Source organism: Glycine soja, chromosome 12 (genome assembly GCF_004193775.1).
Source record: "Glycine soja cultivar W05 chromosome 12, ASM419377v2, whole genome shotgun sequence".
Lineage (NCBI taxonomy): Eukaryota > Viridiplantae > Streptophyta > Magnoliopsida > Fabales > Fabaceae > Glycine > Glycine soja.
In genome coordinates, this window is record NC_041013.1 from 37554089 (window position 1) to 37626177 (window position 72089).

Here is a 72089-nt window from a genome sequence, read left to right on the forward strand (position 1 = left end):
AATTTTAAATAGATTAAAGGACGAAAATAAATAAAATAAAATAAAGGATTAAACTGAAAAAATAAAATAAATGATCAAATTGAATTTTTTAAAAGATTAAGGACTAAACTAAAAAAAAAAGATGAATGACCAAAATGAAAAAGAAATAGGGGACCAAATAGGTCATTTAATCTTATTATAATAAGAGAAAAATAACTTAAAAAACTTTAACCCATTAGGTCAAAACTATAGGGTTCATGGTAAGAAGATAAAAATACGAAGGAAAAAAATACATAGATAGAGTAATAAATATTATGGTTTATATTACCTTTTTAATCTCAATTTTTTATGATTTTTGTTTTTAATTCTTGAATTTTTTTGACTAATTTTAGTTTCTAAAATTTTAAGAGACTAAAAGTAAGTGTGGAAAAAAAAGTTTAAAAATGTGGGGATTTGAATAACATTTATGGGAATTAATTGTGTTTTTCATCTCTTTGCAATTGTAAAACTGTCAATTTTTGGTTTTTGTTCTTAACTTTTTAGAATCCTCTCTTTTGTTCTTCAGTCTAATTTTCCAGTTATTATTTAGTTAATTGATGATCTCTTAAATAAGGGGCTAAATTTATGTGTTGTATGATTGAGATGTCTGTTAGAAATATCTATAGTAACTTAATCGAATTAGACAGAGAAAAAGTTTGAGTATTTAAAAAAATGCTGGAACCAAAAGTAAAGTTTTTAAAATTGAGAAGCAAAAACTAAAAAAACGATAATTTTACATGGACTCAAAACACCACTAACACAATTCATGGAGGCAATTCCAACTATATATATGTTTTATATAGTGGTGCACTGTAGATTTATGTAAAGGATATATGATATTCAATGATTTGGGAAGAATGAATTTTTCAAGAACACGTTTATGTACACAAAATTACTTTTAATTTTAAACAAAAAGTGCAAAACAAAAAGAGCATAAAGATCAAGGTCCTTGTCACTTATTAAATGGGAGCCCCAAAAAATATAAAAATCTGGGCCTAAAAGTGCTAACACTTCTCCACTCCAGGCCCAGTGCATTCTTAACAATTATTATAATTCCGCTATGAGTCCCTCACCAAGATGAAGTGCTTTAATGCTTTATGTCCAATTCCAAAATCTCTCGTCAGTTTTGAAAATTTGAGTATTGTTATTATGCCAAGCTTTGACGGTTTGGTTCATGCTGCTCATAACATCACATTTGACTAACACAACTTTCAAAATTTTGTGTTGCCAAATGGGATCATTGCCTGAACCTGTTGCATGCATGATGGATGCATATGTTACTGTTACTCATTTGACCTACACTGTGTTTTGCACTTTTAACTCCTTCCGCATATACTTTACGTTTTTTCTTCTTGCAATCCAGTATTGGTAAGAATTAGTTTCTATTTAATGCGTATCACTAAAAAAAATTTAACTAGTTGATTAGACGGCTAACGTGGGACATTATGTTGTCTAAATTCTGATACCATTTCCACATTGAGCTGCTTCATTTTTCTGATTTAACATATTGAATCAATTTAACATTTGTACGTAACGACCGTGGTCGTAATTAATAAATGACATTATGTATACCATCAAAAGTAGAATTGAGATTGGCCTTAAGCAAACAAAATATGGTGGGAGAGATTTTCACTTTTGTGATGGACTGTATTAAGAGATTTCCCCTTTGTTACACATGAGGAAATATTAATAGAATTAGTGTATAAAAAGTTGATTTCATAAGAGTGAAAAGTAGCACATATTATTATAAGAGTAAAAGGAGGTAGACACACATATATAAATTATGTTTGGATAAACTTTTCAACAAGTATTTAGAAAAGAAGAAAATAAAATAAAATTAATTGAACTTATGTACAAGCACGAGTTCAAATTAATAAGCTTTTAGAGAAGGTTATTTTTTTTTTTATTTTTTCACTGCAGCTTTTAGAGAAGTTAAAATGGAAGCATCTTTATAAATTAAAATTGAAGTATATAAGTTGGTTTTAACATATAAGAAAAATTTAATTCATTTATTATTCTTATTTTTCCTCTGCAAGTAATTGTTAAGAAGTTTATTCAAATAACATCCTAATTGTATATCTGCATCCAATATCAAATAAATGATTCACGACATGAATGGTTAACTTCTTCATATATATAGTGGCGGGCGCATGAACACAAGTAATAAATTACTTATAAGAAAGTTTTTGGTGCTGTAATGAGAAAAAGTTCTTTCGTTGTATTATGTAATATGTTCGCCACCACAGTTATATGATTTAAAATAAAGTTTAATATCTATTGATAGTATAAAATATAATAAATTATTGTTTGAATTATTTTAAGAAAATTATTTTAAAAGTTAATAATATGATGAGTTGTGATTGAATAATTATCTAAATTCTTTTAGAACAAAATCCGTTTTCTCTTTAAAATATGTAATTTAACGATAAATTGATTAATGATAAAAAACATTGGAAATATCATTTTATCAAATTTTACAGTTAATTACCATGTAATCTGCCCCATGTATATTTTAAACTTAAAAAATATAAAATAACATAAATAATAAATGTAATATTTTATTTTTCCCAGCCTTAGCATTTTCGAAATTTGATTTCCTGAAAAAAGCAATGCACCAAAAACTTTTAAAGGTAGAGAGTATAAAAGAGAAGTACATTTTCAAGTTTCAACCATGGTAGCTTTAGTTTAGGTTCTCGCGAGAAGGAAGAAGTTCCATTACAGAAATTAATATCGTGTTGAATTGATCGTGGAACACCACTTTTCCCAGTAGTAGGAGTCTCACTGTAACTGCACTCACTTGAGTTCTGAATTCAATTTTCACACGTCCACGCAATTGTATTTCTTTTTTTTTTTAATAGGTTGCAAAGAAAGGAAAGAGAATGAAAAGAGGTTAATTAATTGTCAATTTAATCTTTAAAAATTTATATTAGAAATAATTTTTTATTAGTTGACGGTATAAAAACTTAAAAATACATGTCTATTAATTTTAATCTATATAAGTAATAATACATTCAAATATTAAAATTCTACTAAACTCAGGAAACCATATCCAAAATTATCAGTCCGTAGATAAAACTAGGAAAAGAAAACCAATTGGTACGCAACAAGCCAAGATTTTCATTCATGAGTGAAACATGGGCTAATGAAATACTAGTGAGTAGTAGGAAGATGCCTCCCTATCCCAATGCAAAGAAAACAAGTTCCAGAAACTAGGGTTTTGTTACTGAAAACAAGGGCATTCAACTCCTCGGAACGAGTTTTTTTTGTCTTTGCACCTTGTGACTTGCCATGCCCCCTTTTTTTTCTTCTTATTTCGACACACACTTCCAATGCCTGCTCCTTTGACCATTTGACTCGCAATGTGTTGCTAAATTTTCATCCATAAATTACTGCAACGCTACTTTGATTATATCAAACTCTCTTAGTTTTGCAATTTAAGATTGATAGTGATCCCTCCATATGTTATATATGTTGTAATTAAATTCAAAACTAGAAAAATGTTTTACTAAACCAAGCCAAGTTATTACTAAACGTGTGAATTAATTAGCACGAAATTATTTTAACTTAATCTTTAATCTTTGTGTGGCCATAGAAGATATTAGCTGTCTATAAAAAAAACCAAGTCGAAGTTACGATACTAGTACAATTTTAGCTGATAGAAACAAGTCAATTTGTTCTCAATTTTGATTCACAGTTCACAATCTCCTAAATTTTGATTTTGAGGATTTGAAGAGGAGTGAAGTCAAATCCCAAAACGCCATCAAAAAGGCTCGACCATCAAAACGGTGACACTAACACGTGAAACTGTCTGTCTTAGAATTGTGTTATATATCACCTCATCTCCTACTTAGGCATTGGTCTGTTGTGTTCCACTCCCACGTGTGGCCTTGGCTTAACACTTAGGTTAAGGTGGTTTTCTTGGGATTGGGATGGACCTGTCTGTCCTCATCAGTCTTCAATGTCTCACGTACAAATAGGATTCAATTCACTACACTCAATACAACAACAGTTGAGACCAAACCCAATTTGCCCGTCAATTTGCCACAACAAATTGCATTTCCAAATCCACATATCATGTTTTCTGGCTTTCAGATCCCAACCTCTGAATCTGATCTCAAATACCCTCAAAGTCAGGTACTACTCAGGGTGTTGATCATTGCCACAACATAATATCCTATTAATTAATTCACATAAAGCATTTAAAATTCTGCTTGAAAATTCAACTCTTGCCATGCATAACACACATTTGCCCTCTTTTGAGGCAACAAATTTAATATTTCCCCTCACCATTTTAATTTTTGATGACCCCCTTACCAAACATGAACCAAACACGCTAGTAGCAATTTGCTAGATTAATTATGCCTTCTGGTTCATCCATTTTTGCCACCACGGCACCGACATGCTAGTGGCTAAGACAAGGTTCAATGACATTTTCAAGTTTTAATTTGAAAAATTGCAAGGTGATTAATGAAATTGACAGTTAATCAGTGATGGGGACGGGACTAACCTATCATTATAATGTCTTGCTTGTTACCAAATCATATTTTATAAAACATAAACAATGTCGATGATTGTTGGATGTTGATTTAATATTTGCTTTGAGAAGGGAAGAAGGGACCTACATGGTGACCGTTCTAAGTTTATAATTGAAGAACCACTTAAAAAACACAAAGGGTGGTTCCACTTTTTTGGCTTTGGTATGGTTGAATCTAAAGTTTATTTTAGGAGGCACTGGTCAATGAATTCGTCTCCGGGTTTAGGTAAATGGCGCAAATATTCCACCCCTTGTGAGTAGCTTGCGGGTTGTGACAACTTCCAAATGCAACGACAAACTCACGTAATGCCACTCTAACTTGACTAAGAGACAAAAGTATTCCTTTTACCTTTTTACTATGTCCCTTTATTTATCATTCATCAATGTCCTACTTATCATAAGATGCATGGCTAGAGGAGAGAGATTCAAGAATGAATAATATATCCATTGATAATGAAAAATCTTTTTATATGATTATCTAATCACAAATTAACGTTAACATTTTGTTAATTTTTATAATAACTAATTTAAAAAACATATTAAAAAAGTATCTAATTGAATAGCAGTAAAAAAAAACTGATAGTATATAAGTACTTATTAAACTCTTCGTACAATGCCATCTAAATTACAAATTAATTCGAAACCATGATTGCAGAATGCCTCATTTATCACCTAAAAATTGAAACCCAATCCAGCAACAAAAGCAAGGAGACTAAAAGCTAAGAAAGTCAAAACCGAAACTAGAAGCCAATTTCAAAAACCAGAATTTTTAAAACGTTTTTAGCAAATAACAGAAACGTTTAATCTGTTATTTTCACTACCTGTCATTCACTGAACCCTCAAAGAGATGAATAAAAAAAATCGGCACGAAACCTTGAAAAAATTAGTAGCGTATAAAATTGTTTGAGTTGTGTAAAATGATGGCCCAAGTTTAATTACTTGTCCCCATGGTCGAAAAAGTTAATTGGGTATACTTTTGAAAATCAGATACGATGTTACTGTCAAAAGAAAAAATCGATCAGATACGATGTATTCTAGGATTATCTTCGGAAGAGTCCATCCTGACTTTATGTTATATTTAATCATTGGAGTGTTTTATGAAATTGAGTTTGATGTATTTTTTGTGTTGTATTCGGGTGAGTCATCCTATCCTAAATTAATAGTTGAAATATGCTTTGTCCACTCCTTTTAACCTTCTTTGAACCTTTTGTGCAAAAACAGCTCTATGCAACTAGCAACTTTCTTTTTAACAATTTATTAATTTTGTTCCGATAAATTTCAGTGTTTGATGAGATATATTTTAATTGAAAATTTCTTTTAAAAATAGAGAGCTGCTATCAAATCTGAATGAAAATGAAAAAAGATGAGAGAATATAAAAGCCTCAAAACATTTATAATATTTTAAAATTATTTTAAACTATTTTTTAAATAGAAAGATGGATTGAAATATGATACTACGTACCACAAGAAAAAGGGGAAAAGAGGAACAACATAAGGTGTGTCTTTTGTTGGTCGAAAGAGATTACAGGTGTTCTCAACTCATTACTCATTATATCAGAGGTTAATTTCACTTGCAGCAAAATTTTGTACTATTGCGTTAACCATTTGGTTTCAAGGTGTGTGTATTATTACGAACCAAAAATGCAAAAAGTAACACAAGAAAATTTAATTAACTATTTCTAAATACCCAACCACACAGGAATACATGCATTTTGTATAGCGATTCTTCTATAACAAATGACTTTTTTTTTTTTTAAAAAAAAAAGCAAATTCTCATCGTATGGCAAATGATTTCAAAGATCATTACATTAATTTATCAGCTTATGATCATCCAAGCGCCAAAGGTAATTTCTGTTAGAAAATAAAATAAAATGAAAAAAAATAAATAAGAAGAAAAAAATGCAAAGCCTTGAATTAGATAATAAAATAACAGTAGCAAACTAACTTTAGTTGCCACCACATGAATCAACAATGCACTATATCATACAATAAGCATAAGAAAAAAATAAATTAGGGGAAGAAATAATTAGCTTGGGTTGAAGCGCGCAAACGCTATCCTTAGAGAGAAAATGTCCCCACTGCACTGGTAGGAAAAAATCTGATTGTGTTCCTCTCCCAAGATACGACAACCCGTTGGTTCCGATCGTGTGCAGCGAAAGGATCCCCGAACCTTCTGAACACCAATGCTCTTGCTCTCAAAAATAAGTTTTTTATAAGAGAAGGAAGAGAAAACTTTAGGGAGAAAGAAACCAGACTGTCTGCTTGTGTTGTGTTTTCTTTTTAGAGAGGAGGAAAGATATATATATATATATATATATATATATATATATATATATATATATATATATATATATATATATATATATATATATATATATATATATATATATATATATATATATATATATATATAGGCATAGACCCCCTTATGCAACAATAAAATATGACCATTGGAAACCAAATATGATCATCGAAAACCAACTTACAGGTGTAAAAAACAAACGTAACAAATTATTGACTCATTAAAACAAAATCTTAAAAAGATAGAAAATCTAATTTTACGTAATTGATTCTAAAATAAATATTTTATTTTATAAAAGAATTAATATAAGTAATATATATTTATAAATTTTAAATTATAACATAAATATTTACTAACATTTCCCCACATAATTTAAAATTTTAAAATATATTTTTTAAAAGATAATTTGTATAGAAACATAAGAGAAATAGCATGTGATATTGTATTTCGGTATAAGGAACCTTTTGGGTTTGAGCCTTATACCTAGTATTTATGAACTTCTACTCGAGAAAAATGTAGTGACTTAATTGTCTTGAACTACATATTCTTTAACCGGACTTTAGTACACAACCCCTACAATATTGGCATTCAATTAGGTTCTAATCAGTGGTAGCACGTTACATGACCTTGCGCTTGTATCTTGTTTCATGAGTGTCACTTAGAGATTAGCCCATATCTCACAGTGGTAGCCCCACCACCACACTCACTAGGTGAATCCTCAAAGAGTGGTTTGTGACCCCCACTCCTATAATAATTGTCATCAGATTCATTACGAGGTATTTGTTTTTTTTATACCAAAAATACACATATAAATACCTCAACCTTAATATTGTCACAATTTATAATACACCTCGTCATAGGAATGAGAAACAGAACAGCTCCGCCAAATTTTATTTTGGTGTACTTTAGTCAACAAACAATTTCGTTGTTACTTGTTGAATTCCATTCATGGGATCACCAATCACATGGAGACGGGTGTCTATTGTTGTAACTAAATAATGGGCTTTAATCCCATTCTCCTCGATGACTCAAGTACTTGTTGACGCATTAACGCTTTTGTAAGCGGATCCGCAATATTGTTTTCTGACCTGACAAAGTTAAGAGAAATGACATCATGAGAAATCATATTTCTGATAGACTTATGTCTCACTCTTAAGTGTCTTCTTTTTTCATTAAAATTTTTGCTAGTAACTTTAGATATAACAACTTGACTATCACAATGCATTGGAATTGGAGGTATAGGCTTATTCAACAATGACAAATTGCATAATAAATTTTTAAGAGATTCAGTCTCACTAGTAGCAATATCTAAAACAATAATTTTTGCTTTCATGTGAAATAATAGTTTGTCCAGTAGATTTTCATGATACTGCACAACCAGCTAAAGTAAAGATATAACCATGTGTCAATTTTGTTTCATCAAAATCAGAACTTCAATTTGTATCACTAAACCTCTCCATTACTTCCCAATCTACCAAGTGCATATGCAATATCAGACAGGCCTAGAGAAGTTTGTCAAATGCTACAAAAACCATTAATTTGAGAATATTTATATGAAAAAATTAGTTTACTCAAATTTTTCTTTAACTTAATGGATGAGTCATAAGGAGCAGAAACATGTTTCACATCAAAATAATTAAACTTCTTCAATAGCTTTTCAACATAGTGTGATTGGGTTAAAACCATGCCATCATTTTTCTTTATAAGCTTAATATCCAAAATCACATCTACACGACCAAGATCTTTCATATCAAAATTTCTAGACAAGAAAGATTTCACATCATTTATGAATTGCATATTACTATCAAATATCAATATGTCATCCACATATAAACATAAAATGACACATCCACTATCATCAAATTATTTTAAATACACACATTTATCACTATATTTAATTTAAAAATCATATGAAAGAACAACTTGATCAAACTTTTTGTGCCATTGATTTGGAGCTTGTTTCAAATCATATAAAGATTTAACAACCAAGAATTTATAAGTAGTACTATGCAAAGAATACCCAACAAAAACATAATCAATAGTTTTTGGTCCAATTTTCTTTTCTTATTAATAAGAATGTTAACCTTTACTAGACACCCCCACACTTTAAGATATTTTATATTTGGTTCTCTTTTTCTCCATAGCTCATAAAGATTTTTTTTTTTAAAAATAAAAATTATAAGATACCATATCAAGAAAATGACATACAAAATATAAAACTTCATCCAAATGTTCATTTTATTACATTGTGTGTTGTATTTTCACATGTTTATCATTATTATTATTATTTTAGCAAAGAGTTACATATATAGAGACAATCAGTCACTAACGTGTAGCAACAAAATACTTATAACAATAACAATAAGGTTAAAAAACCAAACAACAAACATCTTAATTTTAAATACTTGTAAGGTTCACAAGATAATTTGATCAAGTAAAAGTTAGCTTCCTAACATAGGATTGAAAGTAGTGGGATGCTTTTAGTTTTTCACATAAACTAATTCTACAAGCATTTTATCTTTAAAACCATCATTAATAAAGACAATATATTTTAAATTTAAATTTCAAATTATAAGAAAATATTTTTCAACAATCTCCCACAAATTTAATGAAACGCACCATTCCATTAATATAATTAAATAATATTAAAATAACAAAAACCCACCCCCCTCAGCTTAAAAACTCCTGAGAGTTTTCCCTCCCCCCCCCCCCCACCCCCATTTCCCAAACTTCCATTTTCTTTTTGCCGCCGCAGCCCACCCCCTCTCAAACCCTCTCTTTTTCCCCCAACAAATTTAATCTCTCAATCTTTCACTAACCTCCTTCCATGGTTCTGAAATTTTAAATTTTTTTGCATCCTTGGGCTTTTCCTAGCACGTGAAGGTGACAGGAGAAAAAGGGAAACCCTACTCTTTTCCTTAGGATTTTCTATTTGATCTCTTTAAGGTAAAAATCTATAACCTATTGTGTTAGTTGAGTATTTTACAGCACTGATTAGTCATGGGTTGTGAGAGAAAGGGTTAGAAACTAAGTATTAGGGATTATTGTGATTTTTTCAAAATCATAGGTTTGTTAAAATTGGAGATTTTTTCTAACCCCTTGTTCTATTATTTTTAAATGTTTAGATCCTATGGAAAATACAGTGGTTGACCTTCTTAACAACTGTGGAAGACAGTGATTGCGTTATTTAGGTGAGTAGCTAATCTACCTAGCGGCATTTTTTAAAGTTCCTTTAGGAGGAGCAATTTAACTTCAATATATATATATATATATATATATATATATATATATATATATATTCCTTAAGATTTTGGAAATTTATTTTGAGATCTTGATGATACATATAAGGATGAATGTTGAACTATTGTTTATGTTATTTATTGTGAGCTCTTGATGATATTTCCGTTTGCTACAAAGAAGAGATAATGTAGCCTATGAGTTGATTTCTCATAGTATAATGATATTACCGTTTGCTACAACGAAGAGATAATATAGCCTATGAGTTGATTTCTCATAGTATAATGATATTTCCGTTTGCTACAATGAAGAGATAATGTAGCCTATGAATTGATTTCTCATAGTATAATTATATTGTCGTTTGCTACAACGAAGATATAATGTAGCCTATGAGTCAATTACTCATAGTATATTTATATATTATGTTCGTTGCAACGAAGAGATAATGCAGCCTACGAGCTAAATGTCGTAATTATATAATTACCGTTCACCACAACGAAGAGATAATGTGGTCTATGTGCACATAGTAGAATGAATGTTTGATTTTAAAGTAATTATTTTGGATACCAGGTTATGAGAAATTCTAAAATTATATTCTTTGAGTACATGGATTTCTAAAAGCAAGTGTATTTTTGTTCATTATTTATTTAATGTCATTATAACATTTCTTGGGATGAAAAGACTCATGCTAAATGGTGTTCTCCTTCCTGTCCGCTTTGTACATTATGCTCTCACTAAGTCCTTGTGACTTACCCCCTGTTTTATTTCATTTTTCTCAGATACACAATAGTGGAATGCTGACTTCCTGGGATTTGTTGACGTACCCAGGAATTTGATTATCTTTTGGTAGGTCTCTATTGCGTTTGATGGATATTTTGGTTGTAACTTCAGTATAATGCAGTTATAGGGGCCAAGGTAATGATAGATTTAGAGAGAATTCCTTTATTTTGAAATTTAAATGATTCTCTCTTATAGACGTAATGAAGATGTACTTATGATATTTTGAGACACTTGATGATTAGTATTTATAATCAACTTTGTTGTTAAATGGATGGAATGAGATATATGTATATGGATTTGTCTATATATATATATATTATGTGTTCTTTTACAGGTTATTGTGTATAGGATAGGCTGGTCAGACTGAGGAAGTCATAGTGTGTGCGCCTGTCATGGCCTAAGGGTGGGTCATGACAAAGTTGGTATCAGAGCCCAAGTTGATAGGTCATATAGCTGCATTGTTTGGTTTATTATGGAATCTTGTTTGTAACTTGTGTACCCGGACACAACTTACATGCAAGAGGCTATAACAATCCATTGATAGACTGGAGTTATTGTCTTAGTGTATGTGATTCTAAGTTGTTTTTCTATTTCTTCCTCATGATTAAATCTTTGACCTTTACTATTGTCTTAGATCAAGATGCCACCCAGGAATAGGCGTGTTAGTGAGCCAGTCTATGACGAGGCTTCTACTCAACCCCAAAATATTGCCCCAAGGGGCCGTGGACGTGGTCGCGGTCGTGGTCGGGGAAGACTTGGTAGGGGTGGTGGAATGCCAGAGGTTGAGGTCCCTAGAGCTACAGGTGGGAACCCAACACTAGCTTAGTTGACGGCTAATATGCAAGATATTCATTCTATTACAATTGGTTGATGTGGTTGGGGAACGAAGGCAACAATAGGCAGATCAACAACAATCAGTTTCTGAGATTGGTCAAGATGGTGCACAACATGGACAACCCTTGGTTTAGCCCACCGTGGCGGAGGTTCCCTTGAGTGCATTCACAAAGCTTAATCCATCGACTTTCAGCGGCTCAAACATTCATGAGGATCCTCAGACCTTTGTAGATGAAGTGTCATGGATATGTCGAGGTTTAGGCTTTTCCCCTACTCGGATGGTACAGTTTGCAGCTTTTCGTTTGCATGATGTAGCAAGGGGATGGTATGAGACTATGCTCCTTGCAAGACCAGCAGGATCACCTCTTTTAGCATAGGATAAGTTTGTCGAGTTGTTCTTAGCTTACTTTTTGCCTCAAAGTGTTAGAGACAGCAGAGCACGTGATTTTGAAACTCTTGTGCAAACAGAGCAGATGTCAGTGATGGAGTATAATATCCAATTCATGTGACTTTCTAGATATGCACCACACTTGGTGGCTACTGAGAAGTTACGAGTTCAGAGGTTCTTGGAAGGTTTGAAGAGTTATTTGTTCAGGGCAATTGCAGGACATGGTAACATGACTTATGATCAGGCTCTGAATATGGCTTTAACTATCGAGCGAGGAAACAGAGACAGGGGTGGAAATTCTCGTGACTCACGCAAGAGGTTTCACTCGGATACATCTCGTGGTGGCCATCAGGGCCATGGTAGTGGAGGTTTTAGAGATGATACAAGTCAGCCTCGGCGAGGTCAATAGGGTGGTCGACTACCACAAGTTACTCAAGCTAGTCAGGTAGCTAGTACAACTCATAGTCGGGGTGTTTCATAGCATCGTGCGACTTCTGATGGGACCCCTGTTACTTGTGTTACATGTGGAAAGGCGCATACTGAACCTTGCAGGCAAGGATCAACAAGTTGCTATCGATGTGCGCAAGTAGGACATTTTGCTAGGAGTTGTCCTATGTCATCTTTTCAGCCATTTTCTAGTGGAGTGGCAACACCCATGGGCCAGATGGGAAAATCTAGTGGTTTGGGATCACGTGCACCAAATAGATCACATCGAGGTGGCAGAGGATCAGAAGGCAGAGGACAGGGTCAGACAAGCAGAGGGCAGGCTCGTGTGTTCACCTTGACTCGTCAGGATGCTCAAGCATCCAATGCCGTTGTGACAGGTATACTTCCCATTGATTCTCAGAATGCCCATGTTTTGTTTGACTCTGGAGCTACATACTTCTTTATATCTACCTTTTTTGCAACTACTTTAGGGAGAGATCCATCTCCTCTGGGTGAATTTCTGATAGTGGCTACACCAATGGGTCATTCTTTATTAGCAAATTCAGTGTACAAATCTTGTGAGATTTTGTTAGAGGGAAAATCATTTATGGCAGATCTTATAGAGTTGGATATGGTAGACTTTGATGTCATTTTAGGTATGGATTCGTTGGCTGCTTGCCATGCTACTTTAGATTGCCATAATAAAGTGGTGAAGTTTGATATGTCAGAGGAACCGACTGTTGTGTTTCAGGGCGATCAAAATTGGTCATCAAGTAATTTGATTTCAGCGGTAAAAGCTTACAGTTGTTGAGGAAGGGTTGTCAAGGGTACCTGGCGATGGTAAAAGATGTCAATGTGTCAATAGCAGAGTTGGAGCAGGTCCCAGTGGTATGTGAGTACCCTGATGTTTTTCCTGAGTGGTATACCACCAAATAGGGAAGTAGAGTTTGGCATTGATTTGCTTTCAGGAACTCAACCCATATCTATATCTCCATATCGGATGGCTCCAGCTGAGCTTAATGAGTTAAGGGAGCAATTGAAGGATCTTCTTGACAAAGGTTTCAATCTTCCTAGTTGTTCCCCTTGGGGTGCACCCATCTTGTTTGTCAAGAAGAAAGATGGTTCACTTCATTTATGTGTTGACTATCGACAATTAAACAAGGTGACTGTAAAGAATAAATATCCATTACCCCGTATTGATGACTTGTTTGATCAACTTCAAGGATCTCAATGTTTCTCAAAGATAGACTTGAGAGCTGGATACCACCAGTTGAAGATAAAGGCAGGGGACATTCCTAAGACAACTTTCCGTACCCGATATGGACATTATGAGTTTTTGGTTATGTCTTTTGGATTGACCAATGCCCCTGCGGTTTTTATGGACTTGATGAATCGAGTCTTCAAGTCATTCTTAGACCACTTTGTGATAGTTTTCATTGATGATATTTTGGTGTATTCTAAAAGTAAAGAGGAGCATGAGCAACACTTGAGGTTAGCCTTTCAAACCTTGAGGGAGCATAAGTTGTACACAAAGTTCTCTAAATGTGAATTCTGGTTGGATAGCATGGTCTTTCTAGGTCATGTTGTATCTAAGGATGGTATAAGCGTAGATATGAAGAAAGTGGAAGTGATTCAGAGTTGGCCTAGGCCTACATCAATGTCAGAAATTCATAGTTTTCTTGGACTTGCAGGATACTACCGTCGGTTCATTAAGGAATTTTCGAGACTTGCAGCTCCTCTAACCAGACTAACACAGAAGCAAGTTGCATTCCAATGGAATGATGCATGTGAGCAAGGTTTTCGGTAGCTAAAGGATTGTTTGACATCCGTGCTTGTCTTAGCCTTACCTTCGAGAGGTGGTGGTTATATGGTTTATTGTGATGCATCGAGGATTGGACTAGGGTGTGTTTTGATGCAACATGGAAGAGTGATTGCTTATGCTTCTAGACAACTCAAGAGGCATGAGCAAAACTATCCTACACATGATCTAGAGATGGCAGCAATAATCTTTGCTCTTAAGATTTGGAGGCATTACCTATATGGTGAGACTTCTGAGATCTACACGAATCATAAGAGTCTTAAGTACATATTTCAGCAGAAGGACTTTTATTTGAGGCAAAGGAGGTGGATAGAGCTCTTAAAAGACTATGATTGCACGATCTTATATAATCCAGGTAAAGCAAATGTAGTTACTGATGCTTTGAGTAGGAAGTCTATAAGTAGCTTAGCTCACATTGTTGAAGTTAGAAGACCAATAATGAAGGAGTTCCAAGATCTTGTAGCTAGTGGAGTAAGGTTTGAGGTCACAGGCACCGAATCACTTTTAGCCCATGTTCATGCTCGTTCCACTCTAGTGGATACCATTAAGGTCACTCAAAGTGAAGACCCTCACTTAAAGAAGATTGTGGAGGAGGCTCAAACAGGAAAGGTGTCTGATTTTGTAGTTGATTCTGAAGGTGTGTTACATTTTGGCACTCGCCTATGTGTTCCAAATTTAGGAGGCTTAAGGGAAAAGATCAAGGAAGAAGTTCATTATTCCTCTTACACCATTCATCCAGGTTCTACTAAAATGTATCAAGAGTTGAAAGAGTTCTTTTGGTGGGAAGGGATGAAAAAGGATGTACTTGAATTTGTATCTAAATGTCTAGTATGTCAACAAGTTAAAGCAGAGCATTAGAAGCCCGCAGGCTTATTTCAGCGAATTGATATACCTGAATGGAAATGGGAGAGGATTATTATGGACTTTATGATGGGGTTACCTAAAACCTCCAAGGGTTATGACTCGGTTTGGGTGATTGTAGATTGATTGACAAAGTCAACACACTTTCTGCCTGTGAAAACTACTTACTCAGCAACTCAATACACCAATATTTATTTAGAAAGGATAGTATCCTTGCATGGAGTGCCATTGTCTATCATATCAGATCGGGGCCCTCAGTTCACAACTCAATTTTGGAGGTCTTTCCAACAGGCCTTAGGGACTAGACTAAATTTGAGTACTTCTTTTCACCTTCAGACTGATGGTCAATCAGAAAGAACAATACAAATCCTAGAAGATATGTTGCGCGCTTGCATGCTTGATTTGGGAGGTAGTTGGGATCAATACTTGCCTTTGGCCGAGTTTGCTTATAATAATAGCTATCAATCTAGTATTCAAATGGCACCTTTTAAGGCCTTGTATGGGAGGTGTTGTAGATCACCGATTGGTGGTTTGAAGTTGGAGAACCTAGGTTGGTAGGCCCATATCTAATTCAAGAAGTCGTTGATAAGGTCAAGATAATCCAAGATCACTTGTTGATTGCTCAGAGTAGACAAAAGTCTTATTCATATCAGAGACGTTGACCTTTAGAGTTCAGTGTAGGAGAACATGTATTTTTGCATGTGTCTCCCATGAAAGGTATCTTACGTTTTGGTTGAAAAGGTAAGCTTAGCCCCAGGTTTATTGGACCTTTTGAGATTCTAGAGAGGGTGGGGCAAGTGGCTTATCGTTTAGCCCTTCGACCAGATCTATCGAGTGTTCACCAAGTTTTTCATGTGTCGATGCTTCGAAAGTATGTTCATGACCCTTCTCACATTATTCAACTTTAGTCAATACAACTTGATGAGAATCTCAGTTATAGAGAACAACCAATGGCTATAATGGACAAACATGTGAAGCGTTTACATTCTAAGGATGTTGTGTCAGTGAAAGTGGCTTGGAGAAGACCAGCGGGAGAGGAGATGACTTGGGAACCAGAAACCATTATGCGTGAGAAGTACCCTGACTTGTTTGAGACTCAAGGTTAGTCATCGATCAAATTCGAGGACGAATTTTCTTTTAGGGGGGAAGAATGAAACGCATCGTTCCACTAATATAATAAAATAATATTAAAATAACAAAAACCCACCCCCAGCTTAAAAACTCTCGAGAGCTTCCCCCCCCCCATTTCCCAAACTTCCGTTTTCTTTTTGCTGCAGCAGTCCACCCCCTCTCAAACCCTCTCTTTTTCCCCAACAAATTTAATCTCTCAATCTTTCACTAACCTCCTTCCATGGTTCTAAAATTTTAAAGCTTTTTGCATCCTTGGGCTTTTCCCAGCACGTGAAGGTGACGGGAGAAAAAGGGAAACACTACTCTTTTCCTTAGGTTTTTCTATTTGATCTCTTTAAGGTAAAAATCTATAACCTATTGTGTTAGTTGAGTATTTTACAGCACTGATTAGTCATGGACTGTGAGAGAAAGGGTTAGAAACTAAGTATTAGGGATTATTATGATTTTCTCAAAACCCTAGGTTTGTTAAAATTGGGGATTTTGTCTATCCCCTTGTTCTATTATTTTTAAATGCTTAGATTCTATGGAAAATACAGTGGTTGACCTTCCTAACAGCTGTGGAAGACAGTGATTGCGTTATTTAGGTGAGTAGCTAATCTACCTAGCGGCATTTTTTAAAGTTCCTTTAGGAGGAGCAATTTAACTTCAATATATATATATTCCTCAAGATTTTGGAAATTTATTTTGAGATCTTGATGATACATATAAGGATGAATGTTGAACTATTGTTTATGTTATATATTGTGAGTTCATGATGATATTGCCGTTTGCTACAACGAAGAGATAATGTAGCCTATGAGTTGATTTCTCATAGTATAATGATATTTCCGTTTGCTACAATGAAGAGATAATGTAGCCTATGAGTTGATTTCTCATAGTATAATTATATTGTCGTTTGCTACAACGAAGATATAATGTAGCCTATGAGTCAATTACTCATAGTATATTTATATATTATGTTCGCTGCAACGAAGAGATAATGCAGCCTACGAGCTAAATGTCGTAATTATATAATTACCGTTCACCACAACGAAGAGATAATGTGGTCTATGTGCACATAGTAGAATGAATGTTTGATTTTAAAGTAATTATTTTGGATACCAGGTTATGAGAAATTCTAAAATTATATTCTTTGAGTGCATGGATTTCTAAAAGCAAGTGTATTTTTGTTCATTATTTATTTAATGTCATTATAACATTTCTTGGGATGAAAAGACTCATGTTAAATGGTGCTCTCCTTCCTGTCCGCTTTGTACATTATGCTCTCACTAAGTCCTTGTGACTTATCCCCTGTTTTATTTCATTTTTCTCAGATACACAGTAGTGGAGTACTGACTTCCTGGGATTTGCTGACGTACCCAGGAATTTGATTATCTTTTGGTAAGTCTCTATTGCGTTTGATGGATATTTTGGTTGTAACTCCAGTATAATGCAGCTATAGGGGCCAAGGTAGTGATAGATTTAGAGAGAATTCCTTTATTTTGAAATTTAAATGATTCTCTCTTATAGACATGATGAAGATGTACTTATGATATTTTGAGACACTTGATGATTAGTATTTATAACCAACTTTGTTGTTAAATGGATGGAATGAGATATATGTATATGGATTTGTCTAGATATATATATTATGTGTTCTTTTACAGGTTATTGTGTATAGGATAGGCTGGCAAGGCTAAAGAAATCATAGTCTGTGCGCCGGTCATGGCCTAAGGGTGGATTGTGACATTTAAAATTTAAAGAAATAAAATAATATAATAAAAAAACATTTTTAATAGAACATAATATATTGTGTTTTCATCCATTAATTTTTTATGCTTACTAGAAAGAAACTCAATCATATCGATGACAAACATTTTTTGATAAAATAGAATGCTACTGTAGAAAAGACTATGCAAGAAGAAAGTGATAACTTTTCTCTCTAAGACTATTAGAAAATAAAATGAAAAAAATAAATAAGAAGAAAAATGCAAAGCCTTAATTTAGATAACAAAATAATAGTAGGAAAATAATTTTATTTGGCACCATATGAATCAACAATGTACTATATCATACAATAAGCACAAGAAAAAAAAATTATGATTTTTTTTTTGAGAGGAGGAAAGAGATATATATAGGCATAGACCCCCTTATGCAACAAGGATATGATTGTTAGAAACCAAATATAATCATTAGAGTGTCAAACGGAACAAATTATTGACTCATTAAAACAAAATCTTAAAAAGATAAAAAATCTAATTTTAAGTAACAGATTCTAAAATAAATATTTTATTTTATAAAATAAAATTAATATAACTAATATATATATATATTTATAAAATTTAAATTATAACACAAATATTTACTAACAATTTTCATATTCAGTTTTGTTTAAGTGGAAATTCCATTGCCACAAGGCAATAGATGGGAAGGAAATTGCAGCACCTATAATGATTAATTTGACTGTAAAAGAGAAATTCCTTGATCCTCAATCTATGGGTGTTGGTGGGACAGTACTTAACTAGAAATTTTGTTGGTGTCATTTATGTAAACTAAATATTAACACGATAGTATCTCATAAGATAGGATTAATATGAACTATTGAAATAATATCGCAACATTAGTTAGTAAAGAGTATACATTTTCTTTAAAAAATTATATTATCATTTAATTGTAAATTATCATAAATAATAAATTTATCTTTTCTAATAATTTTCTTTTCTTAAAAGTCATTCTTATCATGATTTTTTTATTAAATGATAATATAAAATCTTTTATACTAATAATTCATAAAATTTAAAGTTAATATTTTGTAAAATCAAACTCTAGCATTTATATATTCTTAAATTGTATATAAAAAATGCCTTTCATCAAATAAAAAAATCATAACTGTAAATTTTAAAACTCAACTTCATCAAAATTAACTATGAACGAAATTAGATTAGAGGAATAGGACGAGCCATGTACACAATACATCCCTTCCTCAAATTAAGATTTCATAATTTTATATATCTATGGTTATCTTTTACACCGATTATATTTTAAATATTATCATTAATATTTTACTAATTCAATGACCCCCGATCAAATGATGCATATATCATATATGAAACCCGACAAAGATTCACAATAGAAAAAAATGTTATTAGATTCATTTAGTTTATTAGTTAAATCAATCTCACACAGAATAATGTGTTTTAGTGTAAAATTTGACTAAAATTAATTTAAACATATATTTTCAATCAGATTGAACTATGTAAAATTAAATTTATCAGAATTAAGTCTAACAAAATCTAAAACTTAATCCACATCGCATAAATACACTATCCATGACGCCAATAAATGGCAGAGCATGGCTTGAACTGATTACCACAGTTTTCCTGTGTGCTCACAGTCATCACACTATACTCAAAATTTGCCAGAACTAGTGACGTGTAGACGCGACAACAACTAAAAGAATAGCAAATTCGCTCATGGGGAACCAAATCTGGGTTAATTAATAATTAATATTAGAATAGCAATTGTCCATTATACAGGAAAAATCATTATTTTCTACACATGGGCATCGAAAACAAGGACGCCAATATTGTTTGAATTTTCAGTTCATATTAGCATCTCTAACAACAGAGTAATAACTGTGTCCTTCAACATCTCATATCTAAAAACAATATCTCAGATGCCATGACATGCCACACCATATTAAGCAAATATACCAAGAGGACCTGTCTTATTTGATGCAGTATCCAATCCATGTTCAGCATTTCGAATTCCTGTGATCCAAACCCTGCAAAACAGACCTTTAAGTCACAAAGAGGAAGGAACAGTTACACTTGCACATACAAAAGTATCTTCCGGGTCATCTAAGGCAACCACATCCTATACATAATTTCATTATTTTTCTTTCTCCCACCTTCTACTATCTTTGTTGTTTGAATCCGTCAGAATTGTCAATCTTTTTGCTGTCTTCATGAACTCACTGCAGGAAAACAAAACCCCAATAAAACATAAGACTCCTTCCAAGAAAATATCCATGTAGAAAGAAAAACCATGAACAAGAAATGGAGTGGTACCTGAAGGGTTCCTCTCCAGTTTGCTTAAGAGCACCAGCTGCGTCACGGTAGAGAACATGACTCAACATCTCAGACCTTTCTATTCCAAACATGTTAGCCAGTCTCATGTACAACTCTTCATATGAACCAAGACAGGACAAGTCAAGGGTCCGTCCCACATCCTCTGACTCTATGAAAACCTTGCAATGACTGGTATCCGAACCAACTTGCCAAGAGAACTCGGCGGTAGAAGATGACTTTCCTGGTGAAACTGAAGACTGGGAGTCACTAAGAAATCCCTTCTCCTTCTTCTCCTTATTCTCATCATCCGTCACAGTAAAATTTTGAGACAACACATCACTAGAAGATCTAGAGATTTGTTGCTCGGTGAGTATCGGTTGACCGAAAAGCAAAAATTGGTGTCTCTTCACATGATCAGATTTCTCCAAACTCTTGTTAGAATTTCCCATGGTCAGCAAGCATGATAGACTTTCTTTACTCTTACCATGGTTGGTGATGTTGCCATTACAAATCCCAGTGTGCAAATTAAGCTGGTGGACGTTAGTCGGAAGCAACCCCAACTGCAGCTTATTGTTAAGGTGGAGATCTGATAAAGATATTCCAATTTGAGCATGCCTGGCTCCCTGTATGCCTGCAGGAGCATTATCAGATAGACAACACAAGGGGCTGCTAGTGCTAGACCCAAAGGGGTTGCCTGAAAATGATGGTATCGGAAATTGAAAGTCAAGGGGAAACTCTGGGTGTTGTGGAAACCTAAGCTTCTTCCTTGGTGGAGAGAAGGGTGCCAGATGGATGATTGGCACGTTTGATACCAACTCAACCAACCATGGGCTTACTCGCTTCACATTATGTAGCAAATCTGGCTCATCCCAAGTAACCTGTTGCGCCAAGATCAACAAGGTTGCATCATAAGCTTGTCCACAACATTAATCTTATCTCAACTATGGCTTGAATACAATCAGAAACATCTCCCCAATAAAATAAAAAACGAAAAAAAACTTAAATGCAGTTATGGTGTTGTTCTCCAATCAAAATTAAAATTTTACCACAGTAATCTATGTTCACCTTAAATACAAGTGTTTATTACATAGATTGCCGAGTTGAAAATTAAAAGCACTTATATAAATTAGTCCAAGTTTTATCCTAAAAAATTTACAATTGAAACTTTCTAATAGGAATATTTGCATAGAAATTGCAAGATAAGCATGAAATTCAGGAATCGAGAGCAGCAAGTGAATTAGTCTAGTACTTACAACCACCCCGACCCAAAATTGTTTTAAAAGAATACATGATTAAAAATCCTTCTTATAGATCAACTTGGTTGAAGAATTTTGTCAAGAGACCTTCATATTAACAAGGCTGAAATGTTATTACGGAATATGAAGAAATAGCAAGAAATATAAGGTTAGTTGGACGAAGGAAAAACTCACAAGTGGATCCTTCCTAAGATGAAGAAATAGTGTGTACCTGAAGAAGCCTCCAGGGTGAATTAGGCCAGCGGATAGGATCAAGAAGCTGAACAGAAGCAATAGTCCCCATGAACCAGCTTATCCTGGAAGAGTCCTCAGTCTCAAAGGGCATCTTGAACCTCATCCCAGAGGACCACTGAATCCTCATAGCCCCTCTCACAGCAGAAGTCCTAATACAAAACTCTGGAGTATTAGCCCGAGGATAGTAAACTACCTCAAAAGGTTGATTACTAGCAGCCAAAGTAACAGCTTCTCTCACAGACTCACCACTCACCTTCGGCCTCCCACTCCTCACCACCTTACTCTCCTCCCTCAAAAAACCCGAAAAGGCCCCGTAAGGCCCAGGCCCAGGCCCAAGCCCAAGCCCACCACCAGAACTACTCCACCCGCACGGCCCCTCGGCCCCACCAACTCCCCCTCTCTTGGCCCTACGAATCCCCACGCAAAGATCCCCATTCTCGGCCCGAAGAAACACGATAGAATCACCCGCCACGAGTTTCTTCTGGTTCACGAAACTGCTCCACCCGGTGGTCAGCAAGTGCCGACGTGGCGTCCCTCGGTAAATGTGCCGGAACTTCCACACCTCGCCGTGCACGTCCTTCGCGATCACCGTCTGCACCGGCGGCTCAGCCGAGTAATCCAGCCGCGGGAATATCGTCTCCGCGCAGTACCTCGGAACGGAAAACCCGCCGCCGTTGTTCGCGTCGGACTGAGTTAACGTCTTCGCGAACGACGCGGGCTTCTCCGACCCCTCCGCGCCGTTACCGTCGCTGTCTTCGTAGTCGAGCTCGGAGTTTCTTAGAGGAACCATCCGCAGCCTGGCGAAGACCTCGTCGGTTTCGGGGTCGGCGAGGAACTTCACAGCTGCCACGCAGCACAGAATGAGCGGCGGAATCGGAATCCTCGCCGCTCCGAAATCGACGTTGGACTGCGCATGTTCCGCGTGTCCCTGCGGGAAATAAAACACTTTGGAGTTCACCGGCGGCATCTGAACCATGCCGCCGGCGCACGCGTGCCACAGCTGCGGATCCAAACTCTTGTCTGTTTCCTTCATTGCACCGGCACAAACCAAAACTGATGATGATTCAATTGAAACCTGTTTATTGATGCCCTTATGTTTTCTGTTATATCAAAAGGTTGAGTTGAGTCACATGTCTACAAACAACACAAGACCTCACCTGAATTTCTTTTGCTTCTGATTATCTTTCGCTCAGATCTCAAGAGAAAGAAGAAGAAAAAGAGAGGGACAACTTTTTCTCTTACACACAAAGGAGACACACACTCTCCCGAGTCTATAAACAATTGAAATAGAAACAAACGTAGTATTAATTTATTTGAAGAAGATGAATGGAATTGTTTTTAATATTGTAGGGTTATTATTATAATGATAAATAAATTATGATGACATGACATGATGCAATAAAGATAAAACAGAGATAGAGGATCACCATTATAGTATTATGTGTCACGGTATGGTGTCAGAAAGAAAAATATCGCGAAATAAAGGGAAAAGGGTGTGATGGGGGTGGGGTGAAGTGAAAATTAACTGGAGTTATTCATTATATTATTATGGCACTGTTAACTACAAACTAAACTCAACTCAACAACATCCCTACTTCTTCTGACTGTGCCTGCAATAAAGTCATGAGCTGACAAAATAACGCATTTTGACATTTTACTTTCTGAAATAAAATACATGCAAACTTGTCTCTTCTCTTCTTTACTCTCTCTGGACTCTTGGCTTTAACTAGATAATATCAAGACCTTGCCATGTAACCAAATACGGAAAAAGGTAATTCCAAGACTCACTTAACGCGTACATGACACGCCTCATAAGGGTCGTGAGGAAGCACGCCATGGAAGTCAGGTCCTCGACTTTATGAGACTATACTAGTATCAATCACTCTCTAATTTATCTTTTTTTTTTTAATTATATTATTATATCACAAATAATGTTATTCTTATGTAGTCTTCTTCTTCTTCTTTTTTCACTAGATGTCAAATAAGTAAAGTGTCTACTGGTTATTTTTGTTTCATCTATATGAGTCTAATCTACACTTGCACTGCCCCCACAAATAATATAAAAAGGTAAAACATATTAAATAAATGAAAGAAGAAACTACTAGAAAGCGATTAATGTGGGCCTCTTGCTCTTTGGCATGGGCTAGTTGTTTCACTTGTCCGTTGTATCAGTCATGAAGAGGGAAGTATTAGAGTATTACTACTAAGCATGAACGACACAAACCCCTTTTTTTGTATGAACATTTCCAATTTTCTATGCTCAAGAGCTTTAATTATGTTCCATATCTGGAATTAATCAAACAAATATGAAATTTCCAACAAACCAAAATATTGGTGAAATGGTTCAATTTGTTGTCTTTCATTTTGTGAGATAGATATATAATCAAAATGGTGAAGGATAGAGTAGATGTCGCTTGTGAAAACTGAAAAGGACATTGATCACTGCAAGCAAGATGGGGATGTCCACATGGTGAAGGGTAGCTTTTTGTCTATTGGGGGAGTGATTGTGTTGTGCTAATAAAACGCCACCCTCGCTCATGCCAAGATATGGCTCTCGAAGACCTCGTTTGGTTATGAGTTATGACAAAGAATAAGGACACGGAAAGTTTCTCTTGTTCTTTTCTTGCCGACTCTAGGACACCCCATTTCTTTATGCCCCTATTGACTTTATACAAAAATTAACAAACAAATACTGATATATAGTACTTATAACTTATATTACAATTGTTGGATCTAGAACATTAATCTACACCCATCAAGCAATAAAAACTTGAATCTATATATTATGAAATTACACATAGACAGAATTATCTCTTTCTCTCTAATAACAATAACCCTACAAATTAAATTCCTCCATGTATACACACACAAAATACTTCATTTCCCATCACAACTACAAAATCATGTCCCTCATACGTACATGCGTATCAATATAACATTAATTCTTGATTGTGATCACATATCAAATCAATGGGGCTTGAACTGAAGGCAAAAAAATCTCGGGAAATAGAAAAAAGGTTATAAGTAGGCACAAGGGGACAAAAGCAATAGGTACAACCACAAAGGAAACCACCAGCACGTACGATACATAGCCGATTTCAGCAAGCATATTGTCAGGGCATAATGTATGTATATAGTCATAGTCAAATAGGGTATAGCATCATCCTGTAAGAGTTAAAAGGAATAACTTTCCACACTGCTGCGGCAAAAGCATAGGAATCAATCACACTATAATAACTTGGCCTTACTACAAACAAGTTGTTCAAATAAAAATAAAAATAAGTTGTTTAGGTGAACCGACAACGTCGTTACTCGTTAGTACCAGCCTGGATGTAACCTTATTAATCTATTCTATTCAATCAGGGTCAATAGTTATTATTAATAATGTTTAAATGTCCATTTAAACAAGTTTAATATACGCTAGCTTTTGTATTTATATAAGGAGAAAGAACAATAACAACAACATATGGGGATAATTATGAGCAAAAGGTAAATAAAAAAGGTTGATAAATCGGCCAAAAAGATGTGGTTCGTAAAAGAATAGGATTGGTTGGTCAAGAATCAACATTGATACCGACACACAACGTCGAGACAATCAAGACAAGAAGATGAAATGGTAGACGCATGGAAAAAACAATCAATGTGTACAGAAATGTTGGGATAATAATTTTAAGAATTGAATTGCATAGTTAGCCACCCCTGGCCCCTCAAATCAATCTCATTCTTATCTTGGGCTCAAAGGCCATAAATTGAACAATTGTCCCATTTTTGCCGTCCCACACTAGTAGCTCACTACATTCATTTCAAAGAAACTTATTACTAGTAATTCAGTGATTTAACAGTGCCCTTTTTTTCTCTATCATGTGGGAATTGCTAGCTTATATTTTTTGGTATGATAACTCAAATGCATTTAGTACAATTATATATCTAAAACATAAACTTAAAATTATTGACTAAATTAGAATAATTTTATACAAATTAATTCACGCTATTATTAGTAGTAGTTGCCTGCTTTTCTTATAGTCTTTCACCTTTTTAGCTTTTAGAAAAAATGATCAGGCCATCTGGACTTCACTAGTTTAATTAATTTCTTGATAAACCTGTCTCCTCCTAATCCAATAAACCCTTGTCCTGTGTTATGGCTAAGTGAGGTGCTCCATTAAAAAATCAGATGCATCTGAAAAGGTAAAAGAGAATCCAGTATTGTAGTTAAGTGCAAGAGAGAAATGGGACCCAATACCCAATGGGATAGGGTCCCGAGAAATTGACAAAAGAGCATAAGTTTTGCCATTGTATTTGTTTGTGAGAGGGTCCAAAACAATATGGCAAGATGAAGAAAATAAAAGAAAGTAAAGCAAAGGCAGAGCCAAAAAAGGGAGTCGCTGTCCTCTCCCTCTGATGTGTTCTCAGTCTGACAACGATAATTGATGATAAGGCTTTGAGTGCATCAATTTATCTATAGCCAGCCATCTCCACGTTTATGTCCATTGTCAACTCCACATTATTATTTACGATCGATGGATCAGTTCCCCATTCCACCCAACTATTTCTTTTCTCTTTAATTTGCACGTAATCAAGATGGATAAAGGATTAATTCAACAAATTAAGGTAGTATTACACTATTACTAAGTGGATTTGATTAGTCTTGAAGTATAAAAGAACATACACATACAATACAGTAATAGTACAAAATCATGTTTTTTATATAATTTGATATATTATTTCTAAGGAATTTAAATAATTTAGGGAGAATCTTGGGTGGATGTTGTTGCACGATGAGTTGTGGTGGCATTGATATTAATATGGAAAAAAGAGATAAAGTTACGTTAAAAAGTGGGAATTACTTATACAAATAATGATTACATAATAAAATAAAAAGTGAAAGTCACACGCATGTATATTGATATTGAAAACGAAAGAAAATTATTGATAGTACAAGTTAAGTTTAATTTTGCGACAAGAACCCCAAGGAGCAGGAGGGGGGGTTGACCTGGCATGGGTTGAGGTGGATACGTGTCAGCATCAGAGAAGGGTTATAGCTGTTCCTCGTTGGCAGCGACATTGATGAAGGGACGTAACGTAGCCAGGTGGGTCCCACGAGCATGGTGATGAATGATGATGTGGATGCAGTCTCTCTCAGGAATCTCTGTCGTTGTGTTCTCTCTGTCACAGGAGAGAGAGAGAGAGAGAGAGAGAGAGAGAGAGAGAGAGAGATTCACAAGAAGATAATACAACTCATTCCACCCTAAGTCAAGCAAAGGTTAATCAAAACGGGGGTTCGCGTTTACCCTTTATTATTTCAAAATATAATAATCATAATTTTTTACAGAGATAATTATAGATCATATTAATTTCTTGACAGATGATAATCACTATCTTTTAGAGTATTGCTTATGAAATTAAAAGAATTTTTTTATTGGAAAGTGTAAAATTATATTATTTATAATTTTTTTTTACATTCTCTTATAATTTTTATAATAAATATTTTTTCTTTTAATTTTTTAATCAATATCACAACAATACTTGTTAAGAAATTCCTAATTTTTTTTATGTTCTGTTTGACAGAGAGAGAGGAGACAAATATGGTACATAGAAACATAAAAAAAGTTAAAATAGGTAAAAAAAATAGAATAAAAATTAAAAAGATTTGATTGAAGAAAATAAACAGATAAAAGACAAAGAGAGAAATTAAGAGACGAGTGGAAAATGAAAAAGAAAATAGTAGAATGCACTAGTCATGTAAAGATTTTTTTACATTAATTATTAAATTGTCAACCTAAATTTATTGAATTTTATAATAGTTATCTTAAAAATTAGAAAAAATTATGTATTATGTGTGTAAAATAGTTTTACATTATTATTTAATTACAAACATCATAATGAAAAATTTGTTATCTTTCATAATAATTCTCTAAAAATTATTCCAATGATAATTTCTTATTAATTGATAAAGATAGTGTGTCTTTCTTTTATCTATGAGCACCATGTTTGACAAAAAAGAATAATCCTTACAACGAAGTAAATTAATCTCTACTAAAAGAAGTGTTCATATTTAGCACTTGATAATGTCTTCGATGAAATTTCTTTTTGAAATTATTTAGGTTAAATTGCTTAATATTTTCCTAAATTATTTGTGATTTTTAAAATAGGTTTCTAAATTATTTTTTAATTAGGTGACTGATCATTTATTTCTTTATAATTGACTTAGAGTTTCTAAATGAAGCCGCACAAAAGTAGCACCAATGACCTACCATTTTAGTTTTAGAGACCCAATTTAAAAAATGATTTAGGAACCTATTTGAAATTAGCAACAATATCAGAAAGATATTAATGGTCCCTTTGATTGGATGGAAAGAAAATAAGAAAGGAATGAAAAGTTTGATATTTGAATTGGAAAGAGAAAAAAGGAAAAAATTAATTTTTTTCCCTAGAAGTCAACATTTTCTTCCATTTTCTCTCCACTTAATTAGAAAAAAAAATCATAAGTCATGTTTTTTTCTTTTCTATTTTCTTTCATATCACTTTTTCTTCTATCAAATAAAGCGTAAGGGTATGTTCCTTTATAAAAAAAAAAGTGAAAAAAAGACAAATAAACAGGAAAATAACGTGAAGCTCATATTTTTATCCTCTACTTTAATTCTAAACTTTTCTTAATTTATTTTTTTCATTCTACTGAATGGACCACAAGTAATTTAATATAGCTTTAATATAATTTAACATAATATTTAAAAAGAATTAATATAACTTCTGGTGATGGAGCTTGGAAATTTGAGGGTTGAAGTGTTTAATTAGTTGTTGTCTGTTTCTGTTTGAATGATGTGAGATTTTGTATAAACTCGGTCGGTGGTTGGCGGATTTGATAAGCTGCGAGTGAAGAAAGGTGTTGTTGGAAGCATGATGATGGTTGATATGATCTGATGATCAATCCAAGACCTTTTTCTTTGCCCAAAAACGGCACTACCCTATTCTTATTCCTACACCAAACTGAGCCTTAGGGTTAGATATAATCAATACGTGTGCCAGTCTCACTGACAGTGCCCTTTGGCCCATCTGCCCCACCACTTGGCACGTGTCGTTTGTCTCGTGTGAGAATGAGACACACACACTTAACACTTAACACTTAACACTTAATACTTAACACTTTCCTTTCGTTCTCAGGAGAGTTAGAATGTCGGATCAGGGGTTTTGCTTGATTCATGGTTTAGTTTAGCCTTAGCCTTTGCATAACCTCAATGCGTTGCACTCATTTAATTTCATTTAGCTAATTAGCTAAAGTCCTAAACCATGATTTCATTCTTTATGCCACTTGTGCATATGAAAATAGTAGCTACCACATCCCACTTAATTATTCTTTTTAATTCTGTTAACTAGTGTCTTTGAAGTATTAGTTAAGGAATTAAAAAAATATTTCTTATGGAAATTATAAAAAAAAAACATAAAAAAGTTATCGACAATCAATTTTGTGTATCTAATAAAAATATTTCTTTTTAAATTTTTTAACAAATATTCTAAAAATACATTTGGCTTATTTTTTTAGTTATTTTATTATGTCTTCCGCATTCGAAAAGAGAAGAATCAATAATGAATGGAATGGAGTAGTAGTAGCAGTCCTCTTTGTTGGTCACTTTAATTTTATTTATTGTTCTCAACCAAACAAGAAAACGACATCATCAATACAAAATTAATGTTATGAACCGCGCGCATGGAATGGATCAAGTAAATTATACATTACGACCAAAACACTATTCATTGGTTTGAATAGAAAAGAATTACCACCAGGAAAAAAAAAGTTAGACACCAAATAACCAATTTAACGTTTACCAACACAACACAAAGAGAAATAAGAAAAGTAAATGGTTTCCATCCCTTGCTTCTTGATCATTATTCCCGTATTAGGAGCAGAATGTCATGTACATTGAAAAGTAATTGGCAGAATGTTGGTGTCTAAAAAGAAAATGTTATGGTACAAAGTATGGAGTAAAATCGATGCCCCTATACATTGGTTTGAATATTAATGCACGTGCTTTCTTTTCATTTCGGAAAACTGTATTTAAACCTAGGTCGTTAGGGCACAACATATCAAGTCTATTAAACTGTAGAGATAGAATGGTACTTGGTTGGTAATTAGGTATTAGGGAGTGGGGATATGGCAATGAGAATGACCGAAAAGGCCTAATAAAAGACACACGAACTCCTTAATTAAGACTACGTAGGACCACTATAATTCATGGCCATTAACTATTTTAAAATGGGGCATGTACCAACACGGCAGCATCAGCAGGAGCAACAGATTCAACATATTAATTCATGCCCTATTTTTTACTCCCTTTTCATTGAATGATTACCAAACCATGGTTGATCTTTTCAGAAATTTAAATTACTCTTCCCTCCATTACAAAATGAATACAAGTTTATATTTTAATTCTTTTTGGTATGAATAAACATGTTACTAATAATTACGAATATGTCTTCTTATGATATTTTTATTTTGGTAACTTCTAGTGTCAGTGGCTAGCAACTGATTTTGATCATCCCATTATTGATTTTAGTATTTTAAAAAGTGCAACAAAATTTTAAATATCTCCAGTATCAGCTTTGAAATTGTCTGAATTTTTTTATTTCATCTTCTTTTGTCATAAAGTTTTAAAAGTTCAGACCTGATTAATTATTAATCGTGTAAAGAATCACCGAGAGGCAAAATAATCTAAAAACCTAATCTACACTAAAGAAAACTCAAATATAATAGATATTCATTTTTCAAGAAGAAGAGTGCGTATTTTAAAATAAGGAGAGATAAGAGTAAACCATAATAGAGAGGGAAATAGATTTTACACTCAATTTCAAATAATGCATAACACTTAATGACAATAGCAAGCTAGATTGAATTTTGATATTTGGTTGTTAGTGAACAGGAACAACATACCAACATCTCAATTTAAAACCAAGTAGGCAGGGAGGATCTTATAATTAGTTCAAACAATTTGTGAACAAAGAGAAAAGTGATTCTGAACCTGATTTCTTTTCTGCCCGATTAAGTGTTTTTCATACTCATCGGGTCATTGTCAACTGTTAAATAATCCTTTTGCTTATGCTATTAAAAAAGAATTTAAAATAGGTTAAATCGTAAAGAGATGTGCATCTATTTAAACCCCACTACAGCTGAACCAAAAATAAAACTGTGATGTTATGTTTGAGTGTGGGTGCAGATAGATAATTTTTGTTTGGGAAGGGCGTAGGGGTATGGTTGCAGTCATGGGGTTGAAGAATAAAACAAGCGTGATTATATGGGCTGCTCTGATATGTTAATAACCTTAGGATCCATTACATTCTTCGGCCACTAAGAGAATTAGGGCCTGCCTTCTGTAATTGATCGACCAGGTGGGCTTTTAAAGATACTATATAAAACTATAACATAAGAATAAAAACAGTTTTGTTATATTTGTACAGAGAATGACGTAGGAATTTCAGAACAATTAACCTGTTTGTTTATGATTAGTTAAAAAAAAAAAAAACAAAAGTTGAGGATTTGGTGAAAATCAGTATGAATATTACAATTTAATTTTCTTTAGTATGAAATCATATCATTTAACATTGTTAAATTAAAAATTCATCAGAATATGGCTCCACACCCTAAGAGAGGTTTCAAGACATGATGGGTTAAACTTTGATACTCACATTCAAATAAATGGTTTAACATTACTAACCAGGGAAAAGAAATGGTTCAATATAAAAAAAATAGAAAAGGAAACGTAACTGGATTCAACATAAATATTTCGATCATAATGAAATATGTTATGTATGCAGAATAAAATTATAATTAAGATAAAAGTACAAAACAATTAAGAACGCATAATGACGACCTTTTCAAAAAAAATTAGGCCAGCCCACACCGACCATTGGACTTTAGTATGGGCCCGCCCTTTAAACATTACTGCTAGAAACAAATTCCACTAGCTTGTTATGAAGGGCAAAGTAACCAAGCCATTTTGAAGTTGACTATAAAAGCATTATTCTAGCCCCACGCATCATGCATGTGCTTTCTTTATTTTGTTGTGTCATGTTACAAGGCATGTGATATTATTGTCCTTGCTTCAATTTGATCCTTGACTTTATGTTCTCATAGCACATGCATCAGCAATGGCAAAGATTCTTGCCCCTACTTTATAACTCTTTAGCTCCACAGCAATGCATGCATGCATGCAATCCAGTTAGAAATTTGCTGGCTGGCTGCATCATCAACCACCATGAAAACTACATCATACCATTCTCAACCAACAACTTTCAACACCACGTTACCCGAATTCCTCGCAAAGCACTAACCTGCTACTACCTTTTTATTTCACCAATCAATTTACATTAATTAAACAAATAATGCTAAGCAATATAACATTAGACTATAATGAAAACAACAAACAAGAAGGATCCTGTTTAAGACTACCGTTTCTTCCTCAAATGTAATCAAACATAAAAATTATCCTACAGAATTTCCATGGAGATTTGATGAAGCCAACATAGAACACCTAACAGGCTCCTGGATGACTCTGCTTCTCATCTCCACAACCTTCTTGTGGCAGTTTGAGTGCAGCGATGCTACAAAAGTCGGGCTAGCTGCCGGCCGGTATTCAGGAAAGAGGCGGCCGGACCTGTATCGAACACCACAAGCATTGCACAGTGTTTTGGGACCCATAGGTCCCTCTCTCCATTGTGGGGTTTTTGTCACCTCACAATGCATGCATTTTCTGGGGGGACCTGACTCTGGTGATGAGGATCTCGTCATCTCAACATCTGATAGCAGGGACAAATCCTTTTTCCTCTGCTTTTTTACTTTGTTTGATAGATTCCCAGCAACATTTGTTCCAAAATCTGAGTCAGAGGCTGCTGTCCTTTGATCTTTTCGCACAGCCGGCAAATTAACGATGAGAGGAATTGAAAATAGAGGACTGAAGTTTGAAGGACGCTGACGTTTACTACGAGCCCGCTTCACTGGGATGACAGGTCGATCGAAGTTGGAATTCTCAACTGAGGACGAACTGCTACTTTCAAAAACCGAAACTGGGCTGTAGGTGTAGGTTTGGAATTGATGCAAATCTTTTCCATTGGAAGTGACATTCTGGTGGGGAATGGTCTTTCCATATGCTGGTCCAGGAGCTTTTGCCAGCTGTTTTATTGGGGAAATCCCATTACTCTGCAATGCCAAACAATCGTCAAACCAACAAAAAATGAAAAAAAAAAAAAAAAAGAAGTAAAAAACAAGAATCAGAAGTAACATATACACAATTTCCAGCTGTTTTATTGGGGATATGATTATTTGAATAAATAAGTGAAAGAGGAATCTACGCAATTTCTTCCAACATTTACATTTATACTCCACAAACCTAATCACAAGAAAGCACTGCTACTGTTCTAATATGTATACTTGTATAGTTATCAATTATCAGATGCTGTCAGTCAAGTCATCATATCAGGGACTAAAGAGCCATAGTCCCTCAAACTACTTGCTGTCTTTTTGCGATTTCAATTTGCAATACTACATAGCATAGTCTTGTCAGTTGTCACTTAAGAAAGTGGGACTGCAGACAGTGTAAAACATTTTGTTTCATAACCCATTAAACAGTATACACATACACATAGGAAAACCCAATACCTATAATCAGCCACAGCTCACTTATCAACCACCTGACCATATGCAAGGAGTTTCTTCAATTAAATCCATAGGGAGACAGAAGTAGATTTGGGCAAGGGATCTGATACTTAAAACTCCACCCCACCACTTACCAAATACAAGCACATAAGACACACATTCATCTAATCATCCACTTCTTAGGAAAGCAAATTTTTACATCTTTCTATGTACGCATGTCATCCATTCACCATTCAAAATAACTAAACACTTAAAAATTCCAAGTATTGTTACCAGAACCTAATCACTTTGAGAGAAACACCCCAAATAATTTATGCTGAGTTAAGAATTAAAAGCCTACACGGTGTCCACCAATATATTTCAAAATATCAACTTAACTGCAAATTAGAAGTTGTGTTATTACACCTCTTTCAGACATTTTAAACACAAATTTAACTGAATAAAATTGATGAGTACTATGAACAGAAATAATAATTATTTTAGAATATCTCATAGAATCAGTTTCCCAATTTCCTCATTATCTCTTAGGATGAATTAGCATATTTCCTTATCTTATCATGATTTCACCCCTAATAAGTTAGTAGGATTCTGATTAGTATGCATAAGGGTTGGTGCTCTAGGTTTTATGAATACATCAATGCACCAATACACTATAATGGATTTTAGTTAATATCAATTAAGTGTTTCAAACTCTTTTCTCTTCCTCATTGTATGCCTAAAACCCCCAAATTCCAACAGTACTAAAAATGGTTTTTTATTTTAGAACCTGACAGTTATGATTGAAAAATCTTTATCATTATTCATTACATTACTAAAAATTAACCAGATGACTCATTTCCCAGCCAATTTTTTTCTTTATTTTTTTCACTCAGTTTTTTCCTCTTTTGTCTTTCTTTAAACCTTCTAATGCCATCCAAAAAATGTATACCAAGAGAGGAAGTTTCTGCAACCTGAATGGCAAAGGAAAGAGATTAGCACCAAGCTTCCTACCTTCCTCCTCCATTTGTCTTGCAACCCCAGAAACTTTAGGTGCATAATTAATGACAGAGAACTTCATACAGATAATAGCAGCATCTCCAGCACATTTTGGGTCAGTATCAGATGAAATGTAGCAATTTTTCTCAGAGTTGTTAATTATTACAAGTTTTATTATGATACCCTGTTACTGCCAAGAATGAGTAAATGACATTGGCAGCACACTTTAAAGGGGGAATTCAGACTACCACCACAAAAACTAAATCTATAACTCTTGTATCTTCCACTTTTTACTCCAATTGTCCAATTCTCCTATAGATCATAACCAAATTCATCCAACAAATCTCTTCTCTTACGCATGAAGTATTTCGATTGCCAATATTTTTGTTTTGTCAATCTGACAAATTCCTAGACAACGCCATTCTAGTTTTCCTTAGAAGTCATAGTTCCTGCAAAAATTTCAACTGTAAAAACTCATAGTTGTAACAAGATGACACTGCTCCTGCAAAATTCCAACTATAAAAAACTCTTAGGTGTCTAAGTTACAGTATTAACGTCTCCTACCAAAGGTCTGTGGTGAAAGTTTAGAAAAAACATTTCATTTAGAAAGTATAGATTATATAAAACAAACTGGCCATTGCCAGCAACTGAACTTCAGGACCTAAATCACCAAAGTTTCTCCTTCAATGTTGATGCATTCATGTATAATTTCAGTTTTACATAATAAAAACATCCAGATAGTTAATGCATCAAATATAAGTGCACTGCATTGAAGTGTCAACATGACTTTCCATGTACATAACTACTAGGGCAGGGGTAATCATGGTTTTAAAAAGGGTCTGCAACTGCAATTGTGGCCGTAACCTCAATGTATTTTAACTTGCTGTGACCGCAATTGCAGCTGCATCGGCTGCGTTTCCTGCAATGTCAACAAAACTGCAACCATGACAACAATTTGGAACCATGGGGGCAATATGCAAGAAAGTAATTTAAGCAGTTAAAAGATATCCCACTCTAGATTCCTACACACCATAACTGTGAACAGAATACTCACAGAAGCAGATAACTTCATTCCAAGTTGGGGCTTCTCATTTTGAGTTTCGGCACACAGCCCAGCTGATGATGCTGAATAAACATCAAAACGCGGGTCTTCAAGGCATTTTAATTGAGCATCCCAGTCTTCTTCCACACCATTAGCATCCACGTCTTCCAGCGGGAAATCAAAAAAGTTGATGACATCATCAAAAATCTCATCTGACAGACCATTAAAGTTATTGTCGAAAAACCAAGAGTCCTTCATGTTAGCAATATCCTGTTCCAAAACACTACAGTACATAAGAAACACCAAACACACACATTGTCATTCCTTGCTTCCACACAACAGAAGCTATTTGGGAAAACAACAACACCAACACCCTTCATAGGTTATAAATCACCAAAATTTCAGAATTTATGCTATGTTTTCATCACCAATTTAATAAGATAATTAACTTTGCCACAATGAAGACTTGCCTTATAAGTATTCATAAACAGATAAAAATCCAGCTAAAAACAGTAAAACAGCAGTCTTTCACAATTTCTTCCAAATTGAAATGAAAAACAAAAACAAAAACACAAACAAAATAAGGAAAATGCATGCAATATCCTCTCGTGATGTTAAAAGGAAAAAAATGATGCAAAAAAAAAAAGAAAAAGAAAAAAGGAGGAGCTTGAAAAACCTTAGACATGGTTTTGGTGGAGTGAGGAAATGGAGCACATTGTAGAGAGACAGAGAGAGGCAAGTTTGAGGATTAATTTGAGACAAGAAATGAGAAGATCTTGAGGAATGAGAATCTCTGTGTCTGAATTTGGTAAATTAGGTTTTATTTTTCTGCGCCACTAAGCGCTGCTACTATGCGGAAACCCTCATCCTCCTCTCGTGAGTTGAATAAATATTTATTTCCCTTTCGATAATAGTATTCCATCTATTGCACACCAATTTTTCATTATTATATTTATTCTTTATTATTTGCCTTTTAATTATGGTTTTGTACACTTTATAAAGTAAAGTACTTCTACTATAATGTTAGAGTTACAAAAGCAAAATCTAACGTATATTATTCACGGATAATTTATAAGATTTCAGCCTTCGTTTACGGAATTTCAACTTTCAAACGCGTCACCATAATGGTATACCTTTGTGAACTTTTTATTTTTCTTTTTTTATAATAACTTGTTTTTTTTTATGAATCCAAAACTAATATGAAATTTTCATTTAAGAAATTCATTTGTTTCAAACAAATATTTTTTTTCATTTTGATAACATACTTAAGAGATAAAGTTATCTATCAATCATGATGTTATATATTTGTTAACTTTTTTTCCTTAATTATGTTATATTTGAAAAAGAAAATCATGAAGATAGAAAATTTTGATATAAAGCAATGTGGTGCTTCTTTTTTTTTTTTTTTTCCTTTTCTTAACACAATGAATGGTAGTTAATAAAATTGTAGGCGAAGAAAAGTGTGGGAAGAAGGAGGAAAAACAAAAACATAAAGAAGGTTGGTCAAAAGGGTGATGGAGCATGACATATGGATCTAAAAGAATTATTTAAAGCAAAAATAGGTGGATCTGAAAGAAATTATATTTTTTTTGAATGATTGTAGCGTTCCAGATATGATATAGTGATTTATATGCACAAAAAAACAATAATTGATTGAGCGATCACCGACGAAGGACACGAGACCAACGGAATATTGCACGCCTATTTTTAATGGAATGAGTAAAACACGTTTAACTTCATATCACTACAAAATATTGCTAATTGCTGTAAAAAACTAAGGATAAAACTTTCCCAAATAAGTTTCTTAATATATTTTTATAAATGTTTAATTGATATGTAATATAATCCCGTTAAGAACTGTAACATATAGTAAATGTATTGATTTTTATAATAATTTATTTTAAAAATTATACTTAAAATATTTTTTAATTAGTTGATAACATAAAATCTTTATAATATTAAATATCTATTCTTTATATAATGGATACGAAAACTAAAATAAATTTGTTATATTTTTACTATTAATTTAACTTTTTCATTCAAATGATTATTCATGAGCTTTTTTAAATAATAATTTTTATCAAATGTATGATATAAAATTTTAAATAATTTTTCATGTGTCATTTTTTTTTCTTGACTTAAACTAGCGCATTATTCTCTCCTCCAAATTTTTCTCTCTAAAAAAAATAATAGTACAGATGTAAGGACTTTATCTAACATCTTTACGAAAAAAAAATTATTACATAAAAAGTCGTTTGTAAGAAAAGAAAAAAATATGTTTGTTTTTAGAATTTGTAGATATATTTTTATATTAAAACACTTAAAATATATGAACTAACCCAATTTACAAACAGCACAGTCGCATTTATTGGCCATTTAATTGTTAAAGGATAGAACACAAATTAGTAATATACTTCATAATAGAATCAATATTTTCTGATATAATATTTTTTTTTCATTTTTTAAATGATACTTACTATTATTTTACTCTCTTTTATAATAAGTGTATAAAATATATAAAAAATAACATAATTAAAAATCATATTTAATATTATTAAAAAATTTAAATTGATAAATAAATATATTGAATTTTTATTTTAAAAGTAAACGCATAAAGAAATTACTTATTTAAAATAAAATAAAATAAATGCATTTTAAAGATAAAAGACACTTATAGTCATTAATTTAAAAAATAACTATTAAAGATTGTATTAAATCAAGTGTACATATAATAAATTCTGAAAGTTGTTTTGATTTTAAATGCTAAAATTTTTTTTATTGATTACAAATCTTTATCAGCAAAAAACTAGTTTTTTCTTTCTTTTAAAGTACCTTCCCCTCGTTTTATAGAAGCTAAATTCATAAAAAAAAAAGGAGCAGTTATTTTATTCAATATTTAAAATTTATTTCTCTCACATTTAAATTTTGATTCTTGAAAATACGACTTTATTACCACATTTATTTTTACGAATACTTATTAGTTATTACAACATTTATCTTGATTCCCGTTGCAAGAAGAAATGGATATGGGCCATCCGATTAAATAATTCATTGTACTAATTTTCAACATGGGACCATGCGTTTTGGCAGATCATTGAAGGAAAATGGAGATGCAACGATATTTACGTCTTTAAGACAAAAAGATTAACATTTGGAAGAAAAAAAAATCTTAATGTAAATTTTTCTTAACATTAACAAATAATTTTCCTTAAAAAACAAATAACTACAAATTACCACATCATTAAACATTTTTTTAATTTAATAACTAATAAACTATTTTTTAAAAAAAACTAATAAACTACATTGTTCAAATGAAAGATAGATAAAGTTTTTTAAAAAAATTTATAAATTAAAATTCTATTATATTAAAGAAAACTAAAACGAACAATTTTTTGGCAGTTTAAAACGAACATTTTAGAGTAAAGAAATATCTGTAAATTAGTATTTTAATTTGTATATTGCACAGACAAAATATTTTTTAACATAATTAAATTTCATATTCATAATAAATAAATAATTTTGAATATTAATTATTTTATAATTAAAATTTATAATAAATGAGTACATTTAAATTGAATAAATAGTGAAGTCGCATAAAAAATAAAACAAAAGCGTTCACGTAATAACTTAAATTTATAATATAAAATAAAATAATTAGTTCACAAATTTGGAACTGGAACTTGGAAGTAAGCATATGAATATAACTCTTTTGTTCTTATAAACACACGGTATTTGAAAATAACTTTGGAACGATTAACTAAAATGGAGTCGTGTATACTCACTTATGACTTAATAGAATAAAAGTCTTTTATATATATATATATATATATATATATGTATGTATGTATATATATGTATAGACACACACAAAGTTGCAACTCAAAACTTTTTGTTCAGATAAATCACTTATATTAATCAATAACAATTAATAACCAAATATTTTTCTTGATGGGGAGGTGATATTATACATGCAGCAACATAAATCTGCATCTTGCACCGAAAAATGAAGGTAATAAATGAAAGGAAAATAAATAATTATAACGGGAAAGAAAACGTTCAACCACTAGGGTAAGAAAAGAAGAGACACATTTTCCATGAAAGATTGGTAGATCTGAAAATAAAGAAACATGCTTCTCAGATCTACCTTTAATTAATAATGCAGATCAAAGGAAAGTTATTAGAAAGCATATCAAGACATAAAAAGGAATTACTAGAAGAACATCGAAAAACTAAAAAATTATTAGGGAGTCCAGCTGACATAAACACACTAGTATAGCATGCCAAGCTTTTTCTTATTTGATTTGTCTTCAACCTAGTCACACTGATGGAATAGATCCAGAGGACGTTGTAGAAATATTTTTTAAAAATGATATATATTGATTTAAATAATTTATTTTCATTACTTTTTCCTTAACTTTAAATGATTTATTTCTTTAATTTTTTTACTTATATTTTTCTTTAAATTGAAAGTACCTAATACGCAAAAGTCTTGCTTAATAATTTTTAAAACAGTTTTTAAAGTTCATTTAAAAACAATAATTCCAAATATTTTTTTATTTATTTTCGGAAACCTAAACATTGGACAACGATTAATTATGTCATTTTTATTTTCCAAATTTATTGGGTTCAGTTCTAATATTTTAATATATAATTTAAAATCGTAGAATAATTAATTATGCATATTTTTAATTCTTTTTTATTGATATATATCTTAATTTACTTAAATTTAAATATATTTAGGTAAAGCGTCGGCATATGTTGCTTAAATTATTAGTTTGAGCTGCAAGATCTAGGTCCAAGGATATGCTTGAGGCAAGTTGTCTTTGATTTTTCTATTTCTTTTTATCTATTGTTTTAAAAGATTTTTTTTTGGTTTTTTAATAATTCATTTTAAAATTCTAAGTTAGTATTAATTATTATTATGTGACTTTATCGTTATAAATAAAGAAAAAAATACCATATAAAATATCAAAATAATAAATAAAAAGATAAATAATATATTACAAATTTACAAACAATTCTAATATAAATGAAAAAATAATTACTCCCTCTATTCTATATTATATATCTCTTTTTTTTTAAAAAAAAAGTGTTAGTTATTTTGTTTTTAATAATACCTTCATTTAGTGGTACATCAAACAAGTATAAGAATAATTCAAAATTATATTCTAACTCTTTTAATAAGTGTAGTTTTGTGCAATTAATATTCTGTTTTTAAAAAAGCTATAAATTATCTTAAATGACAAATAACATGAGACTGAGAGAATATTTTTCTTAATCTATGGAGTATATTACTATCTTAAATACTAGATAAAAAGAAGTGGAGATGCAAATGTGTACTATAATAATCTTTCTGACTTGAACCGGTAGTCCCACAAATTATGATTTGAATGAATACATTTAACCTTCAATGCCTATGCTTGCATTAACAAGAAAATGAGGAAGACATAGACAAAAGTGGTTAGGAGAAGGAAGGGCCTCACAAATGACACAGGGTAATGGTGATGCACTTCAACACGGTAAAGGTTATTAAAAAAACAAGACAGTGACAGAGAAGAGGTCAGAGCATGCCACATAACAGGAAGAAATTTGGGAACAAATCAGGTCTGTGGTTGTCTTCAGATTTGCTCCTTTAGAAGCAAAAATCCATCATAATCCTTCTTAGTTAGTTAGTTGGGAATCTTATCAAGTGAAGAGTAGGCCCAACTGCTAACAACTCTTTTGCCAATGTTGATATCCAGATTCAATATATTGGACAAGATATAAAGTGGGTTGAATAATTAAAAAAAAAAGAAAAAAAAAATCATAAATTTGATTTTTTTTATCAACAAAATTAATATTCTAAAAATTAATATTTGCTAATAAAAAAAACTCAAACATGGAGAGGGGAAAATTTTTCTCTTTGTCTGGTTGGTTCTTTTTTTCTTTTCTTTTATGATCAGAAATGGAGAAGAGCAAAAGGGATCACCCTGCACTTAAAATAGGATTTGGACATCTGAACTGCTCTGCTGCTTCTGCTGCTGTTTTCTTTCGGTTTCAAAATGGATTGCGAATGGAGACTTGTACTTCGATCCAACTGCTCCTGCATCCATGCTTTATGATAAGAAAAACATAGTTTCACCAAATATATTTTGATTTGATGATCTAAAAATAATGAAACTCATTACTTTTTAGTTTTTATTATAGTTGACCTTTTGAAAATGGTTATCGGCATTGTTAATTGCTTATTATACTCGTTATATTACAGCCACTAATTATCTTCGGTTAAATAATTTTTGGTTATATTTTTAATTTTAATTGATTAAAAAATATTAATGATGCATGCATGCACGTATCTGTCTTCTTTCTATCGAAGCAGCTCTCTGGTCTAAGTCATCACTCTTAAAAAAAAAAACTTAAATATATTTATAATACCAAAAAATAAATCATTTTTCATGCTATAAATTTTATGACACACGTCATTAAATCTAATCAACTTACTAGGTACGTGTCATTACTCATTAGTTATTATTATTTTTAATTCCATCTGCTCCAGCTCCAGCGCCACCAACACGCCGTGAGCAGCACGTCGATGGGGCCCGCATCGTCACCGCGCACTTCACCGCCTCGAAGTCCCGCACGTCCACCGCTAACGCCGCCACCCCGATCCCCGTGGCGAGGCGGATCGCGTTGCGCGCCTTCTCCAGCTTCTCCGACGACCGCGCGAGGATGGAGACGCGCGCGCCCTCCGCCGCGGCTCGGTGTGTGCCAGTGCCAGCCGATGCCGCTGGATCCGCCCGTGATGAACACGTGCCGGTTCTTGATCGGGATCTTCACGGGACGCGGACGAACGAGGAAGTAGAGTACCGTCAGAAGAAACGCGGGAAGGAGAAAGAGAACTAAGAAGGCGAAGTTGGCGTCCGCCATTGGTAATGATGCACCTTCGAAACTAAAATGTATTCTAACCAAATGGTGCTTCGAAAATGGATACCATTTTTTTAACTTACCTGAACTATGTGACCCCCTTAGTTTGACGTGGCAACATCCAATTTGTTCAACTCGACTATTCTTTTAGTTGCACAATGAAGTTCGCGTCCGCCATTGCTGATCGATACATCACTGTTCTCTTTCTCTGCAGTTTTTAATTCAACTGCATGAACTCACGTTTTCCAAGAGGGAATGATTTTTCAAATCCCATTTTTTTAAAAAAATTATTAATTAATGAAATATAATAATTATATTTTTTTAAAAATAATGATGACTTTTAGTAAATAGGTTTGATTACATATTTTGAAATGTTTACTGTATTATCATTTAATAAAAATAAGACTAAGAATATATATTACATTGAAATATATTTCAATTTTTTAAGTATGTAATTGATTAAAAATAAATAATAAATTTTAAATAATAACTTAAAAATCATTTATTTTTCAGATATATTATTTTATAAGACAGAAGTACATATGACCAAAGTGAATTTTAAATAATATGTTAAAACAAATTTAATCCTTAGAAAAAATACAACCGAAAAACAGAAAAATACTGGACTATATTATTTTACAAGGCATTTTTTATAATAGTCATAATTCTTTTTTCCCTCTCACTTCGTCACACCGCTTACCTTATACTTTTCTCTCTTCTCTTCCTGGTTTTTATATCTTCCTGTCTTTCTTAGTAGCACAAAGAACTGATAAGAATAAAACATTTCAATTACTACTGGAGACTTGGGGAAACTTTAGAATAAAGAAGGAATGCAGACTATTTCAGTTCATATAACTTTTTTTCATGTAAAATAATGTAATTTTGGATTCAATTATGTTGTTATTTGAAAAAATTAGAGTGAAATGAGAATGAATTTTTTTCTCCCCAAAGGGTTCGCCATTTTTCCAAAGAATTAAATACCAATATTTCATTGCCTGAATTCGACAGACCCAAAATGGACACATGCAAAAGGAATGAATGGCGTAATAAAATCAGAGGAATAAAAAAAAAATCAGTTCTGATGAAAAAATGCAACTTTTCATTTTACAAAGATTCGTCCCCCCACATCATCCATCCTAACAACGCTCACAGCACCATAAACTGCTGCCAGATTCAAATTAATTGAACAAAAATGAATGACATCTGAAAGTGAGTTTGTGGAAACAAGAATCTAAAATTTCAATTATCTACATTTGCAACTTGGAAATTCTCTTCTCCACAACGTACTTGTCAGGAGTTTCATTGAAAGTCACAGCGTCAGACAAACTGCTTTAGAGGCATCCAGATGGTTAAGGCGGCAAGTTCCAAGAAGAAATTCAGGGAGCTCTTCACGTGTGTTTCCCTGAACAAAATGATGTACAGAAATTAAAATTTAGAATCACTAGTATAGAAGAATAACAAATTTGTTCGGAAGGTAAATGGCATTGCCATTATCGGAGACTCTTCCACAAGATAATTGATGTATAATTTCACCAATTTTTTAGCCTGATTACTAATTAAAACGAAAGAAAAAGAACAAGATCACTTTACCTGTATTAAAAATGCCATCTCTATAACCAGATGGTTGAGGTACCCAAGGACAAGACTCACAACACCTCTTGCAACAGTTGATGATCCAATATCAACTCCAAGCTGAAATTGAATGCCACAATTTCCAGATAAGAATCACATGAAAGATGATTGCAGCTAAATGTTTGATGCATCATGCATATCTATTAAGCCCAATTCTTAACTCTCATGACTAATTCTCCACAGACACACCAAGGCAGACCAAAACAGTTTCATACACATCAACACAAAATAGCAAACACAATAATACATTTATTCTAATTATCTTGATTTTCCTAACAAGTTGCTATACCACTGATAATCATGCAAAATTTACCTCCAAATAGTTACTTCCCTGGAAATAATTGATTTCCAGTGCTTGACCAACTAGGCATGCCTTCTTTCCGACACTCTGCTTTACTATCCATGAACCCTGAAACAGGAATGTCAAGTCTTGTAATTTGTAAACAACGTGCTAAACAAATGATGAACAATAGACATTTTGCCTTCTTAACATGGACTATACATATAGTTATTGGGGGTGAAAATTTCCAAAATAGAAAGTTCCTTAGAATTCAGTGATTAAGTAAAATCATGCCAATCACTGCCCCATGAAGAAAATCAAAACATGTTCCCATATAAGAATGTTCCTAGAAAACCTAAATGAGTCAAGGAATTGGTTAGAGGAAAATGCAAGGAAAGGAGAGGGAATTCTAATTAATTGGATGGTACAACTGAGAAAAAGGGTTTATATATCATTTGTTTGTTTTATGTATTTGGAATGATGGAACCAGAGTAGGGGAAAGAAGAATTTCTCAGCCACAACATATAAAATAGTGCTATTAGGCTGCAATTTAGAGTAGATTACACGAGTAATAACTTTTACTCACCTTAGATATGTATGGTATAAGTTTAAATCTGGAATTTCTGAAGGCATCATCACCCTTGATAAAACTCTCTAGCAAAGGAGCATCTTCCACAGGAGTATTCATCATATAGTATAGTGCTAGACTATATGTAGTAGAACCTGGAACCTGGTTCATAGAAACACCTAATTAATGTTGTGCTCAATTTTATGTAACAACCTAAGCACAAGAAGACTATAAATTTACCTGAATGTTTACAATGAAAAAGAACTCGGGTCCTCCCTGTGCAGCATATTTCTGCAAGTAACAACTTCAGCAAATTGATTTTTCTTTATAACAGAAATCATAATTTTCTATACAATGGCTGAATAATCAAAGTCAAGAACACCATCATAATAGGCAATGATCAACCTGCGCAATGCTCCCAGGACGGCCACCAAGGTCATCTTCCCTTTTGTCAGATCTCACCCAATCTGCAGCAACCATTTTCATCAAGGTTCCCTTTGCTTTAACCTAGTAATTAATACCACAGACATTTGAGATTAGAGATAATGTCAATGGTTAAACCAAATAACAACAAAAAGATAATTGCATAAAACATGGTAAATATGCAGTTAGTATCTTTAACCAAAGCATCTGAACTGTGTAATATAGAAAGAGAAGAGATAATCTAGTGTTTGATCATTAAAAGATTACTGAAGCAACAGGATGGAGAAAGAATTGCATGCACAAGCAGGAACAACCAAAAGCAAAACAATCTTTTCCCTTTATGTTTGCAAATATTCACACAAAAAGTGATAATGCATTGTAGCTACTATACCTTCTGGCGGTCTTCAAGATAATTTTCTCCACGTATCAGGAAAGTATAAGGATCTGTTTCTGTCAAACTACATGGTAATGTACAAGTAGGATCTTGTGGAAGAGTGGATCCATATGAGCATGTGATACTGTCCTCCCTGACCATCTCTTGCAAGTCAACATAACCCCTCTTCTGAACTGCAACAGGATCTCTAGACATTGTTAATCAAAGAAGAAATAAAATCATGGTTAATCACAATATACAATCATAGAGGATACAGATCACCTGCAAGATCATGCAATCTTTTCACAAAGTTGGCAGCAGTTGATAACTTCTGATGACGAATGTCCTGAAATTCTCATATTCACAGCAGGACATGGAAAGACCAAAGTCAAGCAAAATACGACTTTTGACAAAATTTCCAATGCAAAATAATAAAAGCATAACAATATGAGATGAATAGTCCGGCATCATAAAAATGATGATAAGTAGATATGCCCAGATGCAGCCCCGACTTTGAATGCACCTCTTGGAATGTCATGAGCAATGATAAACATGCTTGCAGTAAGCACCCAATGGATTTGACAAGAAATGCTAAAATTTGTAGGGCTATATGAAAACCGTATAGGAGCCCCCCCCCCCCCTCCACTCCTTCCTTTCTAAATAACTCCCAATGAACTTTTTTTTAAGCTTTGTCATTTCATTCCTTGCCTTGAAATTCCAAACTAATTTACATTATTGTAGGCATAAAACATGCAGCTATGGAAGAGTCCACCTCCTACTCCTAGGATAAGACTTGCCTTTTTGCCCTCACATTTGAAGCCACTTTAGAGCATATCAGAGACCCATAAACATATAGTCAGGTGTCTAGAGTCTAACTTATAGATTATGAAACAAGTGACTGTTTACATGATCGTAGGTCTTTAAAAAGGTTCAAAACTAAAGCGATGTCTATTAACTAATAGGGAAAGTGAAGCAGTTTTCATCCCTACCAAACAAACGGATATATAAAACTGAGAACAATAAATGACATTTGAAAGCCCATGCAGTGATTGATTGTTGCCATTTATATATTAACCTTGAAGATACAAACTGCATTTTAACATTGGATTGTTCACTTTGTTTCTGTGCAATAAAAGCAAATATTTCAAAAGGTATTTTTACCTGAGACTTCTGTTGACTACATTCAGTCATCCATCCATTTTCTGACTCGTCACAGTCTGACGGCTCCGGAACATCATAGAACTCATCATCAGCATCATTTAGAGTAACAAGGCATGCATGTTCTGATTGCGTTTGATCTACTTCTCCAACTGAATTATCATGATTGTTCTCATCTGCCTGAATTTCAGTATCAGAATTGATGATGACTTCTTCCTTTATATGAAGCTCACTGTTTCTCGTCAACTCTCCAGATGAATAATCAGACGAAGAACAATTCCCTAGTCTAGCTTTAAATAACTCCCGTAATGCTGCACATGCAAAAGAAAGTAGTAAATAAAAATATAAACTAGAATATTAAATCTTTTATTTAAAAATGTTAATATTCAGCAATACAAAATAAATGTGGACCAGCAGGCAAATAACTGATATGACCAGTAATATAAACTTATCAACAAAATAAGATTACCCGCAACTCTCCCAAGCATCCGAATGGTTATGGAATGTGCTGATGAAGATTTAAGATATGATCTCCAGCATTTCCAATCAATAGCAAGCATATGCTTTACAACTGATTGCTTTCCTTTGTTCACTGGTGATATAACATACCCTCCACCTACAAAAGAATATAAGTTGTCATCCTTCAACTACTCTCACCCATAATTTTTTCCACTAAACTGTCTATCTAGCAACTTTCAACAGCACTAGAAGATAAAAGAAAAGAAGATCAGAAATCCTCCAAGTATACATAAATTCAATTGGATATTACAATTACAACTAAAGTGAAGGAGGGGGATTTAAGAATCAGTGACAGTGAACTATTTAAGTTCAGAACAGAATAAAGACGATTGAAAGCAAAGAACATTATGACTCCAAATTAACAACTTAAGTTACATAGTATCAGATTTATTTTGAGATAAAGTACGAGACCAGCAAATAGAATAATGGAATAAAAATATTTACTATTTCTACAGTTTAAGCATACATTACTTTTAAGACAAGCACGCACATAGCCTTTCTGGGGAGGGCACTTCTTGTGAAACACGGAATGGTAAAGAATAACTGTGACAAAGAAAACCAAAGAAATTACTTTCATTCAGAATGTGTGTTTGTGCGTGTGAATTTTCTTCCATAATTCACTACTACCATAAGTTCCATCATCTTCTCTCCTCCAATAACGCCGCAACAAGAGATCTCTTCGTTTCATTCCCCTGTAAAACATTATATGAATAAAATAAAACTTTTATTCTAAATAGACTAGTAGGACCTAAAACAAGTAGTGGTACATGATCATCACTAAAGGCTCGGTTCTTTACCAAGGCAACCAATCGCTAAATAGCTGTTTGTGAATAATGTCAGTGTGACCATCCAAGTGCTCCACCACATTTCCCTTGTAGAAACAGAAATCCCATCTGCAAACCGATATTTAATGATAATAGTAACAACCTCATTAATATAATAAATTAACAATGCAAATTGAACTTGACAACCACAGTTGGTTTATCAAATCATATTATAATTATACTGCTACCTTGCTATAACCTAACAAGAATATTTTTATAAATGGCCCAGATTCCTACATAATTTTTTTTAATCAAAGCACGCCCTTTCACCTTGGCCGATTGCCATGAACATTGACCCTAAAATGACACAATCATGTGCTCAATGTCCAGTGTAAAAATTCCATATGATCTTGTTGTAAGATTCGGTTAGTGATAAACATGTTTATAGAACTTGGAGCCCTTTCTCACATCATTTCAAAGGTTTTGGGGAGAGTAAAGTGGGAAAGGCAATTTGGCATTGTGCAATTATGCTGGTATTTTATATGGTACTTAAGATTGGTGAGGAATGTTACAAGTTCCATGAATTTTTTTCATTACTTGAATGGGATAAAGTAGTCTCTTTTAAGCTTAGTTATGGTAATTGGCTAATGGCTTTCCTATTCTAGATAGGGTACAAGGAGACTAGTAAGCTTTATTCAGTTTATTTTATTTTCTTCTTTGTTCTGGTTTTTATTTGTTTGGCTCTTATATACAATTTTCATTCTCTTGTAGTCTTGTACCATAATAACTCATTTTTCATCCAATCACCTAATCATAATAATGCTGATGATGATATAGTAAAACTGAATAGAAGCAACATTACAATGATGCCGTGATGATGTAATGCTACTCAACATTATTAAATATGTCCTGCTAAAATAAGTATATAACAATGCCACTGCTGAAAGGTGACGTGCAACTAATGAACTTACTCTGATCTTGAAGGACCAAGCGACATAAGAGTCTGGAAGATGGCTTCTGAAGTTCCATCAACCACACCAACAGCCATTATTGCAGGGTGATCATCCCATTTCTGAAGATAGGAGCATATTCAAGAATTCATATTTCTATCATAAATATAAAACAATAATTACTGAAAACAAATTCTGCCAACCTTCCCATTAGAATCCCTGTCTTTTGCTTCCTTGAATAGTCGTAAACCTGCATTACACCATAAAAACATTAGTAACATTTTTATCCAGCTCTAGTACTTAAGTGAAATTTTAAAACAACTTTCACAAAACAATGACAACTCAAACAGCAGAAATGGAAATAAACATTTACCATTTTGGCAGCCAAAGATTGTCCATGGTGAAGGGGCAATAACATCAGCAGAAGAAAGAGTCCAGTCTACAGAATTTGGGTGACTTATACTACTAGAAGATCCACTGAGTCTGTAAGCATCACACCATAAAAAGAATCACAGGTCACACAGGAGATATATCAACAAAACAGCTCAAATAATTGTCAATTCAGACAACTAGAAAGTTTTTGTTGCAGTATAAATTATTCATAGATCAGACAAAAAAAAAAAAAAAGGATACCCTACCTAAAGGATTGCCATCTCCTCTTAGAACAACCTACAGCATCATCTCCTCCGTCAGGCGCACCCTGCACACATTCACAGCAATAGTCTCATCTTCATGAAAAACAGTTCCACCTCACGCTTAAAACATTTCAGATCACATACCCTTAACGATGCTTCATGAAAGGACTGAATCCACCTCGCCGCTTCTTCAGGACGGCTTGCTCCAAACTAGACAACACTCGCACTTCTTATTTCAAAGGCATAAATAAAAAAAAAAAGAAAGAAAACAGAAAAATCCTCATTCTGAACCAAATAGTGACCTAACCTTTAACTGATCATTGTGATTCGAAGTGTTATAGAGAGTGAATATGAAGAACACCTGCAATCAGCACAAAGAATGAGCATCACGCACGCCACAAGCAGAGCATCGGTTACAACACAGAAAATCAAAGACATTAAAAAACAGAAAAGGGTGCAGATACTTTTCGGTTAACGCTCTCCCTTCCATTATCCATGACTCGAATGCAGGAATCTACAATCGCGCTTCTAACAGGATCCTGCAAATAAAGTTCCAGAAAGAAAAAAAAAAAAAAGGTTTCACATCGCCACGATCAAGCAGAACGAAAACGCTTAATTCAGCAATTTCTCTGCCTTCATTCGCCGCCGAATCGACGCAATTCGAATTCAAAAATAAAAACACAGAGAATCGGCGAAAAAAAAAAAAAAAAAAAAAAAGGCATAAACACGAACCTGATTATTTGAAACAGGAACTGATTTGAAGCTGCGGAGAAGGTTACCATCGAGAACGAAGTAACGCTTCCGAGAGAACTGAAGTCCAATACGGTTGAAGCGTATAAGGTACAACCAGCCTTCCATTCTACTACTTGCATCGCTCTGCAACGCCGCTGTTGCAGCACCGCTACTTGCCATTCTCTTCTTTCTGGAATTCACTTTTCACCGTTCACCATTCACCATTCCCCATTCCAATCTACTAACGGATTGTGGTTGCAACCATTAAATGCAAAATGCAACAATGCAACCGTGGTTTTTTTCTTTTCTCTCTCTTTGGGAATGGCTGTGCCGTGTGGTGTGTGTGCGCTGTGTTTTTTTTTTGCCTTGGGTGTAACTCTACTCTCTATTGGCATTGGGTTGCATTTGCATATGAGACAAAGATTGCCTGTCAAGTAAATTTCATAACCACTCAAATTACGTTATTGCCCTCCTCCCTCTCCATGCTGCTTCCTTCTCTCCTACTCTTCCCCTTAAGTTATTCTTTTCCTCCCACCACAATCACAATGCGTTCGTTGGATTAATTGGATTATTAATTAATTAATTAATAATAAAAACTAAGCCACACAAATATTTTAATTTGGATTCAAGATATTCGTTAGGTTTTTCTCTTCTCGGGGAAAGATAGATGCGTAAGCTTTGTGAGGTGTGGTGTGGACTTGTTCGTCACTGAAAGTCTCATCTGGTGAAAAAAGCGTTTCGTGTTTCCACCTTTTTCGTAATAACGTCAACAATAAGAATTAATCATCGTTTCATTTTCTTCTTTTAAAGGTTTTTAAAAAATGATCATTTCAAAATAAGCCTATTAACTTTTATAATGATTTATTTATGGTAAAATTTTTCTAAATAATAACTTTTATTAATCAATAATGTGAAGATTTTTACATTAATAACATATAAAAATTAAATTTAAATTTATATATCAAAATTACTTCTAACAAATATCTGGTCCCTAAGTCCCAATTAATATATGTGCAGATACCTTTTAAGATAAAATTAAATCTACATTGAATCAATGGTCTCATCAATCCTCCTTTCAGTTAAACAAGAAAAAAAAAATAAGTTTTATTTTGTATGTGTTATTAGAATAAAGAATTTTACATGATTAATTAATCGGAATAATATATGATAAAAAATTAAATACTTATAGTAAAAATTAACAAATTTACTATGCATAACAATTTATAGTTAAATAGAAATATTACAACTTTTTATACTCGAAAAGGTTTTTGTTTACTCACCGAACAACAGTTTTTGCTAATTACACCTTTTCAAGCTTCAATTTTTCAACTTTTAGTAAGGAATATAACCAGGTTAATCTATTCACGAACGGTCCGTTTATTTTAAAGTTAGATAATATTTGACTTCGTAAAGGGCGAAGTTTCTTCGTTCTTGATTTCGGAAAATTTTGATTCTCGTCGTCAATGTCATTATTTTCAGTATTTCTTTACAGCTGTAGCCTGTAACGCATGATTGGTTATGGTAACAATTACAAATACCTATCCAGTTATGAGCAATTATTAGTAATTAATAAAAACTACGATGAAACTCGCGTGCGTTTCCTTCGGTAAAACAAATCATATGAAAAATTTGAAAGGAATATTCCTGGTGAGAACAATATTAATCTTTTTTTTTATATATAATAGTAGCAATAAAAATTGAATCTAAAAACCTCACAAAAATTATGATCAATTTTAGTAGTCTGATTAATCGTATATTATATAAACAATTACTGATTGGAATTGTCAGCACATATGCCACCCTATGGTCAAATGAGGTCGTGCTTTTTTCGCAAAATTTAAAAATAGGATAAAAAGAAAGAATATGATGATATATTGATAGTGTAAAAACATTTTTATATTATTATCTAATTACAATTCTCTATTAATATAATTTTTATAGTGATTATTATCAAAGTTAACAAATTTATGATATAAGATGGATTGAGATCGAATGAGTAAAACCTTTTTATATTTTTAGTATATAATTATATATTTTTTAAAAAAAAATATTTTCTTGTGATTTTAAAATATCAATCATTATTAATAATTTATTTTCATATGTAAACACAATATCCTCTTTTTTGCATTTTATGATTTGTAACCATGAAGTCATTAACAACAATAATAATATGTCATAAATATTAATATATGAACTAACTTTCATTGTTAAAAATGATTATCTTAAAAATTATTTTATCAGATAATAAATGTGATATCTAATTAATTTTAACACAAATTAACGTGGATATAATATTATATGGACCTTTAATTGTTTAAATATGTATTATTAAATTTAAAATTTTCATTCATTCACTTAATTTTGTTTTCAATATTTTTTACAAGATATTAAATGTATGGTTTTCATAAAAGTAATTATAATGGAATAATGTATGAATTATTTTTTGATAAAATTAATTTTAGTATTGTTTTCATTTGGGTTTTGTTATGTAGCTTCATTTGTTTATACAAGCTTTTTGGACTTCATGAGAGTAATATTGTCAAAAATTAATTTTATAATTTTATTGAAAATTAATAACAATAATTATCTTCTATTTTCTATAGATCTTATATATATTTTTAATATGGTGGATGTTTGAAATAATTTTAGTTTTTTCAATAATATAAAAAATTAATATAATTTTGTATATAATAAGAAAAACTCTCCTCCAAATGTATACGTGCATGGCACAACTATATATAAAGGAGAATTTCACTTGATTTTTACATATTTTTTTTCATTTTACCTCTAATGACTACTTATACACTTAAAGTAACTACACGTGAAACAAAAAAAAAAATCAAATTATCCATGAGCACAAACTCCTATTGAAGTAGTCATGCTCATATACATGTGTAGCTAAATTTATTATCTAACTCAATCGAAAATTTTATAAGTTGAATTAAGTCAAATTTATATAATTATATCTACAAATCTGAATCTAACTAATCCAATCATAAATGAATTAGGTTGAATTGGATCATTCGATTTAAACATTTAAAAATTATGTTTTATTTTGTAAAAATAATTTTGTTTAGAACAATAAATTATTTTCACCTAAAGTTCTATAAATTAAATATATAATAATTAAATACTCTAACAGAGAGATCAAATTATGATATATTTTATTAATAAAATTAATATTTCAATGTTAATATAATATTTTTTTTATAGAAATAAAATATTATATTAATATGAGAAAACATAAATAAAGTCAATACAAAAATAAAGAACAACAACTGAAAATGAAAAAAAAAATGAGTGACTTAATTTAATAATTTAATAAACTATATTAGTAAAATTTGTAGTGATTTGTATTTAATAATTTAAGTTATATATATAATAGATTTAACTAAATGTCATAAGCATATTTTAAAGCTCGATTAATGATTGATCCCATAGAAGTACTAAATCAGTGAGTAATTGGTATAACCAATGAGTCATTGGTTTAACCACATGTTTTACGATAATCCTCTTTGTTTTTAACAACCCACCGTTGTTTCCAATGACCTTTTCTTTTATTAGCAACCTACTTATGCTTTCTTCCTTCTCTTTCACTCTTACAAGTTAGAACCCTTTTTTTTTCTCTCCTTTTGTTCTTCCTTTCCTCACTTTCCTTCTTCTATGTTTTATTTAAGTATTATGAGTTTTTATTATTAATTATGAATATCTCATAAATTTTGAGTAATTTTTCAATTTTAAGCATATACATGCATATAAAATATTAATTATACAATATACACAAAGAAGATTAGAATATCGATCATACCACTATCCAGTATCTCGTTATCCCATTTTTGGAATCGGTTGCTTTGTGTTGCTATTCAAGATTGATTACTATGATTCAGAAGATTTGTAAAAGTTTCAATATTAATAAGGGATTTTGTCAATATGAATTTGTATAGCACATCGTTTGTTTATGATAATTTAGGAAAGAGGAAAGTTGATGAGAAAGAAGCGAGTGAGAATCAATTTTTTTGGAAAAAGTGGGAAAAATGGTGGGATGCATAACAAATTAAAACGACTTATGTACCTTTTTTATTTTAAATTATACAAATATGTTTATGTCTTTACTTCTCTCAATCCAAACAACTTAAAAACATACTCTCTCTCTTGTGATTAGGTAAAATTGTTTACTATTTATACATGTATAATAATTCTCTAGATAAATTGCTGCTAACAACACTAACATGCAATTGACATTGATAATATTAATTAAGGATACCTATCCACTTTATCAATGACTTTAGAGAAAAAGAAAAAAAAAATAGAAAGGATTTTAAATAAGAAACACAAAATATTTTTTCTCCGTATATGAATTCGTTGATTGAATTGAACTAATATCTACCGTTTTTTATATTTAAAATGCAAGTTGTATTTTAAAAGGTACACATCCTTTCAGTTATTTGAGAGCCAAATTTACCGCACTACTCGGGCTCAATAAAGGGTAATGAAACAATAGTTATCCTCAATAATCAAATGAAAGCATGCCTATTAAACTAGCAATAATCTTTGGCGCTGTAAAAACACATATTAAAAATTTGATTTAATTAGTAAAATTTATTTTATTAGTAATTAAAAGATAAATATATAGGATTTTTTTTTACTTATTTATAATTTTTTAACAAACTAAAATATTATTTTAAATATATGATTATTCAATGTTAATTATAAATATTATAAACGATGAATATATATATATATATATATATATATAGTGTAAATTGATTACATGTGTGTAAATTGCCTCAAGACTTCAATTTATTGTATTAAAATTAATATCATAAAATAATAACTGTTCCAAAGAAGAAGAATAAATAGGTTGTTAATATTAAATGTTACAGTTGGTAGCAAGGACTAAGTGATGAGTCTATCTTTTGGTGTAATTTATTTTGCTAAAAGGACAACAAATTGTTGAATGGGACCTAGTTAACCAAATACGCAAATGCACATATGCATATTCTTCTTAAGATGCCAACCCACTGCCTTACGGATGTTTCACTACGAGGGAGGCATGGAGAAAAAGTATTTATGTGTCATACGTTAACGCGTGATGAAATTGTATTTGTATAGTGCCACAACATATTGTCTTCGATTAGTAAATAATAATGTTTTTTAAAAATACAAATAAACGTCAATTATAAAATGACATATATGTAAATGCTTGATTTATGAAAACTTTTACATACAATAATCAACAAAATAACTAGTATTATTAATTGAATGATTAGATTTGTTAAATAGAATATTGGATTATGCATTGATAACATAAAACATTTTAATAATATCATTTAATCACATATCACTATAATATATTTTTTTATCAATGATGATTTCTTATTCCTTGATAGCGTAAAAAAAATTTACACTTACTAACTGTGTATAGTCATTAAATCCTTATTAAATTTATATTTTATAAAAAGTTGCTAAGCATAATAATTATGTGAGACTCACTATAAGGTATGTTTTAGAGTTGTGTAGGAAAGATTTGATCTCTCTCAATGAGATGAACTAACCCTCATTTGGAGAAATATCTTTATATTTAGTATCTGATTATACTCAAAATAAAATTGTCTTTCAAGAAATAAACTTATAGAAAATAAAAATAAAAACTATTAACTTGATGAGGCAACTTACTTAACCTATTAAGAAGGGATATCCATTTTTTCTTTCATCTCATTTCACCTTTTCACCCCTTCCAATGATATATGGATATCCCTAAATTATAAACACCTCATTATTAACATCCATCATTTTACTTTAGTAAATTACACTAATCACTCCTAAAGTTTCGTGAAATTATATATTTTTTCCTTTTTTTTTAAACATTTACAACAACCTACATTATATGGAAACACCATGTAATGCTTCAAACAATTAGGAGGTTAATGTAAAATAAGGACACTGTCTTGTATTTTATTTTTAGCAAATGAGGCACAATTTGTGATTTGTTTGTTCTCTTAATGAAATTTGTTTTGCTTAGGAAAACAATGTAATATGTAAGGAGTATCGGTGTAATGTTTTTTAAACAATTTAAAAAATTAGCGTAAGAGTAGAAAAAGCATGAAGAGTTTATTTAATTTCACAAAATTTTGGAAATGATCGATTAGTGTAATCTATTCTTTTATAATAACATTATATCACCCGTTATAGTTACACTTTTATTTTTTTTCTTCTTCTAGATATCAAATAACATGAGGTGTCTGCATTTTTTTTCTTCTCATCGCAATGCTTGCTTTATCTATCACTTTTTTTTTCTTATCTCTCTATTAGATGTTTTATATTTTCCGAGTACTAAATACGTACTTGAATTTTTTAAACCTGATTTCACTTTGACTTAGTCCAACCCAAATTTTAATTGAATCGGTGCAAATTGTGTAATGACTTAGGATTTTTTTTATTAATAATGTAATTTATTGTGTTAACTTTAACTTACTTTCCTAAACTTGTTTCTCTGGAAATGTCGAGCTTCATGAATTTAAGAAAATTTGAATTAGAGTATTAATTATTGTGTTTTTATTGAATTTATATTTGAAAATACAAAAGTTTTTTTGTTTATAAAAAAGGGATTTGTGTAAGATTATGATTTAATCTTGAAGGCCAGTGTTTTTTTCGATACTCTTAAAGGCCAGCTTTTAATCTTAGGTTAATGGTCCTCTCCTATATATGCTCTTCTTATTTTTAGGATGGTAGTGAATGGATGGGTACTTGTAAAGTACATTTCTCATCTCAAGTAGGTATGTATTTTTTTTATAGTGTGTAAGAAAAGTATTAATAGCATACATATGAGGCTCTTTGTAAATTTTGTTTTTTGAAAGTTTAAGTAAGTTGGATTTTAGGCTCTCATCAAAATAAAATAGACTTCAAGACAGGAAGAACGTTTATGGAGATACTATTATTCATCTTATATCAACATAAGAAATTAAACTTACCTACTCTTGAGACATGAGTTTGTTTGTTATTATCAACCGGATCAACCTTTGCTGGTATTGATTCTTTCTAGATGCATGCATGCTTCTATAAATGGTGGTTTCGTTTTGGTTGTTTAGTATTTACTTTTCCACCTGAGTTGAGATATTATTAGATTGTGTTCATGGTACTTTTCCCCATGCTTCTAATAGCTTTGTTCTTTTTTGCTGCATACCAATTGTGCCCAGATCGATCAATGGATATGGGTTCGCGTACCATTGAGATTTGTTGAAGATGAAGATAGTGTTTCTAATCTAACGGGTAATAAGCCACAAGACACACAGTCATGGTAGTTCTGCTGCGATAATTTATGAAGTGTCAGTATGGATATATATTGAGGACACTTCTTATATCCTGAAAATAACTCTTCTTTATCATTTCCTAATTTTCCTTTCAAACCATGTCTCCTTGACCATAACGCTCTGGTTGGTATGAATTATTATAATCAAGAGTTGTCTTATTTATATAACAGTTTATACAATAACATTTTTTAATAAAATTTCTTTCTCAATTGTTTTTTTTTTCATTTCACACTTCTTTTTTTCTCCCTTAATAATATAATTTGTTATAAAAGTTGTTGTACAAAACTAAAAATAACATTTGGCTATAATTAATAACTTGAAATGCAACCATATCCTTCATTTTCCACCATTCTATTACTCCATTTTGCGCCATATCCTTCTTTTATTAGAGCTCTATCTCAATTATATATAAAAAAAAGGTGTTCTGTAGAAGGAAACAGCATTTAAAGCCAATGCATTGAACAATCAATTATACATCGGTATCATCCATCTTATAATAGCCACCTACTTCACCTCTTGATCTTGAAGTTCTCCAATTAATCAAGCATGCATTGCCATTTTCATCTTTAACCATATGTGATACTAGTGCTTTTTTTTGTTAATAAGCATGTTATACTAGTAATTAAACACCAACTGGATATAATAAATAGTGAAAGTATTGATGATACTGTAAATGCTTTCAAATTCATTAAGTCGGTGTATGTGCCCATACTCCTTACTAAACTTTAACAAATTAAATGTCATGATTAATTCACCCAAAAATGTCATGATTAAGGCGTAGTCAAAAAACAAAGTTTGAGTTCAGCAGTAAAAAAATATTTATAATTTATAATGTAAAAGAAAAACATCTTTGAAAATGTATGGTCTCTTACACTCTTACTATTACTATTCTACGGTAGGACTAATTCTAGCTCACACAAAAATAACTAGGAATCTTCGTAATTTACGCTCCCCCCTGCTCTCCCCACCAAAAAAGTATGTAACTTAGGAACTAAGAAGTTGCTTTTCATTTTTAACTTGCCTATCACTTTTTTTTAACCCTAAACTCAATCAAGGTTTTGATCAATCAAAGGCGAAACGAATGTAAAGCATAGATATGCAGCTCGCCCGAGACTTTATATTGATATACATGTAACTATTAAGAGTTTTCTAAACTAATAATTATAGGACATCAATAGAATAGAAGCTTGAAATATATGATTATCATAAATAATAGATAAATTATGAGCACATTTTTTTAGAGTGAGATTTTTCTTATCTGTGCACTTTGATTCCTTGAAATAAAAAAGAAATAATATTTTATTTCATTGACTATTATTTCTTTATTTATATGTTTGTGATGATTAAAGATTAGAGAAAACAATTTTTTATTCGAAAAAATACTTTTTCATGTTATTGAATATTAATCTTTTTTATAATTATTATTTCCAAGTTATTTTTGTAAACTTCTTTTATTTAACTTAATTATAATTTAATCTTTAATAATTAATTATTTATTAGTCTCTATATAGCATATTTTTCACGTACATTAATTCTAGTACTATATATTCTATTTAGTGGTGCTATATATTACGAAACCAATCCGCATGAAATACTCCAACGTGTGACTTTTTTTTGTCACGTGCGGTGTTTTTTTTCCCTTAACTTAATTATAAATAAATAAATAAAGTTATTGTTTGTTGCAGAGTTTTCTTTAGCTAATATGATGAATTCCCTCGGTGTTATGTTTGGATGGGGAATTTAAAATTTTGAGGAATCTTAAATTTTAAAAATTTTAAATATTTCAATTGAAATTCTTTTATTTTCAAAATTTTGTGTTTGGATAAAAAAATTAAAGTTATAAGAGTAAAAAAAATGAATGAAAAAAAAGGAAAAATATAGTTGGTATGTTAGTTATACGTGTTCTTCTATACTCACATCCGATCGATGTTGCACGAGCTCATGTTTCTTGGAGAAGACTGTAAAAAGAATTTCAATTTTTCACTTTTTAGAAGGAAATTAAAATTCCAGATTTTTAGTTGTTTAAAATTCTGTTTTAAAATTCTAAAATTTTAAATCCTTCAAAAAAAATTCAAATAATGAATTTTACATTACAAAAATTCAAATTCTCTAATAAATTACTTTCCTAGTTAAAATTCTCTATCCAAATGTATTCTAAGTAACTTGTTGTATATAATGATCATGCAATAGACTAAAAAAGAGAAAGACAATTATGTAATTGTCAATCATCAGATAAATTTTGACTATAAATCTGTGTCATTGAAACAAAGGTTTGAGAAACTTAAAAACATAAGATTATCCATGAAAGGATATCTTCTGAATTTATCCATGCTTGGGTTGGTGAATTGCTGACGGTGATACTTCAAAATACAAAGAATGATTTGAACTAGTGCTGAACTATTATTGAATGCTTGGGTTTTGGGTTCGGTGCTGCTGAAGAAGATAAGTGATGAAAACGCAGGAACAGAACAAAATTAACGAAGGAGAGAGTAAAAAAGGCACTTACACGTCATTCGTGCATTTAGTACGAAATTTCTTTCGTAATAATAAGCATTTTTCTTTTCTATTTCTATAATTATTCGGGAAAAAAAATCACGAATTACACAATATCCCAAGCCAAGCATTGTAACAAAAAAAAAATCCCACACCAAAGAAATTGTCTTTTTCTCTCCACTTTAAAACAATGACATTCTAAATTTCTAATGTTTCAGTTTTATGAATTATGATGAATTAATGATCTACTGTACTTACTTTCCTTAGTTAATTATTGTGTTACAGTGAATACAGTAATTTAATTAATAGTTTAATGTTTCAATATTCTCTTTAAACTTTGGTTCTTATAAATAATTGAAATACAGTGGTTTATTTACGTATGTTTATAGGATTCTGAAATTTGATAATGTCTGTCCCAAAAATACAATTTTATTCGAATGATTTGAGTGCATTTTTTTAGAGTCTGTCTATATGGATAAGCTTTTCTCCGAAAACACTTTTAAGATAAAAATAATAATAATAATAATATAAACCACTAAATAATCAACTTATTTTGTATATTCTTACAATTAAAAATTTATAGGAATTTTTTATATCTTAAAATAATCTTTTAAAATTCTATCTAATACACTCCTTAATTAATTAACTATTAAATGTTCCCTTAAAAAATTGAGAGGTATACCAAATTTATTTATTTATTTTTAAAAAGAACTTCAAACTTCATTTTTTGACTTTCAAAAACTTGAAACATATCCGAGAAAAATATTCATGGGTAGGTTATTAATTTAATAATTAAATCTTCGTGATTTTTTTTTTCATTCCACTTAAATCCCCTATCACATTCACAAATTTCTAATATTCTATTTACTAAATTCGACACATTTTGTCATTACATCCCAATTGAAAATCACTTGGGAGGAGCAGAGCGCATTTGGATTAAAAAATTGATTCAAAATACTCTCAATAATTTAAGTCCATTTGTTTTTTTGGATATTTTTGTGTTTTGAATTATACACGTACACCGACTCTTTTTTTCCTTAATTTTTTTTCTACGTTCATATATACGTGTGTGTACCGTGAGACTAATATTCGTTAGTGATAATAAGATTGTTCATATCCACATGTTTGTCTTGAATTTTTAACATTGCTAAAATCCCTCTGAATTATAATTATATTTGAAGATATTTATTCATTATTAATTTTAATTGTAATATAATTTATATCTTAAAAATGATTATTCATTATGAGTTTAATTATATAAAAATAAACATTTATCCTATGTAACACACAAACTAAAATACTATTTTTTTAATCTGATAAAAGTAAAAAATAAAATTAGATTTTTATAATTGAAAGTAAAAATACAAACAAAAAAATTCTTCCCTTTCGAGTTCTCTCAATTTCGTTTATCTTTCCATAATAAACCGAATAAACTGTCTCATAAAGGAGTTAATGCCGTATTCTAGTTTCCCCTTGGATAACTTCAATCCTTCTGAAAATGATTAATTAGAGGAGCTTTAGAGCATTTCAGTTCATAGAATTCACTACTACAAAAGAGTCATTTAACAGCATAAAATAAACAACACTTTTTGGTTAAAAATGTTGTTAGCACTATAAGAGTGTTGTTGTAATATGGATGTCAAACAACAATTGCTCAAACAAGTGCTATCCCAATTTTAAGAAAATTATATTTAACAACACTTCAACACAAACACGTTGTCATATCATTGGCTGTTAAACAGCATTTTCTAAAACAAGTGCTGTCCAAATTTTAAGAAAATATATTTAGCGGTGTTTCAATATAAACCTGCTGTCGTATCAATGGGTGTTAATTTCTTTTTATTAGATTATTAGATGGGTGTTAACACTACAAAAAAGCTGCTCATACCTATACACATTTAATGTGACACTTATAATCATAGTTACGTAAAATTTGTATCTATTTTTATTCATTTGAATTGAAGTACCATTACTAAAAAAAGACATTTTTTACGACGCATGAACCATCTTAGAATGTATCATAGTGACATTACTATAATTAACGCCAAGAGAACGATGTTTTTTACTCACCGTCTTTGTAGGGGTAGAGACGCAATGATAATTTTGTAAATTGTACGTGTACAAAGGCAGTTTAGTCTAGAGAACCATCGTGGTTAGCATTGATATACTCATGCTTAGTACGACTCTTCATCACTTGCGTAGGTGTAGCTAGCCCTGACTAATGACTCACCCTACGGTCGAACCCGTTAGTGACATCGTTGCTCTTTCCATGGCACTCCGTCAATAGTGTCTCCCATGTCGGGCCACCGTCGTGCCCAGACCGTACGCTTTGTCGCTGTCAGCTTTGTCGTGTTTGAAGCTTTTTGGTGTTCGAAGGTAAGGTGTGCCCTGACAATGTGCAACCTTGAATAGGCATTGTGAATTCACTTACCATTCTTGTTAAGGGAGGAGAAGGATTATTGTAACTAGATTCGATTATGTAATTAATGGATTATTTTATATGTTATAGAGTTAGAATTTGCATTGCTATTCTATGTAGGGGCATTGATGTGATTTGTGTTGTATATCCAACTTATGATCGAAACAGGTGCTTGATATGCAAACGTATGAGGCACGATAAAGAGAGTATGCTTTGAAGGGTCATCGACATTTCTAATTGTAGACCTTGAATGGCAGTGAGGTATGAGTTTAACCTGTATTTGTGTACTTGAGTAGAAACAACTTGATTTGTTTATTTTTTTTTTTGCCAAGTAAAATAATTTAATAAGTTGGCTAAAAACTTGGTTGTGAAGTGTATCTTGTTAGCAATATAATTGTGTTGGTAATTTGCTGTTAGTGGCAACTTAAATGGAATATTCTGGTTTACTTCTGCCAAAACTTATGGGAAGTGGATGCGTAAAGTTCATGAAATGAAATAAGATACTAAAATATGAAATTAAGCATTTCTACTTCTTATTCCACTTTTCTTCAATTTCATTATTTTTACCTTTTCTCTTTCCTTTTTCATTTGTTTACTGGTTCCTATAGACGAAGTCAATTATTGTATTGTAGGCTCAAGTACTTATTACATAGCAAGTCCAAGGTTAGGGAGCCCATCTCCAACCTATTTAGTGCTCCAAGTGGTTCATTATTTGGTTGAAGATTGTTGGATGACGCTGAATTGAATGGAAGCTTGAGGTGGTGAGATTGCAATTAAAGGTTAGAGTGTATATCTTAGAGTGAGAGCAACATTGCCATTTATAGGCATAGATTGTAGGAGTATTCAATTCAAGATGGATACCTATTTGAGTTGAATAGTTTCTTAAGCATAGATTAGGTTCTGACATAAGAATTGAGGAACTTTTGGATTATTGTGCCTTCTGAGTAGGATCGACAACTAGGGAGTATCTCAATCCTTTGTTATAAGTATCTTGTTACTAATGAAGCTCCTATGTTCCTCAAATAATAATATGCCTTTTGAGACACAATGAGCTAAAATCTAACTCAACAACTTCTTTACAACTCCATAACTTTGTCTATAAAATAGATAATTAAGATAGTTATTTTTCTAAACAGATATATTAAATGAAATGAACCATATCCCAAATTACCATTCTACTTAGTACTCACCACATCAATGGAGTTTAAGTTTAGTAAGGTTTTCATAATATCAACAACTATTGTTGAATATTTGATGAGCTTCCTCATGATTTTGTAGATGCTTTTAGCATAAGCTCTAAGTTCTTGTTGAGCAACTGAAACATTGATAGTTTCCAATTTAGTATTGCTTTGTATAGAACTCATAGATAATGTGTACAACTATTATAAATAAACCTACTTAGATCATTTATGAAATTTTTCAAGGCTAGGGAAACCCGGATCTTTTCCTCCAAGTTGTTGGATGACTGTAGGACATTTATAAGTTCATGAAGTAAGGATTTGCAAGCAACATCCTTTATGTCAGTATCAGGAAAAGTAGAGAGCATGTGTGTGAGCCATATGACAAGAACAAGGCAAGATTTTTCCATCTTTAAGGAATTAATCCTTAGGCATTCTTCCAAAGCTTGAAATATTGAACCATTTTCATGATGGCAAAGTACAAAAGCTACCCTTTTCTGCCAAGTGTTCATAACATTTTTTTCATCCTTGTACATAACAAAAAATGGTGTTAGTAAGGAGAGAAATCAATTATCAACTAAACCCAAACATTAACCAAAAATCCACATAGCCCCAAACCATTGTTTCCATTGAATCATTACCATACTGCCCCAACCACTTGGCCTTAATTAAAGCATTGTAAGGTTGATCAAATCCTACAATCTTGAGTAGCCAAACTTTAGTATATGACTTTCCTGACAAAGTTACATGTCCAATAAGAAATAGTAAAGCATCCAAAGCCTTCATTTGAGTATTTGAGAAATCCTTTTGCCAAAGTGCTTCTATTAGTGTCTCTACAGCTTCTTCCCTGTAAATACTCATCTTTCGTGGCTCAACCTGAAGCTTTGACAAGAACAAAATTATAGTAAGGAAATGGGAGAACATAAATTACATTTTAGTAACTAGAAATTGGTCTCAAAAGGCTAACCAGAAGAACACTAGCAACAAGTTGATGCTCCATTGGAGCCATATGAAGATATACAAGAAATGTATGCATCATACTAAATGCTCCTTCATCCTTGATTGTCTGTAATATCTGGTTGCAGACTGTCCTTCTGTAATGCCATAAAAATAATAATAATTAATACTAGAATTGGTGATGGAAGAGGAATAACACTGCACAAAATAGTTTAATATAACAAAGACAAACTACTGTAAATTAGAATATGGGGAGTGTTTATGAGGAAAACATTTAGGTATATCTTTGTTGAATACTATGAAAAATTTGTGCCTTTCCCACCTTCTGAGTTAATATTGGTAAAAAAAAATGCTATTATTGTTGCTCTAGTCTCTCTAGTTTTAAAAAAAAATTGAAGATAAAAACAATCGCAGATCAATGAATATTTTATTTGAGAGTAAATAATTTAAGAGAAAAGAAGTTTTGGCTTGTGATAAGCAAGTTGCTAGCTTACCTATTCAATTGAACCAATTCTAATAGAAACTCCACATAGATGCCTCTCACATTATCATTTCCACCGTGAAATAATTCAAGAACAGGAGACAATTCAATTATGTCTGCTATCAAGCTCTTGGAACCTTTTTCAGGTTGCATACAACACAAAAGTATGGAAACAACTAACCTCCTTCCCTTCATCCTCTCCAAATACTTCGCTAAGGCTGGAATTCCATTTTGAGAAATAACACTCAAAGCATTAAGGGACTTGCTATATTCATCCCCTCTTATTAAAATTTGCTCAAGAATTTCTCTGTCTACATCTTTGGGGTCTATAGCTAACTGAAAATCATTTGACCCCTTGTTTGTGTTCTGAATCACTTGCACAAGAGATGGTGTAAGTTCATGTGCTGAAAGCTGAGCAAAAACTGGCCTTAGCTGGTAAATAAGAAGAGCAGCCTCAACCAAGTCGTTCTTAAGTAGAGTAGCCAAGCAATCAAAATCAGAATCTACACTGTTAAGTGTTTCTCCAAGTCTTTCATCTATAAAGATTAGCTCAGAAAGAATATAAATTGATGTTCTTAAAACTTCTTTATTTAGATATTTCCATCAAACCACTTATGATAGTTGGCTTTGATAAATAAGAATCAATCTGAGGATCAGTCTTTGAATCTTTCCATAATCTTGCTATTTCTAATACAACTTCTTCACATTCTTGTAACTTTTATGATGTACAAAGATTGAAATGTAAGGTTTCAAGGAATTCATAATTGTTTCAACTGCAGCTTGAGTTAGCATGCTAGTTGGAGATGCTGTGACAGCAACTCACATAAATATGTTGCTCCTTTGTCTAATATAATTTTTTTTGCTCTTAAGACTTGGTGAACCAATTGTTCTTTGTGTAGTGGAGATCACTGTGAAGTCTTTCGCAGATGGAGAATAGGAAGAACCCCTTGGTGTGTTAGCATTAGAGAATTCTTGTGCTAGTTCAGGATTTTGTTGTTTCCATGATGTTATGAATCTCTTCAAAACATAGTTTGTTTTGGGCAACATATTTATAGATAGAGGTTGTCGCATGATGGGGCATGTTGTGTTTCCGGTTCTGAGCCACTCTTGAATTGCTTTTCTTTCATAGGTTTGGCCTGTTTCAAGGGTGACAGGATCACAAAATATCTAACCTGTGATTGGGCAAACAAAGTCTTTGGGTGGTTTTGATCCAATTGTCAGTTTCTCTAATTTTGGCAGTGAAATGCTACTTTGATTTCCCTTATCACTTTCACAAAGGGAACTGCAAACTCAAACATATTTGAGCAATAGGAGTGAAATTATATTTTTTACTTGCCACAAGCCCAAAGATTAGCATAAGAACTATAAGAGCATCCTAGAGTATATAAAGAAATACTAGAAATGGTGATTACCCGTCATTTAGTCCTAGGCTATTCTCATTGTCATCATTCATACTAAGTGTCTGATTATTGTTTTTCCTCTGAGTATTCTTCGAGGCCTATATTCCAAAGAACCATTACATATTTGAACTTGAGCAATAGGCATTACACTAAGTAATAATAAAATAGTTACGAGTAATAAATAACAAATGGGATTATATAGATCTTATCTGGCATAGCATTACTTCGTTATCAGAGTTTAAAATATGATCTTTGCTCATGTGCAAAGATAGATGATCAGAAATAGTTGAGACCCTCAAATGAGTGGTTTGTAAGTGAAGATACTTGGGTTCTGTTTTACTGTTTGTATCAGGATTTGTAGATGAATGATTTGGTCCAGTTCTTGGGGAATCCAACAAGAGAGAAAAGATATCAGGAGAATGAATTTGATTCTTCTAGTTTGATAGAGGCACCTTGGGCTCGATATCCTCATCCTTGACCATCTTCATCTCTGGCAAGAAAATATTGTTTTTGTTATCTGAATTGATAGAAGCATCATCAAGCTCATAATCTAAATCATCTTCATTCTCATTCTCTTTCATGATACTCTCCTGCATGTGATGATTTATCATAAGGCCTATGCATAATTCTACTCTAAATTGATGTACCTCAAAAGCTATATTATTGACAACAAGCATATAGACATCTTTGTATCGCCTTAGCACCCCATATGGATGATTTCTTGTTGTTGGAATGGCAAGTGTACCGATTCGCACAAGTAGTATAAAACGATAAGACCGAGTATTATATCCTCAGGGAATTTGTTTCACCTAGACCATGTACATTCAATATGTAAACACTTATAAGGATTAAAATAAAGCAAATGTTGAGTTCTGTACTAGAAAATCTAATTGAACATAAACAGAATATCTAAAGCTATAAAAAAGTGAAAACTATCAAATTAAGAGCGTTGGAGAGTGTCCTACTAAATTTCTCTTGATGTATAAAATGTGTTTTTCTCTATTTAACGTTATCTTAGTGTTCTTACAGTGAGAAATTACTCAAACCATGATTCCTCACACGAATGACCCTAACTCTCTTTAGACTTTATTCTTGATCCCTCAACAAACTTGTTCTAAAAGAGTTGCACTAAGCCTACAGTGTAAAATGAACTAGATCACTGCACTCCATTCCTAGACATACAAATTTCTAAGGTTTTAAAGCATTTTCCAATAATAAAAAGCCTAACTACACATATAAATGGGTGATCAAGCCACAAGCATGTAAAATAAACATAGATAGAAGCAATGAACACAAAGAAATAACATTAAATAGATAGTGAGAATATTACATCAAGATTTTTCAGTAGTACTCCCCAACAAAGAGGCTTAGTTTTCCATTATAAGCAAAGCTTCAAAACTACAAGAAAGAAACTATTTTTGGTGAAAGAAATTGGAAGAAAATGATGGAGGATGTCTCCTCCAGCCTCTAAACCCTAACTCTCTCTGTTTTCCTAAACTAAGCTCTCTTTGTTGGTCAAAATTCGTCTCTCCTTTTGAAACTCTACCAACCTTAGTGTTTTAAAGGCTCTTGGACTCTTCAGCTTCCGAAGGCTCGCTTAGCGAGCATGGTTTGCTAAGTGAGAGTTAGTCAATTTCCACTTAGCGAGAGTGGGCGCGTTGAGAGTGAGAAGAGACAACGTCCTCCTTGGGCGGGCTGGCTATGCGCTGGGTGTGTAGATCTCTGGCTTATCCTCTTCTAGGATTTCCCATCTGCTAAGGGAGCTGATGCCTCGCTAAGCGGATGCATCTCGCTGAGCGGATCTACCTCGCTGAGCGAGTCATCAGCTACTTTAACCTTTTCTTCTTTGGCCTGAAACTGAGTTGGATTCAACATTAAGTCACAAAAATGGAGTTTCTACCCTATAAAATCACACAATAATGTAAAATATGTACAATTTTACAAAAAGAACCATAAATTGGAGATAAAGTGCTATTTCCTTGCAATTTTTCAATACCAAACTAACTTATGAATAGCAACTAACAAACTCCCCCAAATTTATAGTTTTGCTTATCCTCAAGCAAAGAATTAATAGTTTACTTGTCCTCAAGTGACAGAAATCAACAGTGGTTAGCCAAAATCGTGTTTGTTTCAAAAGTTTCAATCACATGAAACAGTTGACTGTTGATTTGAAGAATTACCTTAAACACTTGTGCTTATGAGAGAAACAGTGACTGTGAGAAACACTTGTGCTTATGACAGGTATCAAGGAAGGTTAACCAAGCTTAATCCTCACAGTCACTGTTTCTCTCATAAGCACAAGTCTCAACTTTTACATTTCATCTCATTCCATACAATCACAAACACATAAAAATGAATATGAAGGACTTTCTTGCCTTGTAATGAGGTTGGGCTACAAACAATTCATGGTTTTTCTAGGATGCAAAACTTAGGTTCTAGGAGAACATTCATCCTTAGATCACCTTCTTTAATTCCTAGCTTCTATTGATATGCCACAAGCATAAAAGACATTTAGCTCAAGCAACAACACACACAAAGCTTTACTTATTCTTGAAAATTTCATTTTTCTCTCTTATTTTATTTTATTTTAGCAGCTTATGATTACTGCTACTAGATATGGTTTTTTGTGGCTATTGCTTTCTTTCCTGCAATCAAAATCACCCAAACACTCTCCCCCAAATTTGGAACAAATTTGTCTTAAACCATAATGCTCTCCTATAACCTAAGGAAAGGTAGACCGAGATTATAATTTCAATCAGGCTTAAGGTTCAAAGACTCATTCAATAACATTCAAGCTCAAAATGGGTGCAAGGGTTTAATCATTCATGAACAAGGTAAGGCTGTTTGGCTAAGTGGCTAAATCAATCAATCATGGCCTTCATCATTTCCAAATCATGCATTCATTCAATATTCAATGATTCATGCAAAAATCAGTACTTGAAGCTAGTCGTTCTCTCACAATTTAGATTCACACATCTCACCAGGTTATAGCCAATGATTACCTTCACTATTTACCTGTCAAACAAACTAACATTTTCACTCACGCCTCTAATTTCATGTTCTTTCTCTTCTAACTACCGCATAATTATTCAAGGCATGTGATCTAGTGAGGCAAGAAGCAGAGAAGGAAATGGAAGCATAGTGTAAAATAAGCCAATGATTGTAAATAATGTGCGAGGGAGGTTATACAATGATGCAAAGGTAACTGCCTAAGGCAGTTATGTTTTATTTTTGGCAGTTTCGATCTGTTCGCTAAGCGTGAGTCACTTGCTAAGCGAGCACTCAGTGACGTTTGAATTTTCAGGATTTGAACTCATGCGCTTAGAGAGACTGACTCGCTTAGCCCAATTCAAAAATTAGGAAACTCGAGAGGTTTTTGGGCTTAGCGCGCAAGAGCGCGCTTAGCAAGTTATGCAACTCTGATTGGTTTGTAACTTTCACTAAGCGGGACATGGCTCGCTTAGTGGATTAAATGCCTCATGATGTAGTAGTGGGGTCATGCTTAGCGAGATGGTCTCGCTTAGCGCTATTGCCATTCCAGAGAGGGTTTTGTGCTTAGCAGGATGACCCGCTTAGCCCAATTGCCATGAAAGTTCAGGCAGAAGCCTTTTGCGCTTAGCGCACAAGCACGTTTAGCGAGAGACTGTGTCACGCTCAGCGAGCTGACTCACTTAGCCCAATTCCATTAAATGCACAACCCGAGAGGTTTTTGGGCTTAGCGTGATTGTCTCGCTTAGCGAGACCCCAACAACCAATGGATGGGGGTTGGCACGCTTAGCGAGAGATGCTACTCGCTCAATGCATAGAGTATGTCTCACTGAGTGCGTGGGGTGCGCTGAGCGAGTTGGATGACTAAATTTTTTTTTCTTAGTTCTTTCCTCATCCAATGCTTCAGAGAAGCTTTTGGCCAACCCCTCTATCATACAAAACATGCTTAACATCTTACTCTAGCAATCTCAATTAAGTCAAAACCTAGCTACATGCAATGATTAATAGAAAAAAAATGATTGAGAAAATAAAGAAAAAGCTGGGTTGCTTCCCAGTAAGCGCTTATTTAACGTCACTAGCTTGACGTATGTTACCTCTAAAGGTCTTGTAACACCTTAGCTCTGGAAATTTGAGCTGTCTCATTCTCAATCCTCTCCATCTTGGAACAAACATTTTGGTCAATTGAATGTTTCACTACATCAAACAAATTGAAGGTAACCTTCTAGTCATCCACACTCATCTCAAGATTACCCTTGCCCATATCAACCACATAATTGGCTATCAATATGAATGGACGACCTAAAATCAGTGGAATCTCAGCGTCCTCCTCAATATCCATAATTACAAAATCTGTAGGGAAAGTGAATTGACACACTTTGACCAACACATCCTCCATTACACCATATGGCCTCGTGATTGAGCGATCCGCTAACTGTAGTGTCATTCTTGTTGGTAGGATTTCCAGCTCTCCTATCCTTCTGCACATGGATAGGGGCATTAAATTAATGCTAGCCCCTAAATTAATAAGCGTTTTTCCAACTGACACAGCACCAATTGAGCAAGGGATGGTAACACTCCCTGGATCCTTATATTTTGGTGGAAGGAACCTCTGGATGACAGCACTACAATTTCCTTCCACCACAATGTTGTCACTGTGGATATATTTGCCTTTCTTGGTCAGCAGATCTTTGAGAAATTTGGAGTAGAGCGACATCTGTTGCAAGGCTTCTCTAAACGAAATAGTTATCTTCAATTTCTTGAAGATATCAAGGAAACGAGCAAAGTGTTGTTCCTTGTCCTTTTAAGACGGCACCAAATGATATGGTGCTTCCTTTCCTGAACTTGGGACAACCTCCTTCTTCTTTCTTGCCAACTCACTGTTAGTCTTTTTCTCTTCCTCGCCATCTTTGTTTTTATGTTTTTCATTTTTTTCTTCCTTATCTTCATTTATTTTTCTCTCCTCCATCTGATCTCCCTTATTTTCTTTTTCTCCCTCAACTTCTAACTCTTTCTCCTCATTGGTCCTACACTCATTGTCCACAATGGTCTCCCTCTTGCTTGTAGTTATGACAACCTTGCATTCTTCCTTGGGATTTTTCTTAGTATTAGCTCCAAAACCTCCAGAAGAATTCTCAGTTATTTCTTTAGCTAGCTGCCCCACTTGGATCTCTAGGTTCTTGATGGCTGACTTTGTGCTCTTATGATTAGACATTGAAATCTGCATAAACTGAGCCAAAGTTTCTTCCAGCTTGGTGGTCCTCTCGTACAAGTTAGGCCCTTGATTAGGAGGTCTATTGGAAGGTCCTCCTTGATCTTTGTTGAACTGATTCCCTGGGTGTGACCTCCATCCTTGCCCTTGATTTTGATTGAAATTCTCTCCTTGCTGGTAACCTGAAAAA

At 32.6% G+C, this 72089-nt stretch overlaps 4 protein-coding genes and 1 pseudogene across 5 annotated transcripts in view; all 5 read right to left on the reverse strand.

The window, feature by feature from the left end:
* Positions 1 to 19783: 19783 nt before the first annotated feature.
* LOC114380457 (auxin response factor 18-like) lies at positions 19784 to 23224 on the reverse strand. The gene is made up of 4 exons (XM_028339528.1): positions 21847 to 23224; positions 20380 to 21257; positions 20220 to 20285; positions 19784 to 20093 (listed from the first exon to the last, which is right to left on the reverse strand). The coding sequence occupies exons 1-4, from the start codon at positions 22900 to 22902 to the stop codon at positions 20009 to 20011; spliced, it is 2085 nt and encodes a 694-aa protein (XP_028195329.1). The 5' UTR covers positions 22903 to 23224; the 3' UTR covers positions 19784 to 20008.
* An 8582-nt stretch (positions 23225 to 31806) lies between these two features.
* On the reverse strand, positions 31807 to 36449 carry LOC114380225 (GATA transcription factor 11-like). 2 transcript variants are annotated; one of them, XM_028339222.1, is made up of 3 exons: positions 36204 to 36449; positions 35540 to 35797; positions 31807 to 33054 (listed from the first exon to the last, which is right to left on the reverse strand). In XM_028339222.1, the coding sequence occupies exons 1-3, from the start codon at positions 36210 to 36212 to the stop codon at positions 32341 to 32343; spliced, it is 981 nt and encodes a 326-aa protein (XP_028195023.1). In that variant the 5' UTR covers positions 36213 to 36449; the 3' UTR covers positions 31807 to 32340. The 2 variants fall into 2 exon arrangements, with proteins under 2 accessions (XP_028195023.1, XP_028195024.1); XM_028339223.1 differs by having other exon boundaries at positions 35540 to 35810.
* A 7042-nt stretch (positions 36450 to 43491) lies between these two features.
* LOC114379986 (protein ENHANCED DISEASE RESISTANCE 2-like) lies at positions 43492 to 50864 on the reverse strand. Its single transcript, XM_028338852.1, has 21 exons — positions 50465 to 50864; positions 50197 to 50271; positions 50040 to 50093; positions 49877 to 49942; positions 49736 to 49797; positions 49471 to 49580; positions 49301 to 49347; positions 49119 to 49219; positions 48181 to 48276; positions 48011 to 48075; positions 47855 to 47926; positions 47334 to 47480; positions 46868 to 47175; positions 45989 to 46052; positions 45725 to 45900; positions 45316 to 45417; positions 45151 to 45201; positions 44929 to 45072; positions 44376 to 44471; positions 44021 to 44122; positions 43492 to 43832 (listed from the first exon to the last, which is right to left on the reverse strand). Exons 1-21 carry the CDS (start codon positions 50642 to 50644, stop codon positions 43740 to 43742), a joined length of 2211 nt encoding a protein of 736 aa, XP_028194653.1. The 5' UTR covers positions 50645 to 50864; the 3' UTR covers positions 43492 to 43739.
* A 12840-nt stretch (positions 50865 to 63704) lies between these two features.
* On the reverse strand, positions 63705 to 68577 carry LOC114378983 (annotated as a pseudogene).
* A 2335-nt stretch (positions 68578 to 70912) lies between these two features.
* The window catches only part of LOC114378984, a 1500-nt gene continuing 323 nt past the window's right edge, over positions 70913 to 72089 (reverse strand). Inside the window, exons 1-2 of the mRNA XM_028337558.1 lie at positions 71697 to 72089; positions 70913 to 71420 (exon numbers count right to left, since the gene is read on the reverse strand). The exon at positions 71697 to 72089 is cut by the window's right edge and continues 323 nt beyond it. Coding sequence (XP_028193359.1) covers positions 70913 to 71420; positions 71697 to 72089 — 901 coding nt within the window. The remainder of the gene's footprint in view (positions 71421 to 71696) is intronic.

What these genes read in the sequence shown, in the direction of transcription:
- LOC114380457 (XM_028339528.1), bottom strand. Translation starts at nt 22,902, where the DNA reads ATGAAGGAAACAGACAAGAGTTTGGATCCGCAGCTGTGGCACGCGTGC. An exon ending in ACTGGAGAGGAACCCTTCAG is followed by an intron (nt 20,286 to 20,379) that starts GTACCACTCCAT and finishes GTTTTCCTGCAG; the next exon opens with TGAGTTCATGAAGACAGCAA. An exon ending in AACAACAAAGATAGTAGAAG is followed by an intron (nt 20,094 to 20,219) that starts GTGGGAGAAAGA and finishes TCTGTTTTGCAG; the next exon opens with GGTTTGGATCACAGGAATTC.
- LOC114380225 (XM_028339222.1), bottom strand. An exon ending in GAATGAAGTTATCTGCTTCT is followed by an intron (nt 33,055 to 35,539) that starts GTGAGTATTCTG and finishes TTGGCATTGCAG; the next exon opens with AGTAATGGGATTTCCCCAAT.
- LOC114379986 (XM_028338852.1), bottom strand. Translation starts at nt 50,644, where the DNA reads ATGGCAAGTAGCGGTGCTGCAACAGCGGCGTTGCAGAGCGATGCAAGT. An exon ending in ATCACAATGATCAGTTAAAG is followed by an intron (nt 49,943 to 50,039) that starts GTTAGGTCACTA and finishes AGTGTTGTCTAG; the next exon opens with TTTGGAGCAAGCCGTCCTGA. An exon ending in TTCATGAAGCATCGTTAAGG is followed by an intron (nt 49,798 to 49,876) that starts GTATGTGATCTG and finishes GAATGTGTGCAG; the next exon opens with GGTGCGCCTGACGGAGGAGA.